The sequence below is a fragment of the Mytilus galloprovincialis genome, chromosome 1 (assembly GCF_965363235.1).
Source record: "Mytilus galloprovincialis chromosome 1, xbMytGall1.hap1.1, whole genome shotgun sequence".
Taxonomy (NCBI): Eukaryota; Metazoa; Mollusca; class Bivalvia; order Mytilida; family Mytilidae; genus Mytilus; species Mytilus galloprovincialis.
In genome coordinates this window covers 20730640-20802728 of record NC_134838.1, presented here as the reverse complement: position 1 = coordinate 20802728, position 72089 = coordinate 20730640, and the positions used below count along the sequence as shown (strand labels likewise).

At 32.4% G+C, this 72089-nt stretch overlaps 3 protein-coding genes across 4 annotated transcripts; 1 reads left to right on the top strand and 2 right to left on the bottom strand.

The window, feature by feature from the left end:
• Positions 1-16255: 16255 nt before the first annotated feature.
• LOC143068697 (pleckstrin-2-like) lies at positions 16256-36343 on the bottom strand. The gene is made up of 10 exons (XM_076242952.1): positions 36252-36343; positions 33585-33743; positions 32287-32412; positions 28111-28163; positions 24853-24944; positions 22169-22341; positions 21670-21819; positions 20592-20681; positions 19613-19679; positions 16256-16562 (listed from the first exon to the last, which is right to left on the bottom strand). Exons 1-10 carry the CDS (start codon positions 36297-36299, stop codon positions 16390-16392), a joined length of 1131 nt encoding a protein of 376 aa, XP_076099067.1. The 5' UTR covers positions 36300-36343; the 3' UTR covers positions 16256-16389.
• A 4712-nt stretch (positions 36344-41055) lies between these two features.
• LOC143068704 (high mobility group protein B3-like) lies at positions 41056-49743 on the bottom strand. The gene is made up of 5 exons (XM_076242965.1): positions 49617-49743; positions 45159-45283; positions 44521-44770; positions 43967-44073; positions 41056-41980 (listed from the first exon to the last, which is right to left on the bottom strand). Exons 1-5 carry the CDS (start codon positions 49618-49620, stop codon positions 41846-41848), a joined length of 621 nt encoding a protein of 206 aa, XP_076099080.1. The 5' UTR covers positions 49621-49743; the 3' UTR covers positions 41056-41845.
• A 6035-nt stretch (positions 49744-55778) lies between these two features.
• On the top strand, positions 55779-62450 carry LOC143068687 (general transcription factor 3C polypeptide 6-like). 2 transcript variants are annotated; one of them, XM_076242930.1, is made up of 5 exons: positions 55779-55939; positions 58980-59057; positions 60153-60261; positions 61366-61524; positions 62150-62450. In XM_076242930.1, the coding sequence occupies exons 1-5, from the start codon at positions 55898-55900 to the stop codon at positions 62233-62235; spliced, it is 474 nt and encodes a 157-aa protein (XP_076099045.1). In that variant the 5' UTR covers positions 55779-55897; the 3' UTR covers positions 62236-62450. The 2 variants fall into 2 exon arrangements, with proteins under 2 accessions (XP_076099045.1, XP_076099053.1); XM_076242938.1 differs by having other exon boundaries at positions 55817-55943.
• Positions 62451-72089: the final 9639 nt, after the last annotated feature.

Genomic DNA, 72089 nt, shown 5'->3' with positions numbered 1-72089 from the left:
CCACACACTACGAATTGTATAGACGACAAACTAACTACGCAATTTTACTTGAAGTATGAAGGATATTTTAAAAATAGTAGAGGCTCGAACAAATAGCTTGCCTGGCACCAACAATTACCGTGGGGTAAAGCCAACGGATTGTTATGAAATGAACAATAACATTTCATAACCGTATTTCCAATTTGATCCTTTTAAACATTTTTAAAACAATATAGTTATTCTGCAAAGAGGGAGACGTATCAGGAACCTTGTTGTTATTAATAACAGCATCTGAATATTACTGAAGAAATATTTTTTGCAATAGTGTTCGATAATTATTTACTTCGTTGTGAGAGTTAAAAAGTGCAGCACTTGTTACAGAGGCGGATTTAGAGGGACAGGTGTGTGGGAGAAATTTGGTTGATTATATATGGAATCACTTAGGCATGACAATTGCTGCCCTTCTTAGGAAATCAGTGGGTCCCTTTTATAACAAATCCGGTATCTGCCACTGGTTTATACTTTTTTTGGTAGCTAGAACAATTGTTTCAAATGTAAACAAAAACGTACTATTCATGGACCGTGGAACAGACCGAATATATCTGCTGTAACGGAGATAAATGATCATGATATTATATTCTGACATTCGTGGTTGTGCATAATGGATGACACGTTGTAAAAAGTATCAATTTGCTTTTTTTACAACTTCAAAACTTTTAGCATATTGATGTGAATATAACGATCACACCAAAACTAAAATATCATTATACACAAGGATTTCACACCTAGTCAAATATTTCTTCTTAAAGTTACAACTTTATTATTCAACGCATGAAAAATCATTGAAAGTTCAGTTGTCATACTAGCTTTGAATGTGAAGATAGTTCAACATTCTAAATTATCCAAAAATAAAGAAAGTTTTGTGTTAACCTACAACCGAGATATGATCAAGAATCTTTTATATTATATATGTAATAAGCATACGTCTATCTTTGAGGACATATTGACCTCTTTTTGCCATATATAATTTTTATGTTAACCCTATATCTCCTTTCGTACTGAAAAACTACTATGGTTAATTGCAATCAACATTCAAGTATAAGCCTAGATCCATATTTTGCATATAGTTACTGCGTAGACAACAGACCTGAATCAAAGAGCAGATTGCTCTGAGTGATACGATTGCCATTGTTTTTATTAATACATGTATTAGTATTATTGTCAAAAATAATTAAACTGCACGTGTATTAAAAAATGCTCGTAAAATGTAATTTACGTAATCTGAATAGTTATTCAACTTTAAAAAAGTCAATCCTCGATACTAGTGTATCAACAATGTAATTATTGTGTTTTATTTTTGTACTATCAATTCCAAGTTTACTTTCTACAGCATTCACGGAGAGTGAGAGAAGGTATTTCACTTCGTACCTTATCACCTACTTCCCTACGTGAATTCTAAGTGGAACCCCATTCCTAACTCTTTGAATATTTAATTTCCTGTGGGTCAGTGGGCATGACTCCATTTTAGCTGAAGGGCAAATTTTTAATATTTTATAAATAACTACGCATTTGAAAAAAATAATCTAAAACTAGGATATTTTTTAAAATGCGGTGACACTGCAAATAGGGTGGACTTCAGAAGAAGAAGAAAGTGTTCTAGTTACACCTTTACGTTGTGGACTACATTCATTTTAATTCAAATGATGCATATGATTTAAAATAATGTAACAACAATAACCCTCAACAGCAGACAGACATAGAAAGGATCTCGTGAGTTTCAAATTAATCAATGGAGTGGGGAATCCAGAACAACCATTCAATCTGATACCCCTTCGAGTTAAGAAAACTATAAGCATGTGCATACTTACGTAAACAAAACCTATACTTGTGATTTGTAGCAAGGACGTATATTAAATGTTAATTAAACGACCTCAATTTCTTTATGGAAGTACAATATAAAATATCAGTTTCATAACGGTGACATATAAGAAAACTCCACTTCAGTTCTTATGTAACAGAAATAGATTTATCGATTGTAATTAAGAGAACTCTGGCATGTTATTAAAACTGGGGAACTCCCTCTGACGTGTTTCTAAATTTATAAAAACACTAAATATAAATACTGCTTAATTCTGATTTTCCCTGTTGTTTAAAACAGGCATACAAGTCAAGTGAAATATCGAAACATGAAGATTATGAGAAAAACCTTATAGGACAGTTGTTTAAATTCAATCTTTTGTTTTTATACCATTTAAAGCTAGACAATCTCAAGAATCTGGGATGTTCCTTGATGTTTAGAATAAAACGGTTGACGTGAGGGCATGGCCCTGAGTCAATGTTATAAGTCTACAGATTGCTTAAAAGCAATCGTATCCCAAAAACTGCATCACAAACATGGCCAGTTCAACTGACTCCGGTCAGACTAGAATGTCACACAAAAATGAATTAATTAGTCAAATATGATTTAATAATCGACTCCTAGGAGTCGATATTAATAATTGAACGATGGACAGTTACTGAGTGAATTTTTCTTGCTACCTGATTAGAAGATATTACGAGACGTGAATAATCAAAGTTTATTGATTGGTTAGGACAATCCAAACCTAGTAAATGTCCTTCAATCCCGTAGAGTATCGGATTTTTCCTCTCTATTTTAGCAATTAGATTTTGCCTGGTCATTAATCATGCATATTCATGATATTGGTACACAGGTAACTTTTATCTATAAATAGTCGAATCTTCTGGAGTTTCGTAAACAACAACGTTAAATGATATATACTACTTCATAACGTGTGACCTCACGTGTGTGGTAAAATTTGTTGATTGATGCACGTGGCTATTCTAGTAAATGAATTAATCTACAAAGCGAGAGTACCTTCCATTTTCATCAGCTAAGAGTCGACTAGCCTTTTTTGAAAGGCTAATGCTTGTATTAACTTAGATGTTGGAAAAAACAAACTGTCTGTAACATGAATCACAACAAATGGAAGTGTTTAACGACCTTGACTGGCTATACAGCCCTCGCACGGTCGGCTCGGTGCCCGAAGGCGATTGATGAGCGTTTAAATATTTTCTGCCGTGGGTCAGGAACAGGTAGTAGAGGACGCCGAATGGAGGCCGCCATCTTGGTTTTGGTGAGTTGATTTTTCTTTGTTTACTATTTTGTTGTTATTTCTTCACTAACGGCTGCTTTCAGGGCCAGTTTGATCAGCTTGGCAGCCCGCTAGCCTCGATGATGGAGTACTGGTAGATGAATCGTGGACGTAGTTCTAAAGATGACAGGAAGCGTTATCAGGACCAAAGCCGTGAGGCAGTGAAATGAAGGTCGTATCACCCAATACCTAGGATACAGCCCTCGGACGTTAATCGGAATAACACTCCCCATGATACAATGGTTTTGGAGTGCATGTTAACGCGGGTACGCCAACTTCTACGTCTATCTGTACGGCTTGGATTGGTTTCTGTCATCTTATGTAGTAAGTCGTTGACCATCTAACTGTAAACCCTCATCGAAGATAGCGTGTAATGGAGAGCTGGCCCAGCACGCCCGTTCAGCTGTAATGACTGAGACGTGACAGAATGACATGAATCACTGAACCATGACATTTGTTATATTGCAATGAATTGACCAATGATAGCTGACTGCAAACATGAAAAGAATGCTACGTACGGCAAGTGACTTAATCATTTAGAACAATTTGAATTACAAAAAATATAGTGCTATTACCATGGTCAAGTTTTTCTTCTGACCTATTTGTCTCCTTTCGTTTTTAACTAATTAAAGAGCTTTAATAGCGGAAATCTTTAGAAATTGGTCAATTTAAATAAGAATTATCCCAAGCATCAGCTAGCAGTCATAAAGTGAAACGTTTTCACATACCAAATATGGAATGTCTTCCAGTACCAATTATTTACCGAAACAATTTTTGGTACCAGTCACAAGTTAGAAATCTCTTTCATTACCAGTCACAAACCGTTCCGTCTGCCAACAGTATTTTCAAGCAATAGTGAAGCCAGTTTGTCACGTGATTTTACCAGAATTTATTTTGAAGTAATATCCTTATTTTTTCCACAACAGACAAATATAGCTATAAGTCACATTTCATGGACATTTCCAATGATAAGTCACAATCAACAGACGCCTCAAATAAAAAACCATCTTTGATAAATCTTCTACTGCAACTTAAAGCGGGGAAAATGTTTTTTGTTTCACCACTTACAAATTAGTGATATTGTTACGGTTTAGGGTATAGGCTGTAGGTTTGTATATACGACTCTATCGGGCTACTCAGTAAACACTCATTTCTATTTACGCGTTCGTCGTTTACTGTTAGCCAACGCGTATACAAAGACATTTGATGAACATTGTGTATACTTATATATTGTTATTGTATGTAAATCTCTGGGAATAATAGTATAGAGTTCGTCTTCATTGTTTGACCACGGGGGGTCCCCTGACTGAATGACTGTTCCCATCTTCTGTTTACCCTTATTTCACACGTTCCCGCTTTATTACCTTGTTATTTTATTAGCGTTAGGCATATATATTGTAACCGGGGCCCATACATGCTAAGAGTAAGCTTAGATAAGTCCCGTTTGTCCATTTCCCGACTCGACAGAATGTCAACATTCCGATCGCCGCCATTTGCATCACTATGTTTATTGACGTCAGTGACCTAATGACCTGAGATCAGCATCCAATCAGCATAACGTAATTTGCCCACCATCTCCATAGGGGCACGTGACGTTGGTGGGGCAGAGATATAAAAGCAAGTGCACAACAGTCTTCAGATAGACTGCGTCCCGCTACCAGGGCAGTCACTCCTAATACCAAGGAACTTACCAAGGCAAACCAAAAGTGCCGCAGTCGATGCAATGCATGTACCTTGCTAGTGTATGCATCCCCGTTGAATAAATGGACCAAACCATAATTGACCTAGATGTTTTACTACGTTTACTACGATGTTGACAAACGATTAACGTACCGAAAAGGGGGGTCTCTGTATATTTTATTAAGTGTTCTGTTGGGTTTTCATGTGCTTTATACTTGGAATAGTATTGAATGTTTTGTATATAATAAATTGTGAAGCTTTATTAATCTTGTTATCTGTTGTACATGTATTTAATAAGTCAATGATCGAGTTTCTGTGTTACCATATTTAGACCAGTGCCTTAACTGTTTTGCCTGCTACGCTGCCATAGTCTTGATCATTTTGCCAGCTACGCTACCAGTATAACTTAGTTTGTAACTCGACACCAGAGTTGACAGTTCTATATTAGAATTTACCAAGAGTATAGTAACCAGGGTGTTAACCTTATATAAATAACTTTTACTTATGGGACACCCCCGTCCCGTAACAATATCTTCTAAACCCAGCGACAAACCGATGATGTCTTTTTTTAAATTCAGTGATTATTTCTTCTGATAACCAGTTACAACTAGTGATATCTCAACCACTAATTACTAACCACTAGTATCTTCAACTACCAGTGATGTCTTCTACACAAGAAAATGCCTGTACCAAGTCAGGAATAGGACAGTTGTTGTTCGTTCGTTCGATATGTTTGAGATATTAATTTTGCCATTTGATAAGGGGCTTCCCGTTCTGAATATTCCTAGGAGTTTAGTATTTTTTCGATTTAACTTTTTACAAACAAATGATGTGTTCTGAAACCAGTTATAGTACACATCAACAATGTGTTCTACAACTAGTAAGTTACACACCAGTGATATCTTCTGCAACATATACAATTAGTGAAGTTGTCTACACCCAGTTACACACCAGTGATATCTTCTGCAGCATGATACAATTAGTGAAGTGGTCTACAACCAGTTACGCACAAGTGATGTCTTCTGTGGCATGATACAATTAGTGAAGTTGTCTACAACCAGTTACACACAAGTGATGTCTTCTGTGGCAGGATACAATAAGTAAAGGTGTCTTCAACCAGTTACACACCAGCGATGTCTTTTGTGGCAGGATACAATTAGGGAAGTTGTCTATAACCAGTTACTTATTAGTGATGTCTTCTGTGGCAGGATACAATTAGTAAAGGTGTCTTCATCCAGTTACACACCAGTGATGTCTTCTGTGGCAGGATACAATAAGGGCAAGTTGTCTACACTCAGTTTCAAACTAGTGATATCTTCAACTTCTATTCACAAACCAGCAATGTTTTCTTCAAGACTGCAATCCAGTTATCTTTTTCATTTAGTGACAAACAATTACGAATTACCAGTATCCTATATTATGGGTAAAACAAATATCAGCATTTTTTAAGAACAAGCCCACTTTCGGCTACCAGTCATCTTTACCAAACAAAAATATTCACTATTGATAGTTTAACTGATATCAACACGATTATATTTAAGTTCATGCTGCTCAGTTTTCATGCATTGTTTTGTCGACTTTATTTTCCATCTGTCGTATATAAACTGTTTTGCCATACCGTTGTCAGTTTTTCTTCGAATTATGAGCTTTAAATGCTCCCTTGGTATCTTCTTTCATTATCTTCAACTGTCAGCTTCAAATCAAGAATGTTTTCAACTTCCAAGTGCAGACCAACAATGTCATCTACGACCAGGTATAAACCAAGGTTGTTTAAATTATCAGGCACACAAGAATATACTTTACAATCAGATGCAATCCATCAACTACCAAGTAAAGACCAATAATGTCTTGGACAGAACAAGGATGTCTTCAACTACCAGATACAAACAACAATGTTTTCTACGACTAAGTACACACTAATGATGGTTTCAACTATTAGATACAATCTACGAATAGGTACAATCCAAGGACCATGTATTCATTCACCAATTAGAACACAAGGCTGTTTTTGACAACCAAGTACTAATCAAGAATGTCTTCTTCGCCAAGGCACTATTAAAAAATGTTCTAAACCAACAAATACAAAACTAAAGACATGTCAGGAATATGACAGTTGTTAACCATTCATTTGATGTTTGAGCTTTTGATTTTGCCATTTGATTAGGGACTTTCCGTTTTAAATACGGTATTCCTCGGAGTTCGATATTTTTGTTATTTCACTTTATACCCACATTTTGTTTCAAAACACCGAGTGAAGTCAATAACCTTTCAGAATACCAGAGTTTATGTATGGTTCTAACAACAGTATACAAAATACAACAGAAAAACAATCTGTGCTCTGGAAGGTATGCAGCCTTGTGGCAACCATGGTGTTGGTCATTTAAGTACAAACCCGATGATATATCTTGTTTGGTGATGTCATATTCAAGGAATAGAGCACGGGGTTGTGGTTACAACAATCCAAACATACTGGTCGTCATTTGTGGGGTAGATATTCAATAAATGTCAAAGGTGTTCTAAATTCCATTTTTTTCTACACGACTTTAAATATCAGAAACCATGGACATCTTTCACATGTACCAGTCACAAACAATGAAAACCTTTCGCTATTGGTTTCAAACGTACCGGTCTTCAGCAACTTCTTCTCTTCAGCACATTTCATTGGTCGATGCTTGTTGTTATGGTACTGACAGCTTCATTATAACTGTTGTTAAGTTGGATGTTCTTAGTTAGGTATACGTAACTAAAATGTACCTTGTCTGTCAGCTCTATCGGACTTTTTTGTCATTGTGTCTTTTTGGTGATGATGTCATGATGAAACTGGCACTGATCAGGCAATGTCGGCTGGCAATTTACATACTAGCTTGAAAAATAACTTTTGTGGTATATCAATATCACAAATCTTCTGTTCTACGCTAATATAACTATGTTCTTGGTATAGATTGTCAATCTCTTTTTAAGCATTTAATTGTAAAACCATCTTCCAATAATTCAGTATCAATAAGTGCCACTAGTGTCTGCTTCATATCTATGTTACGCTATGTATCAAACTTAAATGTTGCCATAAGTTTCAGCTGCGTATTCATGTTCTTAAACTTATGTTACTACTGAAGAATTGGAATCGTCACTTTTATAACAAATCCTAGTTTGAAATCGTCTAACTGTGTCAAATTCAAAATAATTTCCTTCTATGTTTCGTCAATGTCGGTTCACTCGGTTATATTACAAGTAAATGTACCCATTCCTTGAAATTTGGGTAGTAACGAAATGAGTGAAAACATCATCAATATATCTGAATGAGATACTAAAGAACTAGACATGAAACTTTTTCTCTCCGTGTGTTGATACCACCTGCTTTCAGTTTTGTAATTACTATGAGATGCAGACACTTCCTGACATTTAGATGATGACGAAATGAGTTGAAGTACGTCATCAATATACATGTATCTAAATGATAAACTAAAGTAACCCGGATTTGTTTTCTCTCATTCTCTTGATGACTTTTGAACAGCAGGATACTACCGTTGCCTTTATATGGTGATGACTATCCCAGAAACAGAACATGGCCTGTTCCAACAAGGTACTTTTGAATTACAATTCTGAAATTGGTTAAACATACCTGTGTATGCATACTTTCTGCACAATCAGCAGTACAAATGTTTCACCAATATTATAGATCTCTAGTGATGATGTAAGCACTCATAAGAAAAAATTGGGAAAAAAATCTCCTTTAGATAATTCAAATTGAAAAATTTATCAAGAAACACTTAGCAAAAATAGTATTTTTACTTCAGATAAATTTGAGAATGGAATTGAGAAATTATGTTAATTTCTTTTCGAAATCTGTTTGCAAAAACACCTATTTTTTCTACTTTAATCACTTGAGTTGAGAAAGTTCAAATGAAGACATAATAAGATTTGATACATATACATTTATTTTGTAAAAGTGACAAAAATATGTGAACTTGAGGTAACAATAATGTTAAATAACTTCTTTTTCACTCACTACATCAACATTGTCACACTTTATAATCTTGACTAACCAATAATACATTCTATATACAATATAGAAATCCATTTCATGAGCGAAATACATGCATCTGGTTTTCTATCTCAAAAAATGTAACTTGTAGTCAGTCCTACAAGTTCTAAAGTATCTTTAACAATTACAGATTAGTATTACAATATAATTTTACAATTCAAAATAAATGTGTCATCAAACTGCTTCTAAATAAATTTTCAGAGATGGCATAAAAACTATTTCTCTCGTTACACTTTGCTTTTCTATTAAATCCCTAATATCTCTTTATCATTGTTGGTATTCTTCGTCTCAACATACTTATACATGTAGCAGACATCGTCATTAGTAACAAATGTCAGAATGAATTAGAAGAGTTATTCAGTTTGAAAGTAGTTCTTAACAGATATGATCGGAGGCATCTCAGCTTTTCTAGTAAAACTACCGTGTACTTCAACATAACCATCTTAATTCATCACTCTATGCTTATTTATTTATACAATACTTTTTTTAAAACATTATAGTTCACAAAATGTCAGGAAAGTGTTTAATGGTTGTCTTTTGATAATACATGTATATTAATGGTTCTCTTAGTAAATTTGGAGGATCTTTAAAAGCCTCTGGAAAATTTAATAAGTAGTTTTTTCCATTTTTAAAACACCAAAAAGAGGAAGGGACCAGATTATTACCCTTGGTTAGCAATGGCGTACTTTACTAGACTGGGGTGGTTTATATCTTGATATATATATTGCCCCATGAAGGTGAAAATAAAACATCTCTTTATCGTTGAAGATTGTATGTTGACATCTAGGTGTCGTTTCATCTTTTTTCTGTGCTGTACGACTTTTGAAAAGTGGTATACAACTATTTATTTGTATGGTAACTGTTGAACATATACCTAGATCTAAATAAAGTCATAATCATAACAGTTTATAATCTGAACTGATATATACTGAAACACTTCACAGGTATGAATATTAGTAGTTTGAAGGCACTTACATTTAAATTTAGAAGGAGTTAATTCTGAAAAAGTAACATTCTAAAATAATAAGCAGACACTCAAAACACATAAATTGAGAAGGAAAAGATGAAAAGACAAGCCAACAAAACAATACACAGAAAAGCAGGGATGCTCTCAAATGCTCTAGAAGGTTTAGCAGTGTTTAATAATTAAATAAAAAAATAGTTATTGTCTCCTGTCATCAATTGTACATGTTCAGCCTTCAAGAAATTTGGGACGACATCAAAAGATCGATGTAGGATAAAAAAACTTAAATCAAATAGTTTGGGGTGGGGGGGGTTGAAATTCTGCAAGTTTTGTATATCTAAAATCGATTTTTACATATATCCCTATTGGTAAATCAATTTTTCCCAAATTAAGTTAAGAGGGGGGTGGGGGTCAGTGAAAAAACTATGTGAATTAAGTTTTTTATCCTACATTGAACTTTTGATGTCGTCCCTTAACAAAAATAAATCCTAATATGCATACAACTACAAATCACAATATTCTGTCCAATGCCAATAACAAACATTTAATGAAGTTCATCTACCATCCTAAAAGATGAGAGTCTATATCATTATTCACTTGAAAGTATTATATGCTAAGTTTATGAATTAACCTAAATTACTCTTCAAAAAAGACATTTAGATTAGACTGTCAGTTTGAAATTATTTGCAGCACCAAAGCAAGTATTAATGGCAATAAATTTGTCATATATGAAATTAAATCTCTATCTGTAGTTCGTCAATATGTTTCTTTGGAATATAAATCAACTCAATTTCTGTACACTTAAAAATGCTTCATGAAGTACTATTTGTATGACATAACCAGTCCAAGGGAAACAATTCTGTCAAATTTCTGTCAACCTATAACTCTTTTTGTTACTAATCATTATTTAACTTTATATTGAAAATCAGCTCAATATCTGATAGAAGGGCAAAAAAAAGGAAACTGTTGAATTTTAGAATAAAGATCTGGATAAAACATATACAACATATTCCTCGTCAAGGAGGCATAATTTTATGAACCTGTCAAATGAAAATAATTTTAAATCAAGAAAGCATGTTAAACTAAGCATATGTTGTATGGTAATCAAACCATTTAAATAGAAACAAACAGACTTCATATATATTTGTCACTTTTACATTTCATTAATAATAAAGTAGACTGAACAGTAAGCATAAAATCCAAACAAGCACTTTATAAAATAACACATTTAAAATCACAAAATAAATAAATTTAAATAATATGTAACATTGACTTACTGAGATCACACAAAATAATAAAAACTTGGTGGCAAGGTGGTGGACAAAAAAATTAATGTTGTCATAAAAAGTACTGAAGCCACTCAGATCACTATTTGAACCTTTATTGATTAGCTAGAAATAATTTGAATGTTATAATTATCAAATTGTAAAGGTTAAACTTGTTTTTAAATGATTTGGGATGGGTTTTTTTAAGTTTGAAGACAAAAAAAAGAGGACAATTCAGAAATTGGCAAAAGTGTAGAAAAAACAGATAAATTATCCTTCGTATCATTGGTCAGTTTTCTAGAATTTTTATATGCTCTTTTACAATAATAAGCTACTTAAATACATCCTCAAACAATTTTATAGTACTCTTGGATTATCTACCATTACAATAGTATATGAAAAGATTTTTTTACCTAAAGATAACTATGTTTGTACAGTTGTACAGAAGTTTGGATATTTTTTTTCATGTGATATCTGACACGTAACATATCAATAATCTAAATCATGTGATATGATCTGAGTAGCTGTAACACTCTTTATTTGACTAAAGATTACTTTTTAAAATGTTGTGTGTATACACAAAGTATCAATAATTGTGTTGAAATCATGAAAAAACTTTTAATTCAAAAACAATATGTATTAAAACAATGTCAACAATAAGCATACATAATCCACATCAATAGCTTTGCAAAATTTCTCAGCACCAAGGCCTAACTTTCTGTACTGATTTTAAATAATTAAAATCCATTTTCCTATATCATACAATATAATCACTCATCATATCAATAAAAAACAAACAAGATTTTCATGCTAGCAAAGTTACAACATCTTTGCCAAATTTCTCAGCACAAAGGCCTAACTTTCTGTACTGATTTTAAACAATTAAAATCCATTTTCCTATATCATACAATATAATCACTCATCATATCAATAAAAAACAAACAAGATTTTCATGCTAACAAAGTTACAACATCTTTGCCAAGTCAAATTCAAACCATAATAACACATAAATTCTACATATTCAAAGACGTAAAAAATCAATTTAAACCAAAGTACTGTGAACTCAGTTTTATTCATGGAGTACTAATTTTTTAGAATTTCACGTGTATTGTGAACTATGGATAATATTCAACAAATACCATATTTCCTAAAATAATGCAATACAGATTCCATTTAACACTATGAAATCAAGTAACCACAAAAATTGGTACCCACCAATATTATAAGACTACACAGTACAGTACAATAATACTTTAAATAGATCATTATGATTAAATAACAGTGAAGCATATAGAGATAATGCTAATTCATAACCTAATGACAAAACAAAGTAAACAAAATTCTTACAATTAAAAAAGTATGAAAAAAAAGAATGAATAAAGAGTAAAATGGTAAGTTCGATAAGGACCATATTTGGCCCCAATTACAAAGTTCATAGTTACAAGACAATAAATGTTTTAAGTTGCCTTAAAGACATGTGAGAAAGTTAAACAGAATTATTTGTGTCAAAGTTTAATTCTAACACGTTGAAGTTTACATCCCAAAAAGGTCAAGATAAGGGATTTTGGTGAAATTTGACAAAATCAGCAGAATTTTAACCAAATTAAGGACCAGGAAACATAGTGTGCAAACTTATTCAAATAAGATATGTGAAAGGTCTTCACAAACATTATTTAAAAAGATCTTTGTTGTCGACGTATGCACTCTATGTTTCCTGTCCAATAATCTATTGAAATTTACCCATTTTCATTGATTTTTTTCGTGAAAAATCAATATGAGTACAACTTGTGATGTCGTAATGAAAGGCAGAAACGTAAAATTTTTCAACAAAATGGCTTATTTCCTATCTAGTTGTCACTGTATTAGCTATGATTGAAAGTGATATTGGTCAATAAATCTGAAGTTGAAATTTACGCTAAAAAAGGGGGCCATTTTAGGACCTTACCGAACATACTCCTTTCCAAAAATTCTGATCATCACCAAAACAAATGTATGCTATTGCAACAGCAATTCAAATATCAATGGTCTAATAAAAGTATGTGTTTACAATCACACTTATTCAGAAAACAATAGTCAATTCCCAAGTTACTAAAGTATGACTAAGAGACAGCACCTTGTCAAATATTATAGAAAAGAGAAATGCCAGGATGAAAATGAAACAACAAATCAAACGTTAATGGTTATTAGTTCTTCTTGATATACACTTGTAATCAAATGGTTTCACAGCAGTAACAAACTAGAAGTTTGGTAAATGTGTTAAGATAACACCTAAAAATTACCCCTATTAGGGATCATAATACATAATACAAACAACAAAAGTTAATTATGGAAGTATATAAAGAGGAATGGTGGGATGTAGGAGGAATAGCATACTAATAGATATATCTTATATTTTTCTGTTTACTGCAAATTAAGAATTTATTGCATGCATTTAAAAATATGATTGTTAAACAAAGTAAACAAATTAACTTTAGTAATAATGCATACAATTAATTTTATCAGATTTAAAAATGCAACTTTTTATTCTCACAATACCGATCTTGTTGCAAGAATGAAAAAATTCACAAAAATGTCTGAATCTACAGTATGTATTTTATTAGCTGCTAATTTGCATATCTGACTATATTTTTCAGCAGCATTTTTGTTTCTGGAAAAAGTTAAGTAGCATGGCACAAATTAACTGCATAATAATCAAGATTGCATAGGTAATCAAAAACTATTGAGAATTCATACTAAAAAAACAAACAACATAACAAACAAGAGTGGGAGCTCTAAGGAGCTTGTATAGTCATTCTGGAATCTATGCATAGTATTAACACAAGTTTACAGTTTATTTTCTTCAAAGTGGAAAAAATCATTTCCCTTAGATTAGGAAATTGTATTAAGATCGAAAGAAAGAGATCTGTAGCCAACTATTTTACAATTCTAAACAAAATTCAACCTCAACATCACACTGTCATTTGAATGCCTGATGGCTGCAAAAACTATTAGAGTGTGAGTAAACTGAACAAAATGTACTCTTAATCTCACTTAAGTACTCAAAGTTACAACTATTTACTTAATATCGCCTTTAAATCTGCATGAGGGATGACAATGAGTATGTACGATCTAGAGATGGATAATGGATACAAAGTGATTATAAACACTCATACTGGCCAATCAGGCTAGGTGTAACACTCATACTGGCCAATCAGGCTAGGCGTACTATAAATGCTTCAAATTTACATGAACAAAACTGTGAATGTATAATTATGTATAAATAAAGATAGTTGTTTTTCCTTTAAAACCTTGTGATATGTTAAATGTATAAATAAAATCTACATGAATCATTATATCTGGTCAATTGGTAGTAATTGGACAAAATCCTGAAATTATATTATAATTCATATTATATTCTTATGCATATAGATAAACCAGATTAAATCATACCATATCTCCTTATTTTTATATTTAGTAAGGGTGGCTAAAAATCTTGATATCATTGCTCTATATGCTTTTACATTCTTGTATAAATGATTTGATATTGGTTCTGATATACATTCTGTGTTCTATTACAGTATATATGAAAGGTACAAAATTAAATGCATTATGATTGTTTGACTATTAGAATGAAAAAAAAATGAAGAGTTCATCATAAGAAAGACCATACTTATTAAAGATTTACATAATAACAAAACCTTGTATTATAATAACACATGGTATTAGGGAATATATATTAGTATTAAATGAATATTGTTAAATCAATACATTAAAAAAAGTAAAAAAAATAATATTGCACTGAATAAAAGACATGCACAGGTTTGTTAGTGTCCTATACATCCAAATACTGTGATACATCAGGTAAATAAATGTCCCTCAAAATACACAATAGTACATGTATAAAAGTGTGTTAACCACATAGTGGTCAATAAATAAGGTGTATTCAAGTATATTTCTTCCCAATAACAAATGTGGACTTTAAACTTTTGAATACATTCCACTTAATAATAATCAAAGAACTTGTATCTCCCTCATAAACTGCCCAATTAAATATTCATTAGGTTGAATACAGGTATGTATATTCTTGTTATGTATTGGACATATATAATTTTTTTCCAAATATACTTTTCTTCAAATATAAATAGTAAAAGTATATACTTTTTATGGTTCTACATTTTTACACAGTTAAATGACCCGTTAAGCAGTAACACTTGATATAACCAAAGATTACTTGAACGAGAAAGGAAAACAATTAACAGTGAATATTCAACTTAAAAAAAAGAAATAAAAAACTTTCTGTATAGTTAACTGTATACACAGCTACTGGCAAAAATTAATCTATTTTGAACTTATCATACATGTCATAGGAGAGGTGGGTTTCTTATATTTTTTCTTTTCAAATCATATATACAAGAAGCTACCTTTTTGATAGTTTACATCCCCTATATTATTTACATCAATGAAGTTTACCTGATGAAAATAGATATCTACTAATCAAAGAACTCAAATTTAATTTGACAAGGCCTTATGTCTCATTATTTATAAATTTAATTTGACGAGGCCTTATGTCTCATTATTTATAAATTTAATTTGACGAGGCCTTATGTCTCATTATTTATAAATTTAATTTGACGAGGCCTTATGTCTCATTATTTATAAATTTAATTTGACGAGGCCTTATGTCTCATTATTTATAAATTTAATTTGACGAGGCCTTATGTCTCATTATTTATAAATTTAATTTGACGAGGCCTTATGTCTCATTATTTATAAATTTAATTTGACGAGGCCTTATGTCTCATTATTTATAAATTTAATTTGACGAGGCCTTATGTCTCATTATTTATAAATTTTGGAACCATTTAACAGTATGTTTTCCAAACCACTTCTTATAACTTTTCAACCATTACCTTAAGAAAGTTGATCATTGTTGACTTGCAGATATTAAGTTAACCGTCTAAACTATTAACCTTTTGACAATCATACCAAATCATCTTCTTTTATTAAAGATAATTCCAAAATACATATAGGCTGATAAAAAATTCAACAAAGCACCTTTAATTATTAGAAGTGAAGTTGGAATGTGAAACAGGATAAGTACATATATAGTAGAAAATATAAAGATGAAAAAGTATATTCAAATAATTATGTAAAATTATTAAACCTTTAATTAAAAAAAATAAGAGTAAAAAAATCCTTCTTCAACATTCATTTAAAAATTGTGAACTGCACTGTTCAATAACTTCTCCTAAAAGTATTTAACAAATACTCTATAAATACAAATGCCAACATTTTTGTTTGACAATACCCAACTGTTTCATATGTTTATCAAGCCTTTTCTTTAGGTTTGGTGCTCTGACAAAGTGGTTCTTTAGGTTTGATGCTCTGACAAAGTGGTTGTACAACTGTCATCCACTGAGATTTTTCTGCTTCGTCTTTGAACTTGAACACATGTAATCTTCCTGTCTGATCTTTGATAGTCATCTTACTCTTGTTACCTCCTGAAAAAAAACAATATCAGGTATAAAGCTGTCAGTAATTCAATAATATGAAAAGGTATAAATCTGTTGAAAAGATTCCAGTAGAGGACAATTTTCTGATTCAATGATTGTGAAATGGAAATTCTGGTGCATACTGACGTACCATGAACAAAACAGAATCTATAGGATAGGATGTCAAGATAAACTTCAATACATTGTTTATATAACCATGCATTTGAACAGTTCTACAGACTTTGTCTTTGAATATCAAAATTTACAAACATTTAAGCTTTGGCTCGTATAAGGCCAATTAAAATTAATTGATAGATTTTCATCCCCGCCCGCCCCTCTGAAATCTTCCCGCCCCGATTTTTTTTATTTTTAAAAAAATTACGATTTCCGGATTTTGTTCATTTCCGTTACCGGTAACCGTCGATGTTTCGTTTCGTGTAAAACTTCCTGTTTTAAATTTCGGTTTTCATATTACTTAGAGTATTCTAACTGGATTATTAAGTCGATATATTCTGCTGATGTATGATCACAACATCATTTACCGAGAATAAATTAAAAGATTGATTATGAGAAGGGCGTGAAATATTCGCTGTGTCCAAGAACGCAAATCGCCGTACACTCATGATGTCACAAATGACAAATGTTTGCGAGTAAAACACCTTGGATTTATTTTATTTATACAATGACTTTCAAGAAATTTGGACTGTGAAGGAAACCCAAAAGCGTCAGAATCGTGGAACACATTTGACTGGAATAAAGAAATTGACACAAGCATGAACTTTTTAGATTAATGACCGTATATTGAGTTCAGAAAATCGACAAACATACGCATTTTTAATTTTTTAATTTACAGCAAGCTCTTAGAAATAAATTTATTCATGCCTTTCTTTTTTTTTGCAAAAAAAAAAAATCAGCAAACATCCTCTGTCACAATACCCACGATAGAGTCATTAAACAACTCTGTTCTACATTGTAATTATTCATTGTATTTGCATCTTGCATATTAAGGACCAACACTATTATTTCAACACTGTTTTCATTTTATTCTGTACTTATCGTACTCGTGTTGCATACCAATGGATTTACTTCATTTTATTCGGACAACAAAACATAGCTTAGAAAGCAAAATATATTTCATGTAGGTAGTCCAACTGAAGAGAGCATTTCCTCACATTTCTGCTGTTTACTATAAAATAGGTTTCTGAAGCGGCAATTACATGTAGAACAGTGGTGGCCAATCAGAGATATATACTTGAATACGAATTTGAAAAAGCGGCACCAGCATATGGAGTAAATGTGTCTCAATATTGATACGTTACTATAGAGCTAGCTCAAAGTACATGTACGCTGATTTTGTTGAACGAGGAATACTGCTTTCTCAAAAGTTGCTAAGACAGGGCTATGAATCATCAAATTAAGGTCATCACTCAATTGTATGGTTGTCATCATGAGCTGATTGGCCATTATGACAAAAGTGTGTCAGAAATCATATCTCAGTGATATTCTTCCTCAGTCATAACAACCTTCCATCTTTACCGAACTGAACAAACAAATAACATGACGGGTGCCGTATACGGTACAGGAAATGCTTACCTTTCTGGAGCACCTGATTTCATTCCTGGTTTTTAGTGGAGTTTGTGTTGTTTCCTACTTATTATTTGTAACTGTTGGTGCAAATGTCTTTTGGTTTTATGAGTCTTTGGTTACTCCTTGGTTTTGATTGTTATTGTCTTATACACGATACCTAATGGATGTATTTACATGATATAAGCTTATTATTACACTTGCATATATGATCGAATAACACGTGACAAGAAGATTTCATATGAAATAAAATTTAAAAAATAAAATCCTCCCACCCGCCCCATTTTTTTCAAAAATTTGGATGAAAATCTACTAATTAATTTTAGTTGGCCTAAGATGTGTAAATGTAAATGTCCAGATCTCAAAATGAGGCTATTCTAAAAGATTTTGTAGTTTTGATTGAAATGCAAGAAGTTTGAGCCCCAAAGCAAACACTAAGACACTATTCAAAATTATTAAAACTGATTTCCTTTGACAGACAAATAAATTTCTTGTGATCACTGAACGGTAGATTTATAATCGTTACTCAAACGGCCAAAAGTGTGACATTATCATACTTCATCCTTTCCAAATTCCATTGGGTATAACTCTGTAGAAAACTCAATGCCTAGAACATTACACTCACATATTTAATTCTGTAGAAAACTCAATGCCTAGAACATTACACTCACATATTTAATTTTTAGAATAGGATGTAACAAGAAGTTGTAAACATAATATCAGGAATTGAATGACATGATGAATTGGATGCATGACAAAGCCATAATTTGTTAGTTACAAAGGGGCAAATCTCTAGGGAAAAGAAAATTCTCACCCTTCTCTGAATACAAGAATCTAATATTGTAATAAGTTTCATTTAGATAAACAAACCATGCGGAGTAATGGCAATAATGACAAGCATAACAATAGAAAATAACTTATCAAAGAGTTCTTGCTGCTACTGAAGTAAAGCTGACAGTGTGAAATATTAGTGGTTCATTTATTTTCTTGGATACAAATTTTCTTGGATTGAGGAAAAATTTGTGGTTTACCTTTACCAATGAAATCAATAAAAATAGGTATCCCTTGAATAATAATGAATCCACAGCCTGAAATTCATACCTAAAATATATTCTACATAAAAAATCAAAGATGAAATTTGCAATTGATAACGATCTATTAGTTTTTCTTTTGTTGTGTTTATTCCAGGATAGTGACTTAATTGATTTTATTGAAGTTTGCATACCAAAAGGATTAAAATGCACATATAATTTATAGGTAAAAAAGAAAATAACTTTTACAATTCTGTAGGACAAATTAGGACCTAAAAAAAACAATCTGTTTTCAGATCTAATAGGCCATAAACTAAACATTTCAATTAGCAATTAAAGTTAAAAGAAATTGCTATGTAATTGGGAAACATGAAAGAACATGTAAATGACAATGTACAAGCTGTATATATGAACATATATTTAACTATTCTTGTATGATCTAACCTGCTTTCTTTGATTCTTGTAAGCTGCCTCTATTCAGTTCTATCACTTTATATTTTGGCTCTATACCCTGAAAATACATATAAAATACTGGCATTTTTGTTTTTGATTCTCACTTGATCAGCAAGAATATTACGTGAGCCCATGATTTATCATATTTACAGATGTTCTATACACGAAAACAGAAAAAGTTTGTTTGATTCATATTTTTTCATCTTGGCTAAATAATGGGAAATAACTCAGATATAAGGGGAGATAACTCAGACCCCTTTTGTATAAAGATTGTTGTACTTTACAATAATTCGCTCAACAAGACCAAAACACAAACTACATCAGTAAGTCATCACTGTATGCTTATGAACCTAAAATATGCTCCAGATCTGCAGGCATTACATAAAAAGTCTTCACAAAAACAGTTTCTTAAATTTTTTATCATAAAATGCAAACTAAATCTGTAGGTCATCCATTATAAACCTCATCATTTCCCTTACTCTCAAGCCATAGCTTTGGGATTCATATAAGAAGCTGTGAGTTTTGAATTCTAAATGTAACTCTCTGGTGTGACTATGACAGAAAACAACTCTGGATTTTGGATATTACAGGATTGGGGCTTAAATAAATATGATGACACAATAAAATAAACTGTGAGCAGAGCAATCTATTTGAAAATATATGTATTGGTAAAATCTATGGTTTAGGGATAACACAATGATTACTGGATAACCTAACTATAGTATAAGTTTCTCATTACTTCTATGCAGGATTTTCATATTAAGCCCTTATTCATAAATGTTTTACACTAGTCAGATTAAAGGCCCTTTGTAGCTTGCTGTTGGTGTGAGCTCCATGTTGAAGGCCGTAATTTTGCCTATAAAGGTTTACTTTTTATAGATTGTGACTTGGATGGAAAATTGTCTCCATTGACACTCATACCACATCTTCTTCAATCTATGTTTTAACATAGTCAGATAACCAAACAAACCTCTGGTGAAACAGGTCGACTGTAAGCCATTACAGAAGGATTTTGATGAACTGTTACTCTTCTGACTCTCCATTCTTTCCTTATGTTTTTCTAAAAATAAAGAAAATTTAAAGAAAAATGCTCAGATGCATAAAATGAACTTTTAAAATGCTTTAAATATATCTCCTATTAATATAAATTTAATAAAACCATATATTAGAATACATGAAATATTAAAGAGAATGTTAGAGAATGCTAATTCTCATACTTATTTTTGAAAAAAGGGATTATAATTCTCTTAAAATAGTGTAAAGTGCTCAAGGCCCAAACAATCTCTTGATTGTTTGTACAATGTACCGGTATTAAATAATTCCTAGTTTAAGGTGGTACCCAACACTTTCACTAAAATTAATTTGGCTCGTTTAATTTTCATAAAATTTTGTCAAAGTATTTACTTTGACCCTTTAACAAAAATATAAAAATTTCAAAAATTTTGAACCAACCGTTTTGTCAGAAAAATTACACTGGTTATATAGCAGTTTGACAAACACCAATTTTGATCATTGAGAAGCTTAATATTCTCTTTACAACACAACGTAATTAAAACATTTAGCTGATTTTACAGAGTTATCTCCCTGTAGTGTTAGGTACCACCTTAATTGTCATTGCAATGTTTATAATTATTATGCATGACTTCCATTTAAGGCATTTCACCAGTACTTCAACTTTATTACTAAAATGTATGGTACATACCTGTGGGTAGGAACTATTTTGTTTCAAGTATGTTCTAATTTCTAGTATATTCTTTTTGACTGGGCCCAATTAGGTGATGTTACATCTTACAAAGTCTATCCAAATTATTTTGGCAAAGAATTCTGCTTAAGAAAGTGCTAGGGGCAGTCTTAAACTTGAGTTGAGTTAGTTGAGGTGATTTTTTGTTATCCATGTTGAAGGCCTCACTGTGACTTTGAGATGAAGAACTGCAATAAAAGTACTGTTCCTTTGCTTTTTGTGTGTTTTGGTTGTTGTGCATGTACTGATTATGTGTCATGAATAGATAGCCCATATCCTTTGTTTTTCTATAAGTTAAAGTTATTACCCTTTTCCAGAGGTAACCTGCTTTGATTATTTTGCCTTTCCTAAGTTTGGTTAAATCTTCAGTAGTGTCATCTTCATCTTCTGAGGAGCTTGATTCACTGTCTGTACTGTCATAAAAACTGTTCCTCTTCATACCAAGATTTAATGAAGTCTACAAAATTATTCATATCAATAAACAAGAAAATATACAATGTTACAAAAATGCTTCTTTTTGATGAATGATTTCTTTCCTAACTTACAGTTATGATTGTATGGTTAAATTTTTGATATCATTTTCCTCACTAAGTTTAAGTAAGATAAACTCTTTTAAAAATCCTTGAGTTAGACATACTCCTTTATAAATCCTAACTAAATTAATGGCATCTATAAGGATCCACCTAAAATCAATTTATTTAAACAATATAATTATTCCATACACCAAGTAAAAGTAGAAAGTCATATCAAAATTGAAATAAATAAATCTATTCATTATCTTGATAGAAATAATAATGAAGTCATACAAATCTATAAAGCTTGTCTCCATCAACAAATTTTCTTGCAGCACCAGCAGCACCGTCTAAAATATCTACTTCCTGGAGATGACCTAGTTTCAATAACGTCTGTGCCATAGCAACGCCATCATCCCTTCTCCTTATGATGGACCATCTTTCTAGCCAGTCCACAATACTGTGGCCTATAAAAGATTTTTTTTTAAATTAGCCATCTCCAATTGAAGTCTAGTTAACAAAATATAACTTCAAATTTTAAACAATAGACCATTTAATGAAACATTTCTATCATAAACCATCTTTCTATATTTCATCTTAAACAAGAGTGCACACACTGAAATGTCTCGCCTTCTATACTTATCATTGATATTATATGTTGATAGTCCTAAGTATAAAGCTTTATTACAACTGTCACATAAACTTAACATTAACCAAGATAACTAAACAAAGACCAATGAACCATGAAAATAAGGTCAAGGTCAGATGAACCATGCCAGGCAGACATGTACAGCTAACAATGCTTCTATACAACATATATAGTTGACCTATTACTTATAGTTTAAGAAAAATAGACCAAAACACAAAAAACTTAACACTGTGTAATGAACCGTGAAAATGAGGTCATGGTCACATAAAACCTGCGCGATTGACATAAAGATCATAAAATATTTCCATACACCAAATATAGTTGACCTATGGCATATAGTATTAGATAAAAAGACCAAAACTGAAAAACTTAACTTTGACTGAACCATGAAAATGAGGTCAAGGTCACATGACATCTGCCCGCTAGACATGTACACCTTACAATCATTCCATACAACAAATATAGTAGACCTATTGCATATAGTATGAGAAAAACAGACCAAAACACAAAAATTTAACTATAACCACTGAACCATGAAAATGAGGTCAAGGTCAGACGACACCTGCCAGTTGGACATGTACACCTTACAGTCCTTCCATACACCGAATATACAAGACCTATTGCTTATAGAATCTGAGTTATGGACTTGACCACCAAAACTTAACCTTGTTCACTGATCCATGAAATGAGGTCGAGGTCAAGTGAAAACTGTCTGACGGGCATGAGGACCTTGCAAGGTACGCACATACCAAATATAGTTATCCTATTACTTATAATAAGAGAGAATTTAACATTACAAAAAATCTTAACTTTTTTTTCAAGTAGTCACTGAACCATGAAAATGAGGTCAAGGTCATTGGACATGTGACTGACGGAAACTTCGTAACATGAGGCATCTATATACAAAGTATGAAGCATCCAGGTCTTACACCTTTAAAATATAAAGCTTTTAAGAAGTGAGCCAACACCGCCGCCGCCGCCGGATCACTATCCCTATGTCGAGCTTTCTGCAACTAAAGTTGCAGGCTCGACAAAAAACCAGAAACAAATAGAGAATGTGACTTCAAAATGTGCAGAAACAATATATTGACACTAATTCAAATTATTCAAAAAAAAAAAAGATAAGGCTTTTATGTAGCAGGTAGTCTGTTCTTTTCATACATAAAATGTCCAGACATGGGAAGATAAAGAGCTTGATATATGGTATAGAAGCTTGTATGTTGTTAAAGACTACATTGTTGACCTTTAGATGTCCTTGAAGTTTTTTTAAAAAGTTGCTGTCTCATTGAATTATAATTCGTTTCCTTACATGTAAAACTTTCCAGTGGTCTTTGACAGATCATAAAGATCATTTTAAAATCATTATTACAGTGACTTGACTGTTAGTGTTGCTCTCCGCCAATTGCAACTCATTCAAAATTTTGACCATATTGCAATTTGTTTTATTAAACCAAATCGTTCAACTGGTCAGAATATTGAACAAATTGTTCAGTCGAAATGAGAAAGTGCAAGGTGATATAATAGAATATACTTACAATCCTATAAGACTTTAACTCCACTTTAATGATGTTGTGACAAAATTAGTTTATCAATTTGTATAGTTATATTATAGTCATTTCCATGCTGAAGAGGAACTGTTTATTTTGAATTGCTATAAAATTGTCCAAACTAAGCTTTCATATAGTTTTTCTTTCTAAAAGTATTCTATATTTATAAGAATCAGATATCATTTTAAATAAAACATCATATATTCAGTAAAATATGTGTGAAATAACAATATGCTATTGATAAGTTTTCAGGGGAGATAACCTAAAATATTATTCTTTTGAATAAAGACTTTTTGAAAGAAAAGTTATTATCTCCCCCATGGAAACTTCCTACAAACATATATTGCAATTTTACACATATTTTACTGAATATGAAATGTTTTAATTCACATAATGTCTGATTCTTATAAATATAGAATACCTTTAGAAAGAAAAACTATATGAAAGCTTAGTTTGGACAATTTAATAGCAATTCAAAATAAACAGTTCCCCTTCAGCATGGAAATGAATATAATATAACTATACAAACTGATAAACTAATTTTGTCACAATATCATTAAAGTGGAGTTAAAGTCTTATAGGATTGTAAATATGTTTTATTTTGTCACCTTGCACTTTCTTGACTTGGCTGTGGTTTTCTACAGCAGTTGGTTCAAATTTCTGACCAGTTGAACAATTTGATTTTATAAAACAAATTGCAATTTGGTCAAAATTTTGAATGAATTGCAATTGGTGGAGAGCAACACTAACAGTCAAGTCACTGTAATGAAATGTAAATTAACCTTCGAAGCAGTTTTTATGAACGTCTCCATTTCTGACATGACTACCAAGTTCTACTCCAGCTTCTGGTTCCTGTAGAGCACCAAGGATCTCACTACAAACAAATATTAAACTACAGAAATAAATACAAGTTAAAATTCTTAGAAATACCAAAACAGGCCAAAATACAGATATATATGTGAAAATTTTACTAGTATTATAAATCATGAATGCAAAAATAGAAAATGATTTTGTTGAATCATATTCATTGATCCTATTTCTTTTCATATTCTATAATATCAAAGTGCGTTACTCTCAAGAGCATGTGTCGCTCACCTGTATTTACTGATGCTTTGGAAATCGTGTATAATAAGGTTAACAATATAATTAAAAGTATTAAATATTGAATATTATTAGGTACAATAACGATATCTAAGATAATAACAAACAAGAGTGCACACACAGAAATGTTTTGCCTTCTTTACCAATCATTGATATTATGTTGATAGTCCTAAATATAAAGCTTTATTACAACTGTCACATAAACTTAAGCAAAAAAAACTAAACATTGACCAATGAACCAAAAAATGAGGTCAAGGTCAGATGAACCATGCCAGGCAGGCATGTACAGCTAACAATTCTTCCATACAACAAATATACGGTAGTTGACCTATTGTATATAGTTTAAGAAAAACAGACCAAAACAAAACAAGAGTGCACACACTGAAATGTCTCGCCTTCTTTACTAATCATTGATATTATGTTGATAGTCCCAAGTATAAAGCTTGATTACAACTGTCACATCACCTTAACATTAACCAAGATAGCTAAACAAAGACCAATGAACCATGAAAATGAGGTCAAGGTCAGATGAACCATGCCAGACAGACATGTACAGCTAACAAAGCTTCCATACAACAAATATAGTTGACCTATTACTTATAGTTTAAGAAAAATAGACCAAAACACAAAAACTTAAAACTGTGCAATGAACCGTGCAATTGAAGTCATGGTCAAATAAAACTTGCGGGACTGACATATAGATCATAATATATTTCCATACACCAAATATAGTTGACCTTTGGCATATAATATTAGATAAAAAGACCAAAACTTAACAAGAGCTGTCAAAATGACAGTAAACCGGATTCTTTAACATTTATTTGTGTTCTGGCATTTATCAATATTACAAGGACCAAAACTCCTAATAGGAAATTTTAAAAGGTTTGGTTGAACGGTTCATGAGTAAATGCACGGACACAACATTTTTTAAACTTTCAAGAACCGTAACTCCTGAACGGTAAAAGTCAAAATCGTCATTATTGAACTTGACCTCCATTTTGTTGTCGGTAACAACATATTAAAATTTTAAAAGGTTCGGTTGACTGGTTCATGAGTAAATGCACGGACACGACATTTTTTAAACTTTCAAGAACCGTAACTCCTGAACGGTAAAAGTCAAAATCGTCATTATTGAACTTGACCTCCATTTTGTTGTCAGTAACAACATGTTAAAATTTTAAAAGGTTTGGTTGAATGCTTCATGAGTAAATGCACGGACAACATTTGGTTGCCGCCTGCCCGCCCGCCCGCCGTACATCCCCAAATCAATAACCGACATTTTTGACACAAAAATACGGTTAAAAACTTAACTTTGACCACTGAACCATGAAAATGAGGTCAAGGTCAGATGACTCTGCCCGCTAGACATGTACACCTTACAACCATTCCATACAACAAATATAGTAGACCTATTGCATAAAGTATGAGAAAAACAGACCAAAACACATAAACTTAACTATAACCACTGAACCATGAAAATGAGGTCAAGGTCAGATGACACCTGCCAGTTGGACATGTACACCTTCCAGTCCTTCCATACACCAAATATACTAGTCCTATTACTTATAGTATCTGAGATATGGACTTGACCACCAAAACTTAACCTTGTTCACTGATCCATGAAATGAGGTCGAGGTCAAGTGAAAACTGTCTGACGGGCATGAGGACCTTGCAAAGTATGAACATACCAAATATAGTTATCCTATTACTTATAATAAGAGAGAATTCAACATTACAAAAAATCTTAACATTTTGTAGTCACTGAACCATGAAAAGGAGGTCAAGGACATTGGACATGTGACCGACAGAAAATTCGTAACATGAGGCATCTATATACAAAGTATGAAGCATGCAGGTCTTTCACCTTTTTAAATATAAAGCTTTTAAGAAGTTAGCTAACGTCTCTGCCGCTGGATCACTATCCCTATGTCGAACTTTCTGCAACAAAAGTTGCAGGCTTGACAAAAACTGCAATTTTTCCGTAAAATTACTAACTTAGGGGCAGGGTTGTCAAGTTCGTCTGAAATCTGATGAACATATTTACTCCATGTAAGATTTGCTCTAAATGCTTTAGTTTTAGAGATATAAACCAAAAACTGCATTTTACCCCTATGTTCTATTTTTAGCCATGTCGGCCATTTTGTTTTGTAGGCGCGGTCATCAGACACATTTTTTAAACTAAATACCCTAGTGATGATTGTTGCCAAGTTTGGATAAATTTGGCCCTGTAGTTTCAGAGGAGAAGATTTTGTAAAAGTAAACAGACGACGACGAACGCCAAGTGATGAGAAAAGTTCACTTGACCTTTAAGGTCAGGTGAGCTGAAAAATTGAATCATAAAATTTTAACTTTATTAGTCTTAGATATAAGAAGATGTGGTATGAGTGCCAATGAGACAACTCTCTGTCCAAGTCACTATTTATAAAAGTTAACCCTTATCTGAAACAATAGTTAGTCTGTATTTAGTAACTGATAGTAATTGATAACATTGTGCAAAAGTTTCAAAAAATTTCATTGAGACATACATATTGTTTTAACACATTAATTATGTCGAGATCTTAAGACATTAAACTATACATAAACAAAAAGTTTAACACAAATGCTTGAAGTCATCTTAAAGGTCTAGTAACAGATTTGTAAATTTCGGGAAAATGTGTATGGCTCAATAATAATACAGCTAACAGACATTTAGTTTTTGGGAAGTTTTCTATATCTGAAATATCTTTTGAGAATCCAATTGTTGTCAGTTCAACAATTTCAAATGCTGTCACAAAACAATTATTACCATAACATCTGTTACTCTTAGTGAATTTTATATATTATATGGTGAGTAATTAGTTGAGGTTAGGGTGGACAAAAGCACCGACTTTCAGAAATATTCTCTTGTCAGCAGTGTATTCTCACATAGTATATTACTGAAATCCTCACATCTTACTTACCTGACATTTGTATTTACTCTAAATGGTTGGAATGGAACATTTTTCTCAGAATCCTATAATATAATGTAGTATTTAATATTTAATTATTTCTCTCTTTTTGAAAGCAGATACCCCAAATCAAATATATTAGTATAACCAGAGACATATATACACAGAGATTGGCAACTATAACAGTGGTCAGCGAAATCTAATCCAAATCGCGCATCTCACAAGACTTTAACGAGATAGCCATTTTGATTATATCACGACAAGTACACCACCCCGCTTCGATTTTTATTTTACATCAAGCATTTCAAAACAGCATAATGTAAGTATATATTTCAACTTCGTATATGAATTACCTTGTTTTAATCAGTTTGTAGTAGTTATTAGTTAAAATATTGAGACGATTAACGTTTTATTGCAGTATATTATAAGGGAAAAGCTTGGCCGATATCACAGGAGACCCCTGTCCGTTTACAGTTTATAAACTTTTCCATCTTCAGAGAATTATTGTACCCAGCACATGCATTACTTTCCTATGACATACTGGATTTGTGTATAGAGGTTGTTTTTTTCATATTTTCAACCACTTTGATGCAATTTACAATTAAAAATCAGTATTATCAGATTATAGCTGTCGGCCATGGTGTTTTGCTTCAATATCAAGACAGACCCCTGTCTGTTTACAGTTTATAAACTTTTCAATCTTCAGAGAATTATTGTACCCAGCACATGCATTACTTTCCTATGACATACTGGATTTGTGTATAGAAGTTGTTTTTTTTCATATTTTCAACCACTTTGATGCAATTTTCAATTAAAAATCAGTACTCAAGCTGTCGGCCATGTTAATTTTCTTCAATATAAAGACAGACCCCTGTCCATGGCTACAGTTTATAAACTTGTCCATCTTTAGGGGAAAATTGTACCCATCACATGATTTAATTTCACAAGACATACTGGATTTGTGTATAAAAATTGTTTTTTTCATTATTTCCACCACTTTGATGATATTTACAATATTATATATATATTTACATTCAGTATCTGACAGCTTTTTTTTTTAACAGGATCCTGCATGTTATAAAAGAACAAAGATGTTGATCAAATTTACCTAACAGTGCAGCATACAAGAGATATAATATCATACATGTGCTGAATGTAGGATTCCCAAGTCTTTCTGATTGAAAATAAGACTCCCTGGCAAACAGGAACAACTATTAATGATGACTTTATCCAAATGTGACGGCACTGTCATGTAGTGGACTGATTACTACTATCAATGTGATACTTTTTTTGTAAGAGAGAAAATTACATGTGCTTATCCTGACTGTAAAAACACCATACTATTGTAGTTCATATGCCAAACTTGATGTACATGTGTATGCGATTTTTGTGCAATTGATGGCGAGACCATTGAACTAAAAACAAATACAAGACTCTGCATTCAATCTATTGAATTTGAAGCAGAAGTGATACAGTGGCAGTTGTGCAGATGGATAAAAAAGCAAATAAATATCTTGTGTTCAACTTCATTTGTCTTCTTTATGTTTACAAAGTATACATGTACATAGTTTTTACATACATGTACATGTATAACAATATGATGATGTAGTATGATTGCTAATGAGACAATGATTTACATGTATGACTATCATTGGAAGGCCACTCTATAATATCTTTGTACATCATGAGAATGGAAAATGCTACCCTTGTAGCATAAAGGTAGCATAATGTTAAAAAAAAAGAAACTGTTCATTTATCTTACAACACCCCTGTGATATATCTTGACAGTACTAAATAGCAAAACAAACAAATTCCTTCCTCACCATGGAAAGTAACATATTTAATTGTTTACGTGAAATGACAAAATGTGTAGAAAAAGAAGCAAGAAATGTTCACTCTACTACTGTACACTAGTCGCTCACATTGGTCTCCATCTATGTTTGTTTCAGTCCTTTAACAAATTGTCAATAGTGCTTATTTATATTTATCTGTTTCAGTTTTACATGTCCTCATTCTGTGATCACTATTTCACCTCTCCTGTTTTGAAAAAATGTTTATGCTAATATTTTCTGCAATAAATTGAAAAGGCACAGATGCTATGACTAAACAGAAATGTGAGGTATATGTCAATGAGACAACAACCCAACGACAACAATATTCTTTGCACATCTATGAATGTTTAAGAATTCTTGTGAAGGTCAAAAGCACATAACGTGTACTTATATAGCCATAACCTGGTACATGTACATGTATGTACCTATTGATGCATTCCGTCCTAAACATAAGTTGTGTGAAGAGACCAAGCAGTTTATATGCTTATAAAAAAGCTGATATTAAAATGAATTACTGTATAACAAATTCCAGGAATGAGACTATTTTATTTAAAACAGATGACATCTGTTTTAAATAAAAGATATTGGTGGAAAAGGTTTAAACAGAAGCAGGAGATGTCAAGGGGCAATACAAAAAGTACAAGGTCGTGTAACACAGAGGAAAAAATATCAAATGAAAAGAAAATAACTGCACCGAAAATTACCTTGTACAACATAAACCACAAAAGATCAGATAAAACTTGTGCACAATTTTAAATCTTTCTAATTTCAAACTCAAGTTTTACTACCCGATAGGAAAGAGTTAAGATAAGAATGTTGTAGTACTCCGGTGATCTATGAAACAAAACATTAAAATTCTACAGTTCAGCAGGGCATTTTAATGTACTTATGATACACATTGTTTTTAATCAGAGTCTGTAATATTAAGTCTTAAAAAAACTACAAATAATGACATTCATATTCAATATTTTATGGCAGCAAAAATAGTGATTTCGACAACACTAGAATGTACGTTCATTTAGGAAATTTATGCAAAGGTTCCATAAATAATTTTATTCTAGGTCAATCGACAATTAAAAATTATAATTAAATTAAAACAGATATAAAATCAGTTTCTCACAATACAAAATTCTACTGCCTACATATTTTTTATATATGAAAAAGTTGCTTCATTTCTTTTTTTGACATGTTAAAAGACTTTTTGTTTTCCTGATTGAATACTATAGTATTGCCCAGTGCTTCTGTTAAAGTAAAGTTCTGGTCATGGTTAAAATAATATGTCAGAATTTGTTTAGTTTTAAAAACAATTACCAAGTAATAATCCATATAGAACTTCCCCTCCGGCAAAATTCAGGTGATCGGAGGGCAATAAATTGCGTAATCGCACACCTGTGAATCAACAGTCACAACTCTAAGGGACTAATTACCGGAAAATCGGTCACACATAATTTCACTGTGTAATTAAGGAGCAAACTATTGCAAAGATATGCGGTAAAGAAAAGTTTCTTGTAATAACAATTGATCATTACCAGATTTGAATTTTTAAATTATATGAAATGCAGAAAAAAATATTTTTCTCAATAAATACATACAAATGACTATAATGATTTCAAGTAGTTTTTTTTTTTTAGAAAAGAAATTATAATATGATCTGAAATAATTTTCCCATTGCTTTTCTTGATTATCTATTGAGGTTATTCATCCCTGACTTGATTACATGTTCTAATATTTATCGACGAGAATCTCATCCCGAGCCGCGATCTGTAACGGGATTTCACGGAGTTGCCAATCTCTGTGTATATATGTCTCTGGTATAACTGGGATCCAATTAATTTTTTTTTGGCAATGAATATCAACCATTTTAACCAAAAGTGATCCCTATGTCCTGCTTTTCACTTAATTTTTTGCAATCAATTGTGCACTGCTTCATGAATGCTATGTACATAATTACATGAAATATTCAATGAAAGATGTTTTTCTGCATGCATTTTGGATTGAAAGAAATCTGTTTGTGGCTTTCTGTCACTGATAGTTAAATGATTTCACAACAATCTTATTTTATCTTATTCAACCTGAAAAGCCTATAAAACAGCAAACACTTTAAAAAAATACTCACAACTGAATTAAATATCTCTTTGCATATTTCCAGTGCATATAAAAATTGTCTTTGTGTCAAACTTTAAGGAAAAATCATTTAATAATCTTTTTAACATCATATGTACAAACAGATTTAAATTTTTCCAACAAAACAATGGATTTCAGACCTTTTAAAATTTTTATGATTTCAAAGTCAACAGTAAAAGTCTGCTTCTTGATGAAATCTTATATCAACTTAAGAGTTAGTGTATGAATTTACCTGGTTGGACACGGTCAGTGACCTCAGGACAGCACCAATAGCATGAGCCCAGCCATCACAATCCTCCTTTCCTGAAGCTCTAAAACATAGTTCCTCTCCTTTTGGTGTATGGATATGAAACTCACCCTGTAATGAAATTAATACATAATTGGTCTTGAATCAGGAAAATCATTGTGTCGCATTGATGTCATGGTTGTATGATATACTGTTTGCAAAGTCAGCAGATCATATAGATGTTGTTCTTCATGTTACAAAAGTATTTTCACTTTTGGTATTTGGCTGAAATTTGTCTCCGAATGACCTTATATCGGTCTCCGAATAGCCCTTTGAATTCAAGAGACAATCACTTTGTAATTTTGACGTCAAATATTTTATATTGTAATGTCAAATTCGACAGGAACTTGTGTGATTTTAAGTAATGGCGGACAAATTTGCATACAAGTGTAAATACGTCTATTGTCTTTTTGTCCATCTATACTATGTTTGTTTATTCCACCTTGGATAAAGGTATAGAGAAGGGTATTGATCTCACCAAACATATTGAACCCAGCAACATTTTTGCTCCAGTCTAAAGTGAGGAACCTATAGCCTTTGCTAGTCTCGTTTGTTTTTTAAATTTTAGCTCATTTATAATTTTTGGAGTTTAGTGTGGCGTCCATATTACTGAACTAGTATACATTATTGTTTAGATTGAAGGTGAAGCCAGCCTCAAGGAAAGGGATTTTCTTGCGGAAATAAAGACAAATAGACAATTTTTGAGTTTGATGCATTTCTGTCAAAACCTTTGGTTTAAGTGAACATCATTCGTGTGTTTAGGGGCGTCCTCACTTCTGTTCCAATGTTGAGCGAGTGGTTGGAAAACTATTAAGCTATATTGCACGAATCATTCACAAATGGAATTCTCATAATTGTCTTTCAGCACTGCTGTCATTAGGGAGTTGTGATTAAGTTCCTACAGAACAAATATTATTTCTAGTTTATCCTGCACAACGACGATCTCTAAGACAATTGATGAACGTTTATAGTGCAGGGATACAGGGGATCCTCTATCTGGTAAATTACGTTATAAAGACACGCATAATTGATTAGTTTTTTCAGGTGACAGACAAACTCGAAAGTGGTCTATTGGTGGCCTTGAGTTGTTATCTCCTCTTTGGTCAGGTTGTTTTCCCTTTGACACATTCCACATTGCATGTTTTCTTTTTCAATTTTCAGTACATATGTATCAATATTATCATTATAGAATCATTTTTAAATAAGTGTACTGATGAGGCCTTCCATAGTAAGAGTATACAAACCAAATTCTCAGCTTTGAAGCTTGTCAGAGAGGGGCAGACAACTGATGCCCCATGTAAATTGATTGTATCTATAACCACGTATCTATCTCTCTTTGGATGACACACCAGCTGATCTTCTTCCAATGTAAACCATCTTATCTTCCATTTTTTGCTTTGTTCCTGAAAAAACAAAAACAACTTATTATAGACTAAACAGTTTTTCTAAATAACCATAATTATACAGCTACTAATTTCCATTGTGTACAGTCAGAACATTATTGACAAAAATTACTTTCTAATAAAATGAATACTTGGATTGTATTATCTTTACCTGTGCAAATTTTTGTTGTTGTTTTCTTTTATATTAAATTTGGCATGAAGTGAGTAATTATGAATAACTGATTTGATTTGATTTTTGGTGTTTAAACGCTACAATTAAGCACCGTATTTAGGCTATTTCGTGGCGGTAACCTTTTTATTGGTGGAGTAAGCCAGAGTGCTCTGAGAAAACCACCAACCTTCGATAGGAAAACTGACAATCCTAGTCAATTAAGATTGGAGTCGAGTGCACCTTATGAATAAAATTGAGAAAGGAAATGGGGAATGTGTCAAAGCTACAACAACCCGACCATAGAGCAGACAACAGCTGAAGGCCACCAATGGGTCTTCAATGTAGCGAAAAACTCTCGCACCCGGAGGCGTCCTTCAGCTGGCCCCTTGAAAAATATGTATACTTGTTCAGTGATAATGGACGTCATACTAAACTCCGAATTATACACAAAAACTAAAATTAAAAATCATACAAGACTAACAAAGGCCAGAGGCTCCTGACTTGGGACAGGCGCAAAATTGCGGCAGGGTTAAACATGTTTATGAGATCTCAACCCTCCCTATACCTCTAGCCAATGAAGAAAAGTAAACACATACATTTGTAACTGTTATTAACACGTAAAAAAAACTACATGTAGAGAAGATGTTACACAGAGAATATGTTCTTGTGACAGATAACTTATATAATCTTTTGTATAAAAATGTAGTCATGTCTTCAGGTTATAAAATTTGCAGTCACAATATAGAATTCAAGAAATCATTTAGTACACGTCTAAAACCTGTTAAGATGGCATGTATGAATGGCTTATTACATAAATCATAACCTGCTTGGTGATGGTCCAACCCCATTAAATGGGACAAAAAAATGCTCCCTATTCTCTTTTTTTATTTGTTATCAGCCAAAATGTGTAAATTTGATACTAAATTCTAGTGAATGTCAGTGTGAAGTTGCTCCAATTGTATAATTTCTGTTTTTACCTTTTTTTTTTCTTAATCTTATAATCATATCAAGCTTATTAAAAACAAAAGACTTTAAACATCATAAGCATATTTTATACAAAAGTAAAAATGATTTCAGAAGCACAAGTTTAACATGTGTCTCAGCGCATCCTTCTATATTATGTCAAATGAGTTATGATTTGAAATTCCTAGTGGGAGTTTATTCCCATCTTTATTAATTTGGTAAAAATTTGAGCATTTGAATCTGTCTTTGTTACACTATTGTTTTGTTTATCTTGTTTTATGACTGACCTAAAAATAAATTATCTAAATATACATGTAGTACATTGTACAATTTTGACTAAACTTTTGAATGCACATTATTAGTTTCACACCTGGTCACACACACATGAGTAAATGAGCAAAATGTCAGTGATATTGTTGGCTTTTTTCAAAACTACCCCTACCCTTTTTTATTGGGAAAATATGCGTCATTTTCATCAAATTGGGAAATTTAAAATAAACCACAAATTTGACTGAAACTTCAATTTACAGACCACTCTTCTCAACCCCTACTTTGAAATAAGACCCCTTTTTGTCAGTGATTATACATAAATAGACCCTCAAATCTGCACATATAGTCATTTTAGGTATGAAAAATGTTTAAATGAGCATTTTTCAGTTTGTATTCTTGCACAATTACTACTGAGACTGCACTGTTTGGGAAAAAAGTTGTCTTTTTGGGAACAATTTTAAGCCATTTTTTTTCAAATTGGGATTCTTCTCCAGGGGAAAAAGCCTTTATTCTCCACTAATTTAAGGCAAACAATATCACTGAATGTATGCATGAAAACAATGTGGTAACAGCAATTTTTTGCTTAAAACGCTTTTGAAATAATTTATCATTTTAATTTATTTTGACATTTTTACTTATAAATACATCATGTAACATATGATGTACATCATTCATTTATCGTTAAAATTAATTAGAGTTAAACATAAAAGCATCAAAAAGACAGATCAATTGGTGATACTTGCTAGCTGTAAAGATTAATCATTACATACATTAAATTACTGTTTTAGTGCAAGGTGCTTGTTTTTAAAGCAACAGCCAACAAGTTAACAACTTTTTATGTCAATTTTATAAATGTAAGAAAGTGATAATGGAAAATTGTACAGCAAAAATATCATCTCAAATCCATTCTTTCTAATTTATGAAATGGACTCACTCAGATAAGCGTTCTTGTAATGCTTTGTAAACAAGTAACTGACAGCTAAAATAGCAGATGGATGAGGTCATTACAATTTTTGGGATATATTTTTGACAAGAAAGAGCAAAGTTATTTGATAACAGCTTCTCAAGTAATGTGAGTTGCATGTTAATACTTGAGATAAAAGTTTTGAGTCGTTAGAAATTACCAATCGCAATAAAAATCCATTTTTCAAACATTGAACTTCTTTTTCCATTCTTGTCTGCTACTTCCGGAATAAAGCGATTATAATTTTAGCACCAAGTTCGGTCGAAACGTGATAATTTTCCGTCGCCAAAATATCTACCGCAAAACATCACACAACCTATAATAGAAAAATCAACAATAGAATAATGTGTTATCAAAAGGATTTGTTTAGTAAGTCTTACTTTCAAATCCTTGGTCACCATCAATAATGGTCAATACTACCGGTCATACGTACTTGGGACAGGACTGACCTTTTTTCAGTCCTCTCCAAAACGCGTTGTTTCTTTGTTTTCTATTAATTCTACTATAGAGTGAAAAAATATATCATATTTGATCAGTGACCGGTCTGCTGGGGATAGTCAACTTGAAATTGATAATGGATATCAAATACAAGTTATTTATAGTACATGTTTGTACGTACAATATAGAAAAAACTGCGAAAATAGTTAAAATGAAAAGAAAAAAATAACGGATATGGGAAAAAAGGGGAAAGCTTAAAGAAATTTGTCAAGTATTTTTCAATGTATTTCTCTCGTGTGCTCAAGGCTTTGACGAAATTGAAGGAGACTCTTTATATTTGAATAGCCATGTGTGCATCTCCAGCCGCTGGTTCTTAAAAACCTTGTTTTATAGAGGAGGTTTTTTTCATTGGTCAATGGGGGTCCTTCATTTCAAAAGTTTATTTTTTCATGTATTTTTGTCTCTGTATTAACAAATTAATCCCAAGCACTTCTTCTTATGAGTAGCACTTTCCGTCAGACCTATATAATGTGTATAGCAATGACAGGGCACTAAGTTCCAACAACTTCCAAAGCTTTGGGGTGTACTCTCAATCGTATCAATAGCCAATCAAATGCAACCATCATCGTTGGGGTGATTTAACTTGGGACAAATTGATTCCTCAAACTCGTGTACAATGAATGCCAGGCAAACCTGATATACAACTTCACCAAAATCTAACGAAACAAACTTTAAAAATACATCAAATTGTCATACACCAACAAAAAATGACCATATACTAGATATAATTATAATTAACAACCCAATATACATCCACAATGTCACCACTCTACCACCAATATGTTCAAGCGACCATGATATTGTCAGGTCTGAAGCAGACATCTGGCTTAAGAGAAACCCAACAAATAGTCTACAAGTACAACAAAGCCAAGCAAACTAGCAGGACATAACAACTGACATAGGTATCATCCATAAAAAAATCGTTGACGCCTGTGATTCTCTAGGCACTGACGAGCTATATGGTAAGTCTTTAAAACTAAAATCATCAGTTCTGTAGAAAGAAACATTCCATCATAGATCCTACGAAACAAACAATGGTTACCGTGGATCTCTTGATAAATTTTAAAAGACGTCAAATAAACAAGAAAATGTTTATATAAAAATATAAAAAGTTGACAAACATAAACCGGCTAACTACCGACCAATCTTATTAACTTGCATTTGCTGCAAGTAATGGAGCACTTAATAACATCACACAATATGGAAAATCTTGAATAAAATAATATCTTGTACGAACTCAACAGGGCTTTCGGAACTTGCAAAACACAACTTTTCGTCTTCATCAAATAACTTTAATCTATACATCATCGGTAAACAATGCTAATACACTAACAGATCTAATTAAAGACTTTGCAAAAGTCCTATGATAAAGGGTCGCATCGACACTTACTCTACAAGTTAAATATTCAGTTTGGTATCAATGGAAACTTATTAAACTGGATCTCTGCATTTCTCTCAAACCGTACTCAAGTCAGTTGTTCTGGAGGGAAGATCATCAATCACAGTCCTAGGCACCTCTGGGGTAACCGTTCAACAAGGTACTGTCTTAGTCCTATTATTGGCCTATATAAACGAATTCCCATACTACCTTACTCATAGAAAACCAAGATGAATTTCTGATGACAGAATCATATACATGCCAGTGAAATACCAGGGTGACTGCCTCTTACTGGAAGCTTATCTTGTTGCAGCAGCGAAATGGGAAGTGGACTGGCTGATGGCCAGATTACCCGCACGCCTGGTTATGATGTACAAAATCACACAACTTGTTGCTTTACCATCTAGCATAATTATCATTCCATCAGACTCAAGAACCAGAAAATATCATTTCACATTCAGACAAATCTATACATCCGAAGATTCGTACAGATTTTCATTTTTCCTATACACAAGAACGCAATGCCGTCTTCTACCAACTACAGTGGGCTCTTTCTCATATATGCAGCTATCTTAACTCATTTCAATAGATTCAGTAGTGTCATGTGTCAAACAAAATGAATCATTTAACTTTTTGGCCAAACATCAAGGAACTAAGGCCGTGTTCACATCGACTTAAACTCGGTGTTGTGGATTGGGAAACTTTGGATTCAGAATTTTTGTTCCTTCTAATCATCTGAATGACCCTATTTATTTTTAAATCAAGTTGTGGAAAAATCAATCCTCCCTTTTTCAAGTCAAATGGTCATTCCCTAACTGCTAGAAAAGTTGTTCGAAAATTTGAATTTGGTTTTATGTAATGAACGTTTAAATGACATAGGTCGCTAAACAAGGTGTATAGATGTGAACAAATTTAATGTGAAACTAGTGTACTTTACATTAAAACAAATTCAAACATGTTTACTGTACACGGCGTTTTTGTGTGAACACGGCCCAACTATACAGAGAATAACATTTTGGGTTATGCTTGTGTGTAAGATTTGTTTATATATGTATTTATTAAAGTTGAGCATACACATGTTTTCTATTATGTAAACAATCACACGTGATTGTGTGACCGCATAGTGGTCATCTATTGGTGTTTATATTGGATAAACAGGTTTGTGTTTTAAATATATGATATTTCGGATTGGTCAATATTTGTCGCATTGTGTAAATATATTGAGTATGATATTTGTTATGTAAATAGCACTGGATTTTTAAAGCGCGAATAGTTGTCTTGTTTAAGTAATTTAAGATATATGGTCATTCGAAGCTCGTATACCGTTCAGTAAGGCAGCTTAGTTTAGGTAAAGACCCCCTCCCCCAACCCGGATTAAGATGCTTGTATATTTGAAATGTTTTCACGCATAGATAGATATTTATACTACCAGTAGGACATTGTTTGATTATTAAGATTTATATGTATATATGATTTCTGATTTTGTTTTTCTATTTTGTAGGCTGTCGTTTACTACGCAGTGGTGTTGCCAATATCATGATATCAGGACTCAATATGTTGTTTTAATAAAATTTAACAGTAAGCTGCACATGCTGGCGAGCTATTTCTATGTAACAAGTGTTTGTTTTTATTTTATAAATACTTTATATGCGTTTGAGGTGACGAATTAGAATATAAAGAGTAATAGAACACACAAGAGGATCAATCTGACCTATATTTTACTTCTTACGGACGTATATTGAGCTTCCAACACGCATATGCGAGGGTCTGTCCTTCAATTCTGCATTCTTTTAAAATTAAAGCCTTTTATTATTTTATTTCAATTTGGTATTAATTTATAAACTATTTTTATGTTTCACCATGAAACTGAATGTTCCATTGCACAAAAGTGTCCCTTTATGATTATTTTTTTAACATTAAATGTGCCTTTTGGTTTTTTAGTCATGTTGTAATTAGCTTTGAACTTGCTAGTACTCTCAGGTCTGTACTCGTGTCTTTCTGGTTGCTAAGGATGTTTGAATTCCTTGCCATGTTCCCATCCATAATATCCTCTTTTGTATTGACCAGACCGATTTGTAGTTATGTTGTACAGTAACACCACTGTACCAGGTCAGCACCTTCAAAAATGTTTAACCCTGTGACAATTGAATTGATTCATATTTTGCATGTTGATATGTATATCATACTATACAGTATGGGTTTTTCTTATTGTTGAAGACCCTAGGGTTGCCTATAATTGCTTGCATCCACTTCAATTTTACTTTGCTGGATAGCTGCATCATTGGCAATCATACCACATCTCTTTCAATTATCTTTTTTAAACACTTGAATATGGATTTATTGCACTAAAACTGTTAAGTCATCTTTCCGTTATTAAAGGGGTATTTTTTGACAAGAGCAAATAACTTTGAAAACAGCTTCTAAAGTAACGAGTTGTATGCAAATACTTATTCAAAAAGGTTGAAAATGTAACTGAAATTCTCAAATATGTCCAACACATTGTCATTTGGTTTTTAGCACTAAAAATCTTGTAACATGAGTCATGATAGGAAATTATCAGTCAAGTTTTTTTTGTCAACTTTTTGTTGCCTAGAAAAAGTGACATTTAAATATTTACTTTTTCTTCAAAATGAAAGTGTTATAAACAAACTGATGATCGTAAAGCAAAATTTATTATCAAAGGCATTTTTGAGGACTTTAAATATGCTCAGAATAAAAGGTTCCTGAAAAGCTTTAAAACAAAAGAAATGCCCAACATCTTGCTTGATGACTTTAGAGTATCTCAGCAATGATTTACATGTATATATTCAATTGTTCAATGTATTATTTACAATTAATTATCCTCGCTTGTGAATTTACTGATTTATTTTGTTTGAATGCATAGTCTCAACTCAACAGATCCATTCTTAGGTTAGTAAAATTTCAACTTAATTCCATGTGATTTGAAAAGCACCAAATAACTATTTCAAGTCTGATTTGACCTTGGTACAAATAGAACCCACAACCTTCTGCAATCACAGTCAAGTTAGCTAACATGAGACCATCAAGTAAGTCTGCATAATCCACATTTGGTTAATAATAAGAATGATTACCATTATTTTCTTTAATTCTATATGACATGTACAAGCAATGATGGTAAAAACTACATGATAAAATGGAGTCATGTTGTAAAAATCTAGTTAAAATAAAGACATATATAAATACAACCATAGAGCACCAGATTGGGTGTTCATTCTTTTGATTTTATGCTAACATAAATCATATAACTACTATGCCATCAGATGTAATTTCATGAATGAGTGATTATATACATTATTACATGAAAATGTCAATGAATAATTCAACCAGGAACTATATTAAGTAAACTAATGTTAGTGTTGAAACCTAATAAATTTCTTTTCCTGATTGTGATGAGTAAAATAAATGAAAACATTAAGTGGACACCAAATCAACATCGAAGCAAGTGTCCCCTGAGATGATATGTAATACATAAAACTATGGAAAAAATTGTCATGTATTTCGTAATATTATAACTGAAAATAGCAAGAAAAGATTACTACATAAGGTTGTAGAATATTTGTCAAAAGAAGAAATTTATAATCTACTTGATTTTTATCCTTCCATTTTATGAGAGACTTGGACTTGTTTTCTTTAACTGCTCTTTTCATTCTAGTCAGCATACATACTAATTTTGAAAGAGAAAACCTTATATCCACAAATATGATATTACAACTCTTTCTGTTACAATATAACTTAATTACAACAAATAAACAATGTTGGCTTTTAAATAACTGTTTTCAATTAATAAAAGATGTAATTGGACTGGCATTTTGAACATCAGGTGTTTAGGACTGGCCACCATAATAAAATATATCTCTTCATTCGTCATCCTCATCCTCCTCCTCGTCATCTTCTTCCTCATCCTCCTCTTCTTCATCTTCTTCCTCTGATGCACCATTAGGCTCTTCTACTACTACTTTGGCTTTTTTTGCTGCTGATGCTGCTCCTCCATTCTAAAAATTTAATGCTCACATGATTAACTCCTTATATTTTTTTTTGCTTGAAATCTACACAACTACTGAGTTGTGTTTCTTTTCAAGGGAAAAATGTAAACATAATAAAATAAATGGGGGATAAGGCCACAGATGTGATGCTTCTGCTTGCATATAATGGTTCAAAGGGACATAACCCAAGAACTGAGAAATGTGACATTACCCAAAATTGAATATTCAGTTAAGGAAGCTGGCTTGTCATGTTTTGGATTTTTTTTCAGATTTTCGGAATCTTCTGGTTTTATCCATTTGAAAAAAATTGCCCAGTGACCCCCATTTTCTTTTTGTAAATCTTTTACATGAATAATAATAAGCCATCTGTATAAGTCTTATAAAATTTTAATTACTTTTTAAAAGTTTTTGAGAACTTCAACCTGTCACTGATAAAGTTATGAAAAGTCAAAGAGAGAATATTTTCCCGCCAAAATCTTGAAAACAAGCACGGTGACCTATATATATTTTTTTTGCTCTTTGGATTCCTGTATTGATCCCTTATCAATATAAACTAGTGTTTTGAAATGTTAATTACTTTGAAAAGGAGAAGCGAACTCCCTTAAGTCAAATAAAGTAGAAGCTAAGAGAACTGAAACGAATTCCAGCTATTTTTACTGTAGAAAAGAGGCATGCATGACTCGAGAAAGGCAATAAACAGCTGCTCCATGAGCTCATGATACGCCCGACGTCTTCAGAGAAAGTTTTAAGCAATAACCATATAATGTTTTTGAGACACAGCGGGACATGTGAAACCCCCAACCCTGTTTTTTTTTATACAAAAAACTGGATATCACTAAAATAAAATTTTGAATCAAAACCAAAAAGTATACAGATCTTTAGATTAATATAACAAAGAAGTGTGTAAAGTTTTAAGCAATAATCATAAATTATTTTTGAGATACGGCGTGACATGTAATAAAAACCTCCCTTGTTTAACAAAATACTAAATAACTCCAAAATAAAGTTTTGAATCATCAACAAAAAGTATATAGATCTTAAGATTAATATAACAAAGAAGTGTGTAAAGTTTTAAGCAATAATCATAAATTGTTTTTGAGATACGGCACAACATGTAAAAAAAACCTCCCCCTTTTTTACAAAATACTCAATAACTCTAAAATAAAATTTTGAATCATCACCAAAAAGTATACAGATATTAAGATAAATATAACTAAGAAGTGTTTAAAGTTTTAAGCCATAATCAAGAATCGTTTTTGAGATTTGGTGCGACATGTGAAAAAAACACCCCTTTTTAGTTACAAAGTGCCGTAACTCAAAAAGTTTTAATCTTATTTTCACCAAAAAGTATTCAGATCATTTGACCATCATAAGAAACAACGTTAAGTTTCATGAAATTTGGATAAGTCGTTCTCAAATTACAGTGCGACATGTTTACGCCAGACAGACAGACGGACACGGGACATTTGTATACCATAATACGTCCCGTAAAAATTTTGACCGGCGTATAAAAAGTGAAATTAGCATTGTGCACAAGTTTCATAACATATTGTTAAGGCAAAATAAGTCAGAGAATGGTAACAAAAAATTCAGCAATTTTTCCATATGTTGAGACATTAATTACTCTAGGACAGTAAAAGCGACTCCACCATAATTAAAACTTGATCTGTTTTTGTTGTTACAAGTATTGTGTACAAGTTTCACAACATTTTGTTTAAGCAAACTAAAGTCAAAGGGCAGAAACAAAAAAATCAGTAATATTTCCATTTGTAAAGGGGCACAACTCTAGAATGGTTGAAGGGACTCAACCAAAATTCAATTTTTTTGTGGTTTTGATGTTAAGGTCTTCTTTCTTCAAGTTTCATAAACATGACATTTATGAATGGCACATAAAAAGTGTCAAGGTCAGATGAACCCTGGTTAGACAGACAAGTACTCCTTACTTTCATTTATGTAATATAATATTGTTAAAGCAAGCTGACATGCTGTTCTTACCTCCTTGTAATCTTTCATCAATTTTTCAAATTTCTTTACTTCTTCTGCATTTTTATCTTGATAAGGTTTCTTTTCTTTACTTGACATGTCACCCCAAACTTTTCCAGCTGCAATTTGAAACAAAAAATCAATATGTGAAACAAATCAAAAGTAAAGGGATTTCTGCTCCTAATTTTTTATGATATGACAAAAAGGCATTCAAATCTTTAAATTAAAAAACAGATACATGTATGATACTAATGTACAATATCAATACAATAAAGTCAGGCCATGTTTCTTATTAAACACTTAATGAAATGGCATGAAGCGGTGTTTAATTTGTTATTTCAAATCATTGAAAAAAAAAACCAATCTTTTTCCCCATTTTTTGTGTATCACAATTGCAGTATATTGAGGAATTCTTGAAAATTTTGTCTGCCAAATTGGGAAAAAAATAGAAAACCTCTTGTAACAAAACATTGATGGGAGATTAAAACTGGACTAAATGTTGAGCAGAACCCAGATTACCAAGGGAATGAATCACTGAAAGCAATTTAACAATTCATCTTACTTACCACTACATATCAGATCTTTATTGCTTATATCGGAACCTTTCATTTTAATTCTGTAGTCAGCCAAAAACAAGAAATATGCAGACTGTGGTCTTTTTGGTTTGTTTTCATCTTTCATTGGTTTGCCTGTGAATGCTTGCATCTCTTCATTATATCTAGCTTTATCTTTAGCTGCTAAGTCGTTGAACTTCTTTTTCTGTACATCATTCATAGCACCCCATTTCACTGATGCCTCTTTTGTAAATTCACCGACCTGTAATGTATTAAGTTCATTTTTAAAATTTGGTCACACAAATATGTATACCCATGAATATTTAACAGACTTAATGCCCCAAACACGAGAAGAACAAACAATGAATATCATCATAAAACAGCACAGTACATTTAAAAAACAAAAACATCAACAGAAAAAGCTTAATTGATTTTTTTCTTCAAGACTCCAAAATTGGTTTGGTCAGACAAAACCTTAATTACCCCTTTCAGACAGTGAAACTAAATTACGAGTACATTCACCATCAATGATTTTTCTGAATAAACCTGAAAGATCATACATTAATATAATTCATTAAAGTGGCAGGTGATCTTTTAAAAAAACTGCAGGAAAGACGATCTTAACTTTATGTATATATATATATAAGTACCTTGGTCATTGCTTTTCCACTTGCTTTAGCATCTTCCCTACACTGGGCAAGGTAATAAAAGTATGCAGACACTGATCTCTTAGGTTTGTTTTCATCCTTTGGTCTTTTGCCTGCTTTTGTTCGACCTGTAATCAATACATGTAAAATGTCAAGTCAAGAATAACTTTATACTCCTTTCCAAATAGTCAAATAGCAAGTGAAAAGGTTTATTTATTTTGTACATTTCCTTCATCAGTGCATTGAAAAAATATTTTTGAACCACAGATCAAAGACAAGAAGTGTGTATTGTAATTTTCTTGCATACAGATTTCTAAATATGTAAAATTTGACAGACTTTAGTTTAGAATCTGAATTATATAAATCCTATTTCTGGAAATAAAAGGCTACATTTTTTGTAGTCTTTTTATTATGATAGAGGTAGAAATAGCAAGCATAGGCGGGATATCTTTTCAATGAAGTTTAATTGTATTTTACAAGACATTTCCACTATAAAAATCTGCATCCATTCAATATGAATGTAATAACATCAGTAAAATGTAGTCCAAATAATTATGATTTTGACGCTTACTGTGACGTCATAACGCAGAAGCAAGAGTCCGGAAACAGTCATATTTGCCAGTCTTGTCCTAAACTGAAAGTAATATGTCCAAAACGTGTAATTGGGATTTGGTCAAATTTTATTTATTAACAGAAATAATTTCGGCCATTTCGTTGAGATCGAGTTTCAAAATTGCCATTTTGAACATATTTTTTTTGTTAACGATTTTATGTAATTAAATTGCCACTCCAGTAAAGTGTTATAATCCCCCTCCTAATAACTATATTAATGCCTCGGGGAGCTATTGACTGATGATCCCTTATCTTTTTACCCATGTTTTTAATGGGCGATATCTTTTAGGGCCACAACTAAACTGCTCGATTACTTCTTTTGAGCCACCTAATTTTCAAAATTAAAGGTATCAGTTCCGCAAATTTTATTTATTTTTATTTATATATAACAACTAAATGATTGACTTCCTTCCTCCTGTATCTGGTCTTGGAACCGGCAGTTTACCGATTGGCGGAGTTAGTCATTTTAATAACAACAAGAATGTGTCCCCAGTACACGGATGCCCCATCCGCACTATCATTTTCTATGTTCAGTGGACCGTGAAAATGGGGTTAAATCTCTAATTTGGAATTAAAATTAGAAAGATCATATCATACAGAACATATATACTAAGTTTCAAGTTGATTAGACTTCAACTTCATCAAAAACTACCTCGACCAAAAACCTGAGGCGGGACAGACGGACGAACGAACAGACGGACGGACGCACAGACCAGAAAACATAATGCCCATAAATGGGGCATAAAAAGTATGCTGAATTAAAAATTTTGTTCTTCAATTTTGAAGAGCTCTGAATTTATTTTTTTTGAAGGTCGCTCTAACAACATATTGGTTGCTTTTCTTTTGCACAGTTTTCAAAAATTTGTCGTTCTAATTCTCCATTCAAAATAATTGACGGAATTTGTGTTCTTCAACAATGATGACCAGTATTCCTCTATCAGACTATTTTCTTGAATGGTATATCAGACATTTTGACTTGTGAAAAAATATTCTATTACTTTTAAAACAATTTAAAGGTAACAAATTTATACAGATGAATGTGGCGCAATTAATACCTTTTCAAAACTGCAAATTGATTCTGCCCTTTTTAATTCACACATGGCTATTCAGAGCTCCAGATAAGCTGCGTATTTGCGTGATCACGCAATACAGGGGTTTCATTGTCTTTCATGTTGACCGGTACATTCTTATTTGTAGGTGGTACTTTACAATGTATTCAATGAACATCTTATATAAAAATTCCTGAATTCAGGCGGTACTTATCAGTAGCATAGGAGGGTAAAAGTACCGGGTACCGCCTCCTAATGAATGGCCTGGCAATACAAATAATAAAAAACCCAATGCAATTGCCCATTGCAGGGTTCAATAACCCAATTAATTCAAAGGAAAACCCAATTATATTCCAAAACCATGAGTTCTCAACCCTTTTTATTGGCTACCATTTGCGTTATTTACCCTTATCTGTTTACAGTGGTCGCGTAAACTATTTTTATAATATTTATAATTGGAAATTTCCTTTCGTTCTAAAAATAGATCCCTGCATCAAGTAGCTGAAATGGGTCCCTGTTAGAGTTTTCTGTTGCTCAATAGGTACACGTGTTTTTGAAAACATTTCGATCTTCTCGGCGTTTATCCAATTAGCGTGTGTCATGAAGTCATATTTTTTCGCATTGCTTGGGATTTATCATTACGTACGTACTTTAACGAGAACATTGCTAATAAAAGCAGGGTTTCCTCAAAAACGAAATCAGTTGGAAAAAGTGAAAGGCCAAATTAATTTTGACATGATTAAGCATCAGACACCAAAAGTTCTAATAAAAGACAACTAAACCCAGATTTATGAAAATTGGAATAAAACAAAAACATTCAAGTATAATTAGAGTTTATATACTATTTTTTTTCATTTACGGTTAATTAATGAATACACACACAGGCACTGGTCTCAGAATTTATTATATAAAGGTATAAGACGAGTGCCTGTGAATACACATATCCGTTTTTTTACAGTTTATATGAGAAAATACAAAACTGGCAGAAGGTTTGAAACGGAACACAAATTAAACCTACAATTCTCAGTCAATAAACCAAATAAAACAGCTAGCAAATAACCCTAACCCTAACCCAAATAAAACAGCTAAACAAAGAAAGAAACATATTTAAGATGGAAAAAAAATCTAGGGTTGATATTGCCTAAATATTCAATATTGTGTTGATGAAAAAACCCAATACATTAAGGAGCTTGGTGGTGAAAAACCCAATTTGATATTAACATGAGGGGTGAATTGGGATTGATAATGCAATCAAAAAACTTTATCACCCAATTATATAAGAAAATGGTGGGTAAAAAACCCAATTTGTGAATTTTTATCTGGAGCTCTGGGCTATTAATCACCACAAGCTCCGAACTAATATTATAAGAAATTGAAATTCCATACCAGCTGTCTTCAATATTTAAATACTTTTTTATAGATAAGACAATTGTCAATTATGATTTAAAATTAAATTAAACTTGAAAAGTGGCAAGCGCAGGGTTACAGGCGATCCTGATCCCCTCAATCTGGTCACACTTAATTGACACCTTTGGACTAGGGGAAAGATATGATTTTGAGGCAAACTGGAATAATTTTTTAACTCATTTATCATTTCATTGTAATTTAAAAAAAAAATAATTGGGAAATGTGATGAATTTCACTCGTTATTTGCACACAAAAACGTGAAAATTTGAATACATACAAAAAAAGTCTGGTTTGACATGACAGAAATATTATGGCTAAATTTGAAGAGAAATTCAATCACAAAAGTCCAACCCCAAATCATAGCTTTATGTAACATACATGTAAATTGTAAGATGCCACAGAAAGGTGTCAAAGCAAAAAATAAAATAGCCTTTCAAGACAGCAATCATGACACAATAATTATTATTATTTTGACTACAAAGTACAAAAAAAAGTACAATAACATGAGAAAACAAGAATGTGTCCCCAGTACACGGATGCCCCATCCGCACTATCATTTTCTATGTTCAGTGGACCGTGAAAATGGGGTTAAATCTCTAATTTGGAATTAAAATTAGAAAGATCATATCATACAGAACATATGTACTAAGTTTCAAGTTGATTAGACTTCAACTTCATCAAAAACTACCTCGACCAAAAACTTTCACCTGAAGCGGGACAGACAGACGAACGAACGGACGAATGGACGGACGAACGGACGCACAGACCAGAAAACATAATGCCCATAAATGGGGCATAAAACATAAAAATGTGACATCCACATTTTGATAGGAATTGCATCTTATTTAATAATCATTTAAAGATTCCTTTAGTTAATAATTTGCACGAACAAGAACGAAAAAAAGTAAGAATTTTTAAGTAAGAAAATAGTTTGTTGACCCTTTGGCTTTGGGTCTGTGTGATTTCATGAAAAGAATTTTAACTCCTCTTCGATGTATTTAAAGACCTCGTAGAAGGGTGCCATAGCAAAATATTAAATAAGCCCCTGTCGAGATGTCCGACATAAAAGTCATTATACTTTTTTTTAAATCTCGACAAGATGTCTCGGCAGGTTAAATAAAAAAAATGTCACAATTTGCATGAAACATTTTGAAAGCCGGTCTGGTAATGCGTTAAATTTGACCACTCCCCGGCTTGAACTGCAAAAACTTTGTGGCATACACAAATAGTCTTTATTTGAAAATATTTGCCAGCAAGAATTTTCGAAGTCCAAGAACAAAGAAAACATAGCGTGGTATCTATTTACTGGTTGTGACATACGAATTTCATTTCATAATATTAAATTGATACATCTTCAAAAAGCCTTCGTTAACTTAAATCTTAGTTCACTCACCCATTGTTCTAAATGTTTTTCTGTGTCTAGTTCTTTCAAAATGGTAATCGGTGAAATGCGAGTTTGTCAAAAGACGCCGTAAACAAATGTGTTAATCAATTAACCAATGGAAATGAAGCATTTTTCCCGCCAAGAGATAGCTAAAATAAGTAGTACCAATCTAGGCCTAGACCCTCTCTGTACAAACTTGATTAATTGGTGTTTCACAGAAATTGCATTTGACATATTATATTTTGCACAAAAAAGGTAAAGTAATTAAAAAGAAAGTACATTAAAGCTAAAACAGAAAAGGCGAAAACTGTTTAGACTTTCTCCGTTTAACTTTTAAAAACTATAACTGTTTAATAGGCTCTAAAACAAGTTTCCCTTTATAAACAGAGGTCAGGCAATCATAATAAGTTATTTGATGGGATCTTATCGGAAGAGGGGGGTGGGGGCAATACCTTTTTGTGTTAACCTATTATGGCCCTTTTCAAGGTGCTGTTAACTGTTTTCTGAGATCAACTTAAGCTGTTAACTGTTCAGTTTCAACCCACTTTGTTAACTGGTATCAGCATTTTTGCAATTTTTGTTAACTTTTTTTGCCCAAATCGAGGTGTTGTTAACATGTTAACCCCCTATTGCCCATCCTCTTATCGCTATTGGAATATTTGAAAATCTGATATTTACGATTAATTGAACGGGGATTGACCCTGACACACACCGGGATAATATTTATTTATATTCTGAATTGTTTGAAAATGCCATAGGAGTACACTTAATAGAAAATATCGTAAAAAAATGTTTGACAACAGTTTGACTTATAGATCTGTAATATGATTTCAACTTCAATTAGTTTACTAATTAACATCCGCAAGCAGACATTGCCGATGACTTCACTCTCTACCAGAGACCAAATGATATAGAAGTTAACCAAGGGCTTCAACAATGAGCAAAACCCTTACCTCATAGTAAGCTTTAAAATGACTTGAAATGACAAATGTAAAAAAAATCAAATGAGAAAACTAACGGCCTGATTTATTTACAAAACAATAAACAAAAATGATATACAGCAATAAACAACAACCATGCACTGAATTACAGCTGGGAACAGTATATGTAGTCAATATATATGTTCCTGATTACAGCTTACTCAGTGACTATAGGGATAGACAAATACAAATTCTAATATGAAGTTCTTCTTTAGCTTTGGATACAAAGCCATGTTCTAATTTCAATAAAGCATGGGCTGCACGTGATTGACGTCACAATAGAAATTGCAACGTCAGATGCATTTAAAACAACAACAGAGATCAAAATTGACACTTTTGTTGGTGTTGCTCGCTAGGAAATTAAATAAAAACATTTCTATAAGTAAGTTTGAATATTTCTGTTCTTTTTTTGTGTTGTTTAACTGTTGATTTTCTATAACGTTTATGGTTCATCAAATAAAAATGGCGACACTTCGAGCGTGTATTATAGGTCCGGTTCGAAGTACAAAAGTTCAAAATATTCCTATTACAGTTGGAAAGCAGGTCACGGTTTGACCCCATGCTCTATGCTCATTTTAACATGGGTAGGCATTATATTTGTAAACATTCAAAACCTCGCTAACGCTCGGTGTTAAGATATTGACAAATATAATGCCTACCCATGTTAAAATGAGCATAGAGCATGGCATAAAAGAATTATTTCTTAAATATGGCGGAGTGATACATGTCGTAGCACTACTTGGCGCCATACTCTCACCATAACCTGGCACACTGAGTGGTGTAGCAGTACCACATAAAAATAAAGTATAAAAATCAGTTGAAAAGGACAAAACTCATCAGATAGATACAAATCACATAAAAACACTAACAAAAAACACAAATAGCACAAAGTAAAGGTCTCAGAGTACGCACAGTTACTGAAAGCTACTTCAAAGCCAATTACAACTCATTACAAATTTCCTTGCCAAGCGCAGCTGGATACGACCGCAGAGGTCCAACCCTGAACCGTTGGGGCAAAAAATGGACACAATATTCGCGCTTGATACAGGTCTGAATTTAGATCATTGTAATTAAATATTTGACACATAACACTCTGATTCAAACAAAAAATTCTCTGACACTGATATTATCAAGATGCTTGATTTCTTGATTGACAACATATTTGTTACGTTCGGAGGACGTGTTTTTCAACAGACTGTCGGCATTCCAATGGGAACAAACTGTGCCCCTCTACTCGCCGACTTGTTTCTTTATTATTATGAGGCTGACTTCATGCAGGAACTTCTTAGGAAGAAAGATAAGAAGTTAGCAATATCCTTTAACTCTACTTTCCGCTATATAGATGATGTTCTTTCACTAAACAATTCAAAATTTGGTGACTATGTGGAACGCATCTATCCAATCGAACTAGAGATAAAGGATACTACAGATACAGTTAAGTCGGCTTCATATCTTGACTTACATCTAGAAATTGACAATGAGGGTCGGTTGAAAACAAAACTTTACGACAAAAGAGATGATTTCAGCTTTCCAATTGTGAACTTTCCATTTCTAAGTAGCAACATTCCAGCAGCCCCTGCATACGGGGTATATATCTCCCAATTGATACGATATTCCCCTGCTTGCATTTCCTATCATGATTTTCTTGATAGAGGTTTGCTGCTCACAAGGAAGCTATTAAACCAAGAGTTCCAAATGGTGAAGTTGAAATCATCCCTTCGTAAATTTTACGGACGCCATCACGAGTTGGTTGACCGTTATGGAATAACCGTTTCACAAATGATATCGGATATGCTCCTTACGTCGTAACTACAATCCCCTTCCCTTTCATGAATATGACCTACCGAATTAGACTATTTACCGGATTTGTAATCACATAAGCAACACGACGGGTGCCACATGTGGAGCAGGATCTACTTACCCTTCCGGAGCACCTGAGATCACCCATAGTTTTTGGTGGGGTTCGTGTTGTTTATTCTTTAGTTTTCTATGTTGTGTCGTGTGTACTATTGTTTTTCTGTTTGTCTTTTTCATTTTTAGTCATGGCGTTGTCAGTTTGTTTTAGATTTATGAGTTTGACTGTCCCTTTGGTATCTTTCGTCCCTCTTTTCTGAAACAGAGTAACTGTAGTCAAAGAACTTAGTATTGGTTATATAATTTGAATATATATTCAATTATTTGCTTTTGTGCAATACACTATGATGTTGCGAATTGACCCCACCCCCCACAAAAAAATGATAATCTCAATTCAAATTTCCATTGGAGTTTGCAACTATAACCAATTTAAATACATCATTAAAGTCATAAAAAGCTAATCACCTCATGACAATACAACATTTCTTTATACATAATTTAAAAGCAGTGTATGGGAGAAAATTAAAAGGGGCGCATTGCATTTGCGCCAATTTTAAAAAAAATCTAATCTTCATTTGCGCCACAAGGGTATATTTCATTTGCGCCAAATATAAAAAAAACTTCATTTGCACCATTTCACAGGTAATACAGTATATAACATCTAACAGTTTAATATTTTTTGCTGTATCATCAATAAGATTTGTTTATACAGTATTTCTCCTGGATGAGTGTTCAAACTAATTTCCAATACAAAACTGAGGTTTAGAATTATAAAATGTTGACATGTTTGAGGTGTAAAGATGGACTTTGTCAGTTAGGATATAAAAAGAGGAAATAAGTCTGTATTTTTTATGATCACAAATACGGTATACTGCTTATCATATACATCATATAAAAAATCGCTTAGGTGTACCATAACACTTGCAAAGCCAGAATTACAACATATATGGACAAAACAATGCGGCGGAGTTAAACATTTTATGTGACATCTCAAGGGGGAGGGTTGAGATGTCACATAAAATGTTTAACTCCGCCGCATTGCATTGTTTATGCGCCTGCGTCCCAAGTCAGGAGCCTCTGACCTTTGTTATAGTCTATTATGTTTTTTAATTTTAGTTCATTTATATGTTTTGGAGTTTAGTGTGACGTCCATTTTTACCGTTAACTATAGTCATGATACAATTTTATTCAAGTGCCAGCTGAGGGACACCTCCGGGTGCGGGAATTTCTCGCTGCGTTGAAAAACCGGCATGTGTGGACTTCGGCTGTTGTTAGTGCTCTTTGGTCAGGTTGTTGTCTCTTTGGCATATTTCCCCATTTCCATTCTCATTTTTAAAGAACTGTTTACCATCCAAAAATCACTATTTTCCTACATATGTTTAATGATAAGTACTTTGATAATTTTATGAACTATACTAGTTAAAAGCACTGACCGGCAATTTCTGAAAATATACCAGTTTAAACCGTACCTGCAGTGCTACTCATTTGGGAAATGTGAATACGCCGATTATGTGTAATGATTTAACTTTCGACCAAATTTGAAATTTAAAACTTATATATAGCTGATCGAATCAAACAGTGCTTTTTATTTTGGAATCACGATATAAATAATAATAATAATAATAATAAATTCTTTATTTAACGAAGGTAACTCATTTAACATACAATTGTTAATCTCACACAAGGCCTTCACACATTTAAATGAATAATTCATATAGAACAATAATCAATAGATATGTACACAATTACAAATATATATATATACACAAGCATGAAAAACAGACTGTAGAACTAGCATGGCAAGAATGTCCTAAAAAAGTTTGTCTACTCATTTTGTTTTATGATAAAGAGATTAGCACATTTCATCTTAAAGCTTTCTATATGTCTTAAATCCTTTAAATCATTTGGCAAATTATTCAAAATGATTAGACCAGAATATTGAAAAGTCTTTTTGAAGTATTCAGACTTTGGCCTTGGTATATGAAGATGTCCAGATGTTGTTGACCTAAGAGAATAACTATATAGATCACTGCACGCAGTAAATTTACTTGTAAGATAATCTGGTGCTAGTCCATTCATACATTTAAACATTAAAATGGCTTGAAAATATTTTATCCGAGTATAAATGGTCATCCATACGCAACCAGTTCGATTTGAACTGGTATAATTTTCAGTAAATAGTTATCAAAGGTACCAGGATTATAATTTAGTACGCCAGACGCGCGTTTCGTCTACATAAGACTCATCAGTGACGCTCATATCAAAATATTTATAGAGCCAAACAAGTTCAAAGTTGAAGAGCACTGAGCATTGAGCATTGGTAAATTTCAAATCGAACAGTGCGTTTTATTTGGCATGTACCATAAATACGCAGCCTCTTTGGGGTTTTCTATTCAACCTCCGTCTAATTTGAAGCTTTAGTATTTTACCAGTTCAAAATATTTAATGCTATTTAAATTTGAATTGTAATTCTACGCAGACTCAGTCTCTGTTTTTAATAACTTATAAACTTCCGTCACCTGTGAAATTTTCGAATTATGAGGGTTTGGATGGGGTTAAATGATTAAAGAATAATGCCCTTAAAAAATGAAGATTAGAGAATAATGAGCCAAAAAATAGAAGATTAGAGAATAAAAGGGTTAATTTTTGGAAGATTAGAGAAAAAAGGGGTTAATTTTTTAAAGATTAGAGAAAAATGGGGTGAAAATTAAATGTTTACAGAATAACAGACCCCCCCATCCATACCCTCAATTATACCAGTTCATATCGCACATTGGAATTCTTTTAGGTGCCTATGCAGTAGTTTTGTTGTAAATACTTAATCTACGTACGTCATTTTTTAAATTCTAGAATCGTACAAGCGTTGTTCGGTTTTTAATTGTATATCGGTAAATATTGTCTAAGTGCAATCAGAATAGATTGCCGATATGATTAATTTTACATAACTTAGTCACAATCATACAGATGAAAGATATAGTCAGCTATAAAAGGCCCCGAAATGACAAAATCGATAAAACAAACGAGATAACTAACTCTGCCTAAGTTATGTACAAAAAATGAAGGAAAAACAAATATCAACGTCACAAGAATTTCATAAGTGACGAATGATAAAGAGAATTAATCATGTTAATGTTCAGTTTCTAAAAAATCATCTAAGACTTCCATCGGTTTTTTGCTGAGCAGATTCCAATTGGGTACTCGGTGCAATTTGGGTACTGCGATCTGAAAACATACCTGAGTGGTTACAAATGGAAGTTTTTAACGACCTTGACTGGCACGGAGTATCAGTACTTCTTTTAAACAATTTAACATTATCTTGTTTCGACTGGTCCTCTATATCTTTCACATACGGGTACCTGAAGTTGGAGCTTAACGGTTGAAGACAGAAAACCAGTATAATAAAACATATATACTGATTATTCTTCACAGGTTTTAGTTGTAACGTCATACAAGAAAATGTCAAATAAAAACGTTCCCGACAGTAATGACGAAGATGAGGTAGGTTAGTTATGCATGTGTTTACATTTGTATGCGTGACACACATCTGGGTCCTTTCGACCCTGGTTCATATGATGACATATTCACTATCGCCCCTGGAATTCGACATTCGTCCCTTCGTAATTATATATTTGAACAATCCTTTTTTAATATCAAAAATTCATTTTTATGACCCATTTATGGGCATTGTGTTTTCTGGTCTGTGCGTCCGTTCGTCCGTCTGTCCGCTTCATGTTAAAGTTTTTGGTTGAGGTAGTTTTTGATGAAGTTGAAGTCCAATCAACTTGAAACATGAATTCTTGATATCAGATAATCATTTCTTAATATTATACATTCATTTCTTTATATTAGAAATACATTTCTTAATATTAGAAATTCATTTCTTAATATTAGAAATTCATTTCTTAATATCAAGATTTCATTAATTAATATTAAAAATTGATTTTAATTTTTTAACTGAGAGTTGAATTTTTAATCAGTTAGTTTTCTAATATTAAAAAATCATTTATTAAAATTAGAAATTCATTTTTTTATTATTAAAAAATCATTTTTTAATATTGAAAAATGAAATACAAATATAAGAAAATAATTTCAAATTTCTAATATTAGAAAATAATTTAATTTTGGATGTAACGCGTCTTCTGATTGGCTGACATTATTTTGTTATCAGCCCATAGACATAATTTAGTCAGGTGACGGTGACGTCATCAACGTTTTTTCATAGATTTCTACGGTTTAAAATGGAATTTAGAATTAAATTATAAGAAATGACTAATATTTTTTCTGTCTATTCGAAATAACAAAATTATTTTCTTATATTTTAATGATTAGTCTGTTGTCCCTTTCTACATTGGACAAAAAAGTGTAATTGGTTTTTTATACGACCGCAAATTTTGAAAAAATTTTCGTCGTATATTGCTATCACGTTGGCGTCTGCGTCGTCGTCGTCGTCGTCGTCGTCGTCGTCGTCGTCGTCGTCGTCGTCGTCCGGCGTCCGAATACTTTTAGTTTTCGCACTCTAACTTTAGTAAAAGTGAATAGAAATCTATGAAATTTTAACACAAGGTTTATGACCATAAAAGGAAGGTTGGTATTGATTTTGGGAGTTTTGGTCCCAACATTTTAGGAATAAGGGGCCAAAAAGGGCCCAAATAAGCATTTTCTTGGTTTTCGCACCATAACTTTAGTTTAAGTTAATAGAAATCTATGAAATTTTGACGCAAGGTTTATGACCACAAAAGAAAGATTGGGATTGATTTTGGGAGTTTTGGTTTCAATAGTTTAGGAATAAGGGGCCAATAAAGGGCCCAAATAAGCATTTTTCTTGGTTTTTGCACAATAACCTTAGGTTAAGTAAATGGAAATCTATGAAATTTAAACACAATGTTTATGACCACAAAAAGAAGGTTGGTATTTATTTTGGGAGTTTAGGACCCAACAGATTAGGAATTAGGGGCCAAAAAGGGACCCAAATAAGCATTTTTCTTGGTTTTGACGCACTATAATGTTAGTATAAGTAAATACAAATCTATGAAATTTAAACACAAGGCTTACGACCATAAAAGGAAGGTTGGTATTGATTTTGGGAGTTTTGGTCCCAACAGTTTAGGAAAAAGGGGCCCAAAGGGTCCAAAATTAAACTTTGTTTGATTTCATCAAAATTGAATAATTGGGGTTCTTTGATATGCCGAATCTAACTGTATATGTAGATTCTCAACTTTTGGTCCCGTTTTCAAATTGGTCTACATTAAATATAAGGTCCAAAGGGTCCAAAATTAAACTTAGTTTGATTTTGACAAAAAATGAATTGGTTGGGTTCTTTGATATGTTGAATCTAAAAATGTACTTAGATTCTTGATTATTGAAGTTTTTTTGGTCCAGTTTTCAAATTGGTCTACATTAAGGTCCAAAGGGTCCAAAATTAAACTTTGTTTGATTTCATCAAAAATTGAATCCTTGGGGTTCTTTGATATGCCAAATCTAACTGTGTATGTAGATTCTTCATTTTTGGTCCTGTTTTCAAATTTCAAATTCTACATTAAAGTCCAAAGGGTCCAAAATTAAACTAAGTTTGATTTTAACAAAAATTGAATTCTTGGGCCTCTTTGATATGCTGAATCTAAACATGTACTTAGATTTTTGATTATGGGCCCAGTTTTCAAGTTGGTCCAAATCAGGATCTAAAATTATTATATTAAGTATTGTGCAATAGCAAGTCTTTTCAATTGCACAGTATTGTGCAATGGCAAGAAATATCTAATTGCACAATATTGTGAAATAGCAAATTTTTTTTTAATTAGAGTTATCTTTCTTTGTCCAGAATAGTAAGCAAGAAATATCCTATTTGTGCAATAGCAAGAATTTTTTTTAATTGGAGTTATCTGTCTTTGTCCAGAATCAACTTAAATCTTTGTTATATACAATATACAATGTATATACACTTTTTACTACCAACTGATAAATTTAAATAATCTTTACCATTCAGTGATAACAAGCAGTTTTTTTACATCTTAATATTTTATGATGTATTTAAATGAGTAGTTATTGTTGCAAACTCCATTAGAAATTTGAATTGATATCAGTTTTGAAAAAGGGAAACGGGGATGTGAAAAAAAAGGGGGGGGGGGGTTAAATTTTTCTCATTTCAGATTTCATAAATAAAAAGAAAATTTCTTCAAACATTTTTTTGAGAGGATTAATATTCAACAGCATAGTGATTTGCTCAAAGGCAAAAAAAACCTTTTAAGTTCATTAGACCACATTCATTCTGTGTCAGAAACCTATGCTGTGTCAACTATTTAATTTTAGATTTAAAAAGTTTGAAGAAGAAATCTTTAATTGATTTGTAAAATCTTGGCATTTGTTTTGTGAAAAAAAAAAAAATGTAATGTCAAAAATTTGATCACAATCCAAATTCAGAGCTGTATCATGCTTGAATGTTTTGTCCATACTTGCCCCAACTGTTCAGGGTTCGACCTCTGCGGTCGTATAAAGCTGCGCCCTGCGGAGCACCTGGTTTAACTTTGAATATATTTTGCAGATGACATTTATTGTGGAACTATCTGGAATACTGGACTCTGATCTCCTAAGTAAAGTGAAAGGGAATTGTCAAGTACTGGTGAGATTCTTATGCTTATAATTAAATTAGTTCGGAAGTCAGAAATGCATATGTTGGCCTGCAAATAAAGAAGTTATGTAACTCTGTAAACAGTTCAATGTTTATTCAGATTGAAATGTAAAGTTGAACTGTTAAGTCACCTTTTTAAACTTGGAAACCAAAAATCGAGGCTATAATAGATAGCATTTTGGCCTTTGTCAAGAAAGTAAAACCCCAAACTGTCAAACATAATACAGATGACAGGGATTTCAGCTGTTATATGTCGTTGAATAGCCTTCAACAATGAATAAAACCCATACCAAATAGTCTGCTATAGAAGGCCCTGAAATAAAAAATAAAATGTGTAACAATTCAAATGAAAAAAAAGAACAATGACTAACACAACAAATGAAATACAAATATGACAGGCATCAACCAACTTAATTCAACCAATGACATACAGGCTCCTGGCTTGGGACAGGGACATATAGAAAGTGGCTTGGTTAAATATGTTTGTAAGTGTTCAATCCTCTAATAAAAAAAATCTATTTGATTTTGTTTGAATGTAAACTATCTCAGTCAGTAGTTTATATGCACCTACTATGACAGTTTTTTGGTCAGTGTATCTGTTCGTCTGTCCTTCTGTTCACTCCGTCTGTCTGTTAGTTCATCCATCTGTCCTGCTTTAGATTAAAGTTTTTGGTCTAGGTAGTTTTTGATGATGTTAAAGTTCAATGAACTTGAAATTTAGAACACATGTTCCCAATGATATGATATTTCAAATTTTAAAGCCAAATAAAAAAAGTTTTGACCCCAATTTTATAGTCCAGTGGACATAGAAATTGATAGTGCGAGTGGGGCATCCATGTACTATGGACACATTCTTGTTTTTGTATACTGTTGTTAGTATTTATCTTTTTTAGCCATGGTGTTGTTTATTTTTGACTTATGAGTTTGAATGTCCTTTTGATATATTTTGCCTCTCTTTGTTTGTCTGAGTCAAAACTTTTATCTTTGGACATGGACATTAAATATTTTCAATAGCAGCCATGGTAAATCTGCCTCAAACAGAAGGGGAGAGAGTTGTAGTAAACGTTCTTACACTTTAAATTTTAGGGCATAGATACAGACAAACCACTACTTCAATTAGAACAATATACATTTACTGGGGAATATGAGGACACATTAGGAACAGGCCTAGTATTCGAAGAAAGAGACAAATCAGGTACACAGAACTTTGACTTCTAAAAATTTAACACCTACATAAAGGCAATTAAACTCAATTGTTATGGACAATTACTTTTAAGCGACCGTTATTCAACTAGATTTTAAAAAATAAAAGAGAACAAAAATTAGTTATAACTTTGAATGTGTTATATTCTAGATTATTTCACTAACACACTTGTGTGAGGGGGGATAGGACCTTTATCGGGACTATGGGATCGGGTATTTTTAAGCTCGTGATTTCAGGATTGACCCTTTCGGGATCCGGGAATTCTTTTTTCGAATTTCGGGACCTTGGGATTTCGTGTTTTTAAGCCCGGGATTTCGGGATTTCATATTTTTAAGCCCGGGAATTCGGGATCAGAACCCCTCCTACCCTTCCTCTTGAATGGTTTGAATAAGGTAAGAATCTTAAACTGAGGAAAATCTTTAGGTTTAAATGAAAACAAATCAAATTATCAAAGACTTAAGGAAGCTGGCTTGTCATGTTTTGGATTTTTTGTCAGATTTTTGGAATCTTCTGGTTTTATCCATTTGAATGCCTTGAAAAAATTTGCCCGGTGACCCCCATTTTTCTTTTTGTAAATCTTTTACATGTATAATGATAAGCCATCTGTAAAAGTCTTATAAAATTTTAATTACTTTTTAACAGTTTTTGAGAACTTCAACTTGTCATTGATAAAGCTATGAAAAGTCAAGAGAGAATATTTTCCCGCCAAAATTTCAATGGCTAATATCTCGAAAACAAGCACGGTGACCTATATATTTTTTTTGCTCTTTGGATTCCTTTATTAATCCCCTATCAATATAAACTAGTGTTTTGAAAAGTTAATTACTTTGAAACTGAGAAGCCAGGCGCAGATCCAGAGGGGGGGTTCCGGGGGTTGGAACCCCCCTTTTTTTGGACGATCAATGCATTTGAATGGGGACATGTAATTGGAACCCCCCTCTTTGTCCTGGGTTAGGAACCCCCCCTTTTTAAAATGGCTGGATCCGCCCCTGGAAGCAAACTCCCTTAAGAAAACATTTATGTAGTTAATGAAAAATTTCTTAAATATCACAATATGGGATGATAACATTTTTTTATTTTTTTATTTTTTTACAGAAGCCAGCCAACTAAAGGAAACAAGACAGAATATATTACATCATTTGTTAGGAGAAGATAGTATTAATACAGCAGTTGATTTAGAATTCTCTCATGCTGTCAACAAAAAACTTATCATGAAGCGAGCATTTCTGACACCAGAGGATGAAACTGATGGAGGTATACAAAAATAACTTTATTAAAGATATATGTGAGGTCTTTAATTTCTTACACCTTCTTCAAACCCACACACATTTTTAATTTTAAACAAACCATACTTTAAATGTTTGTGACAAGCCAGGAGCCTGAACTCTGTTGAGACAGAGAGGGGCATTATTTTCTAGAATTTTGGGAAACTTGACACAATCATCCCGATTTGTAAAATTAAGACTGATTTTGATTTTCCAAAATTTAGATATGATAGCTTTTGATTTGAAAAAAAAAGCTTAAATGCATCAAAGTTAACTTTGCCAGCTGCAAATGTAGAAAATAACTGCACAAACTTTTTGCAACCCCCCCCCCCCCCCAAAAAAAAAAAAAAAATTACACTGAATTGTTTAAAATCAATCATATGTGTGGTAAGTATGCCTTTGTATGGTAATATTTTCAAATTGGTTACATACATAAAATAAAGCGTAATTTTCAGTTAGTAATTTACCATGGATCATATTTTAAAAGTCAACTGTAAAAAAGTTTGTCTGCGTTATTACCTGAGATTTTTTTCTTCATTGCAGGTTATACATTTTCATTTTTGTAGGTTGAACGGTATGACATGATTATCAATTTTTTCTGTTATTTTTTTCAGTACCATTAACCTCAGATACAGTTGAAAATGTAGATACGACAGCAGAAGATGAGAGTTCAAGGACAAGTACAGGGCCAGACGGATGACCTCTATCAAGCTCTTAAAGGCTGTCAAAAGTGCCGATCTGTATTTGTGATTTGCTATGTGAGAAGTGAATATATTGACATATCATTTGAGAAATATTGAAATACATAGTTGATGACATTTGTATGTTCTAATACATAGTTGATGACATTTGTATGTTCTAATACATAGTTGATGACATTTGTATGATCTTAAAATAAATGGAAGATCCGACTAAGGGAGCTACCATTTGATTTTTATGGGGGGGCTAGGATGAAATTTGAAAAAAATAGGCAGGACAGGAGTTTTGAGTAAAAAAAAAAGGCAGGATGTGACACTTGCAAAAAAAAAAAGTCAGGACGACAATTTAGGTAAAAAAAAGTCAGGATAAACTAAAAAAAAAAGGCAGGACCGATTAGAGTGAAAAATAAAAAGGCAGGACAGAGATTACAGCTAAAAAAAAATGCAGGACAAAATTTTTCATCCTAGCCCCCCCATAAAAATCAAATGGTAGCTCCCTAAAAGTATTCATGAATATAAGTAATATATTACATGGACATCAATATGTTGTAATGTAATAAATAATGTCAATTTCACTTGCCTTTCTTATACACTGAACAAACCATGGAAAAAAAATTTAGCATTATTTTTGTTGTTTCACATTGGCTATGCAAGATAAAATGTTATTATGCCCCATCACTAAATGGCTTGGGAATGTTGTGGTACCAATAACCATTCATTCATTCCTTTTTTTTTTTATGCCTACATAAATTGATCCTGATTTAAACAGCCATGTTGTCTATTTCTTGTGCCACTTCTAGCACAGAGAGAATAAAGTTAAGTTAAGGTTAACTATTTTTATCACTTGGCTTCCATCGTCTGTAAGCTGTTGAATATTTACTAAAAAAATTCTCTGAAATTACTGTGCCATTTTGAACTTAACTAGATCACAATCATCTTTGATTTTTAAAACAGTGTTTAATGATCCAGTCCACCAACCAATATAGTCATCAAAGCTAAAAATACAACATGGAGGTAAAATCTATTATCTTTATTTTAGAGAAAATCTGACAGGCCAGATAACTTCAGAATACCAAGATCTACATACTTTCCATTTTAACCATAACTGTAGGACAATTCCTTACAGCAGTTATCATGATTATATTGCAGTTTGGGATGCAATCTGGAAAACTTTAAGTAATAAACTGGAACTATGAATTACAAATATGATCAGCATGTGTTTTGCAGAATCTGTAGTAGATATAGAGAATATTTAAACAACAAAAATGACCAAGGACAAGATAAAAAAAAATAATGATAGACATTGCAATTGATTCCTTCTAGGGGTTATTGCCCTTGAATGTTTAGAAACTGTTTAAACCAAAACAAGAGTGCACGGGCTGAAATGTCTCGCCTTCTTTACTTATCATTGACAATATGTTGATAGTCCTAAATATAAAGTTTACTACAACTATCACATAAACTTAACATGATTCAAAAAAATGAGGTTAAGGTCATATATACCAAACAAGAAATACATATACACATTACAATCATTCAATTTCATACCTGTCAACTGACCCGTATTCTGCGGGTGACCCGAAATTTTCACAATTCTGAGGGATCACCCGGGACACCCGCCGGGTCATTGAATAACCCGGGAATTCCGAAAATGACCTGTTTTCACCGGTATTTCTTATCCTTGAGATTGATTTCATAAGTAATATTCCTTTGAAAACCGAAAAAATTTGTAATTCGTCCATGAACAGGAAGTTCATCTAGCTGTGTAAACTGTCAAATTAAGTGACCCATTAAGTGCATGGCTTCACTTGGCAGCTTTGATGTCAAACACACTGTTAATTAACACCAATTGCCTTAGCTTTAGGTCGTAAATAAATTGCACTGTTGTTTTACAAACATATTTCAACTAGAGTTACTTCCCCTTTTTTGTCACCATTCAAAATTATTCCTTATATTTACGTTTTTTGGGTAAAAAAGATTAAATCTTGCAAAAATATAATTCAAATACATATTGAAATATAACTTTTCATTATTTTTATACGACCGCAAAAATTAAAATTTTTTTGGTCGTATATTGGTATCATGTTGGCGTCGTCGTCTGCGTCATCGTTGTCGTCATCTTCCGAATACTTTTAGTTTTCGCACTCTAACTTTAGTAAAAGTGAATAGAAATCTATGAAATTTTAACACAAGGTTTATGACCACAAAGGAAGGTTGGGATTGATTTTGGGAGTTTTGGTCCCAACATTTTAGGAATTAGGGGCCAAAAAGGGCCCAAATAAGCATTTTCTTTGTTTTCGCACTATAACTGTAGTTTAAGTAAATAGAAATCTATGATATTTTGACACAAGGTTTATGACCACAAAAGGAAGGTTTGGATTGATTTTGGGAGTTTTAGTGCAAAAAGTTTAGGAATTAGGGGCCAAATAAGCATTATTCTTGGTTTTTCGCACCATAACTTTAGTATAAGTAAATAGAAATCAATTAAATTTAAACACAATGTTTATGACCACACTAGGAAGGTTGGGATTGATTTTGGGAGTTGACGTCTGAACAGTTTAGGAATAAAGGGCCAAAAAGGGGCCCCAAGTAAGCATTATTCTTGGTTTTCGCACCATAACTTTAGTATAGGTAAATAGAAATCTATGAAATTTAAACACAAGGTTTATGATCACTAAAGGAAGGTTGGGTTTGATTTTGGGAGTTTTGGTCCCAACAGTTTAGGAATAAGGGGCCCAAAGGGTCCAAAATTGAACTTTGTTTGATTTCATCAAAAATTGAATAATTGGGGTTCTTTGATATGTCGAATCTAACTGTGTATGTAGATTCTTAATTTTTGGTCCCATTTTCAAATTGGTCTACATTAAGGTCCAAAGGGTCCAAAATTAAACTTAGTTTGATTTTAACAAAAATTGAATCCTTGGGGTTCTTTGATATGCTGAATCTAAAAATGTACTTAGATTTTTTATTATTGGCCCAGTTTTCAAGTTGGTCCAAATCGGGGTCCAAAATTTAACTTTGTTTGATTTCATCAAAAATTGAATAATTGGGGTTCTTTGATATGCCAAATCTAACTGTGTATGTAGATTCTTAATTTTTAGTCCCGTTTTCAAATTGGTCTACATTAAAGTCCAAAGGGTCCAAAATTAAACTAAGTTTGATTTTAACAAAAATTGAATTCTTGGGCTTCTATGATATCCTGAATCTAAACATGTACTTAGATTTTTGATTATGAGCCCAGTTTTCAAGTTGGTTCAAATCAGGATCCAAAATTATTATTTTAAGTATTGTGCAATAGCAAGAAATTTTCAATTGCACAGTATTCAGCAATAGCAAGAAATCTTCAATTGCACAGTAATGTGCAATAGCAAGAAATTTTCAATTGCACAGTATTGCGCAATAGCAAGAAATCTTCAATTAGCAAGTATTTTCAATTGCACAGTATTGCGCAATAGCAAGAAATCTTCAATTAGCAAGTATTTTCAATTGCACAGTATTGCGCAATAGCAAGAAATCTTCAATTAGCAAGTATTTTCAATTGCACAGTATTGCGCAATAGCAAGAAATATCTAATTGCACAATATTGTGCAATAGCAAGAAATTTTTGAAAATTGGAGTTATCTTTCTTTGTCCAGAATAGTAGTTGAATCAACTTAAATCATCGTTTTATACAATATACAATGTATATTCACTTTTACTACCAACTGATAAATTAAAACAATCTTTACCATTCAGTGATAACAAGCACCTTTTTTACATTTTAATATTTTATGATGTATTTAAATCAATAGTTATTGTTGCAAACTCCATTAGAAATTTGAATTGATATCAGTTTTGGAATAAGAGAAAGGGGGATGTGAAAAAAAAATTTGGGGAGGGTGGGTTAAATTTTTCTCATTTCAGATTTCATAAATAAAAAAAAAATTCTTCAAACATTTATTTGAGAGGATTAATATTCAACAGCATAGTGTATTGCTCAAAGGCAAAACAAAAATTTCAAGTTCATTAGACCACATTCATTTTGTGTCAGAAACCTATGCTGTGTCAACTATTTAATCACAATCCAAATTTAGAGCTGAATCCAGCTTGAATGTTGTGTCCATACTTGCCCCAACCGTTCAGGGTTCAACCTCTGCGGTCGTATAAAGCTGCGCCCTGCGGAGCATCTGGTTATACCTTTATACAATATTTTAAAAAAAAGTTGAAAATTATTTTGTTTATCTATACTTCCTTTAACTGTATTACTATATTTTATTATAGTCTAATCTCAATATACTGCTGTTCAAGTGTTTGAAGGCTAAATAGCTACTCTCACACATTTTAAATTATATTTTAGTATTTATTGTATGAGGATGAATAAGATGATGACAGTAGTATAGAACATAAGACTGTGTTACACAACTTTATTAAAATCTTTTAAAAGTGCAATGATACAATAATTAATAAGATTTAAAATTACTGAACAATTGAACTTGCATTGATGTTTTGGTAACTTTTATTTAAATTATAAGAAAAATGTACCATAAATACTGAAATTCAGCTCGAAAAAAATGTGTACGTGTTATGACCTGAGATTTGATTCTTCAATTCAGGTGATGACCTGCATTTTCATCGTCACAGGTTGACAGGTATGATTCAATACACTAAATATAGTTGACCTATTGCTTATAGTTTCTAAGAAACCGACTAAACCTAGTAAACTGAAGCATGAAAATGAGGCCAAGGTCAGATGGACCATGTCAGGCAGACATGTACAGAGTTGACCTATTGCTTATAGTTAAAGAAAAATAGACCAAAACACAAAAAAGATAACTTTGAGCAATGAAACGTGAAAATGAGGTCAAGGTCAAATTAAACCTGTGAGACTGTCATGTTCATCATAAAATATTTCCATACACCAAATATAGTTGACCTTTTGCATATGGTATTAGAAAAAAAGACCAAAACTCAAAAGCTAAACTTTGACCACTGATTACCACGAAAATGAGGCCAAGGTCAGTTGACACCTGCCAGTTGGACATGTACTCCTTACAGCCCTCCCGTACACCTAATATACTGGACCTATTGCTTTTAGTATCTGAGATATGGACTTGACCACCAAAACTTAACCTTCTTCACTGATCCATGAAATGAGGTCGAGGTCAAGTGAAAACTGTCTGACGGGCATGAGGACCTTGTAAGGTATGCACATACCAAATATAGTTATCCTATTACTCATAAGAGAGAAATCAGACATTACAAAAAATCTTTTTTTCAAGTAGTCACTTAACCATGAAAATGAGGTCAAGGACATGTGACAGATAGAACTTTCTTAACATAAGGCATCTATATTCAAAGAATGAAGCATCCAGGGCTTCCCACTTCTAAGATCTAAAGCTTTTAAAAAGTTAGCTAAAGCCGCAGGATCACTTTCCCTATGTTGAGCTGTCTGTGACAAAAGTCTCAGGCTCGGCAAAAATCATTTTAATAAGATCAATGAATCAGTCAAAAGGACAAAATCTTCAGTTTTTAGCTCAACTGACCTGAAAGGTCAAGTGAGCTTTTCTCATCACTTAGCGTCCGTCGTCTGTCGTCCGTAAACTTTTACAAAAATCTTCTCCTCTGAAACTACTGGGCCAAATTTAACCAAACTTGGCCACAATCATCATTAGGGTATCTAGTTTTAAAAATGTGTGGCGTGACCCTGCCAAATAACCAAGATGCCCGCTATGGCTAAAAATAGAACATAGGGGTAAAATGTACATTTTGGCTTATAACTCTGAAACTAAAACATTTAGAGCAAATCTGACTTGGATAAATTTCTCTATTAGGTCAAGATCTATCTGCCTTGAAATTTTTAGACAATTCGGACAACCCGTTGTTGGGTTGCTGCCCCCAAATAAGAAATATTAAGAAAATTTTGCAGTTTTTGGTTATTATCTTGAATATTATTATAGATAGAGATAAACTAAAAACAGCAATAATGTTCCGCAAAGTAAGATCTACAAATAAGTCAACGCAACCAAAATTGTCAGTTGACCTCTTTTAAAGGAGTTATTGCCCTTTATAGTCAATTTTTAACAATTTTTCTAAAATTTTAGTATTCTTTTAAAAAATCTTTTCCTCTGAAACTGCTAGGCCAAATTTAACCAAACTTGGCCAAAATCATCATTAGGGTATCTAGTTTTAAAAATGTGTGGCGTGACCCCAAACTCCGAAACAGTGGTGACATCTGGCTACGCTTCTTTACAGAGTAGAGAAAGGGAAGTATGACCCGAACGATAACGCTGTATGGAGTTTGGCGTGACCCTGCCAACCAACCAAGATGGCTGCCATGGCTAAAAATAGTACATAGGGGTGAAATGTAGATTTTGGCTTATATCTCTGAAACCAAAGCATTTAGAGCAAATCTGACGTGGGTTGAATTGTCTATCAGGTGAAGATCTATCTACCCTGAAATTTTCAGACAAAACCAATAACCCGTTGTTGGGTTGCTGCCCCAGAAAGTAAGTAATTTTAAGGAAATTTTGCAGTTTTTGGTTATTATCTTGAATATTATTATAAATAGAGATAAACTGTAAACAGCAATAATGTTCAGCAAAGTAAGATCTAAAAATAAGTCAACATGACCAAAATTGTCAATTGACCCTTTAAGGAGTTATTGCCCTTTATAGTCATTTTTTTAAACAATTTTCATAAATTTTTGTAAATTTTTAGAAAATATTTTCCACTGTAATTACTGGGCCATGTTCATTATAGATAGAGAAAATTGTAGCAACAAGAATGTTCAGTAAAGTAAGATAGATCTACAAACACATCATGATCACCAAAACACAATTTTGTCATGAATTTATCTGCGTCCATTGTTTATTATGCACATAGACCAAGGTGAGCGACACAGGCTCTTGAGAGCCTCTAGTTTTCTTTGGAGTTTTTTTTACCCAAGTTGCATGATGATTTTTGTTTAGCCTGGGACTTCTGTCGCAGAAAGCTCGACATACGGATAGTGATCCTGCGGCGGCGTTAACTAACTTCTTAAAAGCTTTATATTTTAGAAGGTGGAAAACCTGGATGCTTCATACTTTGTATATAGATGGCTTATGTTACCAAGTTTCCATCTGTCACATGTCCTTTATCCTTGACCTCATATTCATGGTTCAGTGACTACTTGAATAAAAAGTTGAGACTTTTTTAAAAGTTAATTTCTCTTTTATTATGAGTAATAGGATAACTATGTTTGGTATGTGCGTATCTTGCAAGGTTCTCATGCCCGTCAGCCAGTTTTCTCTTGACCTCGACCTCATTTCATGGATCAGTGTACAAGGTTAAGTTTTCAATGTGTGTTTGGTCGAGTCCATCTCTCAGATACTATAAGCATTAGGTCTAGTATATTTGGTGTATGGGAGGACTGTATGGTGTACATGTCCAACTTGCAGCTAGGTGTCTTCTGACCTTTACCTCAATTTAATTGTTTAGTGGTAAAAGTTAAATTTTTGAGTGTTGGTCTTTTTTTTTAATACTATATGCAATAGGTTAACTATATTTGGTGTATGAAAACATTTCATGAAGGACATGTGACAGTCTTGCAGGTTTTATTTGACCGTGACCTCATTTTTATGGTTCATTGCTTAGTTTTAAGTTTTTGTGTTTTGTACTTTTTCTTTAACTATAAGCATTAGGTCAACTATATTTGTTGTACGGTAGGATGTAAACTGTATATGTTTGTCTGGCAGTTATCATGTGACCTTGACCTCATTTTTGTGGTTTATTGGTCAATTTTAATTTTCGTGGTTAAGTTTGTACCTTATATTCTATATGCAGTAGGTCAACTATAGCTAATGCATAGATTAATTGTCAGGTGTACATGTCTGTCTGGCATAATTCATATGACTTTGACCTCATTTTGATGTTTAATTGGTCAATGTTTAGTTTTCTTCGATAAGTTTGTTTCTTAGAAACTATAAGCAATAGGTCAACTATATTTAGTGTATTTAATGACTGTAAGGTGTACATGTATTTCTCGTTTGGTTTAATTGACATTGACCTCATTTTTTTGGATCATGTTAATTTTATGTGATATAGTTGAGGTAAGGCTTTATATTTGGGTCATTATCAAAAAAAGTGCAAATTTCGACGAGGTAATATTTTGAAAAAGGATGTCAAAACATTTTAAATGTGTCCCGCTATTCTATAGTATGGTAGCAACGATATTCAGAAATATGCAATGGGAAAAATGAAGAGTTTCTTCAATTTTAACAATTTTAGGTCATCCTTTGAAAGAATCGTGTCAATGGTGTCACCAATTTAAAGCATACATTTAGGTACTAAATATTATTGTTTAACATCAAACAACTGTTCCAATTTGTTGTTTAGGTTTAAATTACGACTTATTGACATTATTCATATAGCTGTGCATTCTATTTAAACATAAAATTCAGAATACATTGTCGTAAAAAAGTTGGCTGTCCTAATTATGGCCGTTGTAAATACTAAAAAATACACTTAAACTGAAAATATGTGAATTGTATAAGATTAAATGATAATAATATACCTAATCCTTCGTACACGACCTAAAAACACTTTCAATTATGAATAAAGATACAAAAATGTCGCATTTTTATATAGTAACACCACTGACCCTTCAGCAACTCCAATGACACAAAAGTAGCACCAATGACATCACATTTCAAATTTTACCTTTATCAAGTACTGAACACAAAGCCAAGATCACCGAGCAAAAGAAAAAGATGAGAAAATAATTCTTAGGATAAAAAATCTCAAATTATATAACATAACATCCATTACTAAAAATGTCAATAGTGTTACTAAATAGTGTCATTGGTGTTACCAGCATACATCAGTTTGTGAAAACTGTGTATATGTAATACATGATATTGTTAAAACATTGTTAAATAAGTATTGTTTTTCATAAATAATATGATGTTTAGCTTGTTAAACATGAAAGAAACACAAAACAATGCTGATTGTCATGATATATTCAGTGGTGTTACTAAATTGGTCAATGGTGTTATTTTTATCAAAATGGTCTCACCATTGACAGTTACACCAATGATTTAAGGTGTATTTTAAGATTCAGTTACGAAATAAGTGCTCTATTCCCCTTTTCTATATGTTTTTACTGGTGCATGTTTCTATAATCAATATGTTTCATTATTCAAAGTTAAGGAAATGTTTTCAAAAAATGATTTTTATAAAGGGTACACCATGGACACTATTTCCAATTACGATATAACCTTTACTTACTTTTACGATTTTTTCACAAAATCTTCAACATAATTGTTTGTTTTCTTTTACATAACATGCTTACAGGTAACATTGCTAAGGGAGAAAATGTTGTAAATGCCCAAATCTTGCGAAAGATAACTCTTATCCTACTAATTTGTCCTTTGGTAACACCATTGACTTAAAAAATATTACATTTCCTTTTGGTGAAAATCTTTATTATAAAACCAACATACACCTCCCAAAATCATTAAAAAATGTTTGTATATATCAAAATGCAATAAAATGTGATAAATCATAATAACAAATTATATGAATAATAGTCCTATTTCAAGTCTGAAAGGATTTATAGTAAAAAATAACAGTTAATTCTGGCTATCTTCAAGGGTTTAAGAAAACATTAAGAATGTTTTTATAACATTTCATACTGTAAACAGTATATTGTTTATCACAAAACATTCATATTTAACATATGCAAGTGTTATTTTGATATATTTTCATGTCTGTGACTTAAAAAGACCAAATAACATAGTTTTGCATGTTTTTTTGATAATGACCCATTTAGGACTATCAACATAATATCAATGTTTAGTAAAGAAGGCGAGATATTTCAGCGTGTGCACTCTTGTTATTA

Coding starts and splice junctions, on each gene's coding strand:
- LOC143068697 (XM_076242952.1), bottom strand. CDS start 36,299: ATGGAAAAAGAAGTTCAATGTTTGAAAAATGGATTTTTATTGCGATTG. Junction 24,945..28,110: donor AGAGTAAATACAAATGTCAG/GTAAGTAAGATG, acceptor ATTTGTTTGTAG/TGAGATCCTTGGTGCTCTAC. Junction 19,680..20,591: donor GTCGACCTGTTTCACCAGAG/GTTTGTTTGGTT, acceptor ATGTATTTTCAG/GGTATAGAGCCAAAATATAA.
- LOC143068704 (XM_076242965.1), bottom strand. Junction 44,771..45,158: donor GTGGAAAAGCAATGACCAAG/GTACTTATATAT, acceptor AATACATTACAG/GTCGGTGAATTTACAAAAGA. Junction 44,074..44,520: donor TAAAGATCTGATATGTAGTG/GTAAGTAAGATG, acceptor TTCAAATTGCAG/CTGGAAAAGTTTGGGGTGAC.
- LOC143068687 (XM_076242930.1), top strand. CDS start 55,898: ATGTCAAATAAAAACGTTCCCGACAGTAATGACGAAGATGAG. Junction 55,940..58,979: donor ACAGTAATGACGAAGATGAG/GTAGGTTAGTTA, acceptor TATATTTTGCAG/ATGACATTTATTGTGGAACT. Junction 59,058..60,152: donor AAGGGAATTGTCAAGTACTG/GTGAGATTCTTA, acceptor TTTAAATTTTAG/GGCATAGATACAGACAAACC.